Genomic DNA, 60,948 nt, shown 5'->3' on the forward strand with positions numbered 1-60,948 from the left:
GATTTTTGTACACTTTAATAGAAAAAAGGTTGAAAAGTAATCAAAACTTGCTTCTCCAGAGGAGTGAATCAGATGCTCCTGTTGGCTCTGTGCTCCTGCTGAGCCACACGTGGTGGTCCACGCTCCACCTTCCCAAATCCTTCTGCAGAAATTGGCTAACAAAAAGGCAGATGATTGGGAGCAGCCACCTGATTACAGTCATATAAATAAGCTAACAAACTGCATTAACCTGACTGGATTATTTGAACATTTCAAAGGCAAAAAAGGATAAATAAACTGGCCAAAGCTGTGGGCCAGACTAACAAAGCCAGGACTACCCAGGCCAGGTTTGCTCTCAGTCCTGCTCCAAGATCCACAAAGGGTGTTGTTAACTCTGGTTAACCCTGCTGTGGTAGAACTGAGAGCATCTGCAGGAAAACATTAAATAATTGGGATTTCTGTTCTTTAAACAGCAATAGAAGCGTCCATACGTAGAAACTGCTCAAAAACAGCACAAAAGAAAGAATACACGACAAAACTGCTGAAAGAACTGAGGAAGAACTGCAGAAATATAAACTTCTATGTCTTACACATAAAAGACACAACCACTGGATCTTGTATTGATGGCATAGAAATTTCCTTTATTTTGTACAAAAAATACAGAATTTATATAATTCAAAATAATTGGCCATCACTATTTAAACTTTTAAACTTATAACCATTATTTGAAATGGTTTACTAGGAAGCATTTTAAAATAAGAGTACAATGTCATAAACAAGTTTATACAAACATAATGAGGATATTTTTCAAGTAAATCCCAACAGCTACAGAAAATTAAAATGAGTCATTTCAGTTGTATTTGATTAGGACATCATTCTATCACTGAATAATCTTAATGAAAACAGTGTCTAGAAGTTTATTGAAATTATACATTCTCACATCAAATATTAGACTGTTGAATTGGAGAAAAATAAAAATTAACTGCTAGAGTATCACACAGTCCTATCAATTCTTTTCAAAGCAGTCTTGTCCTCCAACAAAAAAGAAAAACATTTTTGTGCAGCACAGGACAGCCTTGGGACAGCTGATTCTAGAACAAGCTGTGAGCTCCTGGGTCACACTGTGCTCCTGCACAGTCCTTTAGTCTTCATCTTCATTTGTGCTGCAGAGAAAAAGCAGCGGGTTTGGCTTGGGAGACACCTCCAAGAAATTTCCCTTCCCAGCAGCATCTTCTGAAAATCTGTCAGGCTCGGGTACAGGGTTTTCTTCTTGTTCCTGTGAAATGCAGCCTGCAGTAGCCAATCCTTCAGGCTGCTCTGAAAGTCTCATTGCAGACTGCATTTGCATTTCTAATTCTTCTACCAGTTTTCTAGGAGCAGTTGTAGATTGCAAGGAAACCTTTGATTTTCCATCCCCGACCTCCATTGCCAAAGTGTCTGTGCCCTGCCTCAATCCATTACAGTCAATAAGTGGAGCTGTCCTCTCCTCCTGGAGCGTGCCTTGGAAAGAATTTATTTCCCCATCCTCGCTGGTCGAGGACTCCTGCTCATCTGAATCAGAGCCTTCTGTCTCAGATGATGAAGTGCTGTTGGATTCTTCAGAGTCACTTGTCTCCGACTCGGAGCAAAGCAGCTGTTGCTTGGAAACTGTGCCAGCAGCTTTTAACGCCTTCTCTTCCTCCTGTACCAGCACTGCTGCTGCTTCCAGCTCTTCCAGCTCCAGCCCCATGTGGGACTTGCTGAGCGTGGTTTTCTGCAAGGACTCACAGAGTGCAGCCAACTTTTTTGACCTTTAACAAAGAACAAGATATGTTATTGAACCTGACAAGCAGAACTTTCCCATTCGATAACGAGAACACCCATCTTAAACACTTCTTCCGTTTGCTTGGTATGCAAACAACTTTCTTCTGCAACCCTGATTGTAAAAGTGGATGTCACAGGAGGAAAAACAATCAGAAGGATCCGTAATTACAATTATTTAGGGTAGCTTTTCCCACGAGGTTAGACAATATGCCACTGAAAGGCTTTGAGGATCCCTTCCTGAAAGATGCTGCTGCTGGATGCTTCAGCAGTGCACAGTGAGGGAGATTTCAGAGCAAACCTTTTCAGGTTTGCTGTCTTTAGCAGCACACTCTGCAGGCACAGGGCTGGCTGGATGAAGTTTATGTGCAGCAAAATAATTTTGGTTTCCTACCCTCCCAGATAAAACTGTGAAATGCATATGAACCAGGAGAACATTCTGATTAGTGATCCAGGCTCCTCCTCTCCCACCCTCACAGGAGATGTTCAGTAACTCTGGCTGCAGCTGCACTTCACCCTTCACTTGGAATTCAGCTGAAATACAATTCAGCAGGAGTACCAGGAGCATTTAGATAAATGCCCCTAATAAAGCAGACACACCACACTGGCTTCAAACCCGTGGTGCAGCCCCATCCATTTCCTGGAGTGCTGGAAGCCAGCACGTGCTCTACCAGAAAAGGGCACCGTGGATTTATAAACAGAGACTAAAATTAAGAGAGTGCCTCGAAATGGAGGGGGGTGAGGGCAGAGGGGAAAAGGGGTATAAAAAGCCAAACATACATCCTGTTTCTTGTTGTGGAGTTTTGCCTCGGACTATCAATCAGCTTTTCACCACTTCCTGCAGCAGCAGGTCTGCTATAAATCCTGCAGTAACTGACTGGGTTTCATTTCCTCTGCCAGGGCTGTGAACCTGCAAGGCACCACACACTGACACTGGAGCAAGGAGCTGGGATGTAATACACGGCTCCTGCCAGGCAAAAGTTAAAGTGCTTGTTCTCTCACTTGAATGATTTTAAAGATCTTTATATTCTATTTCCCAGGGGGCATAATTACTCAGTATAACATAGATACTTCCACTTTTTTTTTTTTTTCTCCTAAAGGAATTGCATTTTTAAGTGGGGGAAGGGAAATTCAGTGCAGCTTCTTACACGTTTTACAGACAGGGCAACATTTAAATGCTTTAAAAACTTGGAATAAAACACACTAGACTTCCTTAGTTCAACCCACCGACCAGGAAACTGTGAAATAATTTTCTCAGAAGTAAAGCAACAGTAAACAAGTTCTATTTCTAGAATTTTCAAACTGAAAGCTAAGAATTAAATGCAACATGATCCTACCAGCCTCTGATAAAAAAAGGGGTACCAAGTTTAAAAAACTTACTAGAATAATGTTTTCTTTCTGGCAACTTATTTCCATTTTTTTGTCAAGGACTTGCAATTTTCTTGGAAAGTTATGGGGGATTTGAGAAATTGCCAAGTTAATTGGGAACAAAGCAAGCATTCTCCCTGCTCCATCAGAAAAGAGGAAGGAAGAGAAGCCAAGTGATGCCTTGAGAGGTTCATGGAGCCTTGCAGGTAGGTGGGAACAGAAGAAGAGGCTGCAGGGAAATCTCCCTCCTGAGCACACTGGGGAGAAGCTGATTTACACCCCAGGTCACAAGAGTTTATATCCCTTTCAGAAACCATTTTGCTTTGATTTTCCAACAGCCTCTTTCCTTCCTTCCAACTGTCTGTGCACGTGCCCCTTCCCCAGTGAGAGCTGCTCAGCCCGTGAAGGTTCAGCTCCTTTTCCTCTCCTGCTCCTGCCTGTCCACAGCCACAGGGCTGTGCCCTGTCACACAATCCTGTTCTGTCCCTTTTCATTGGCTCCTTTTAATTCCATTGACACCGTGAGCAACTCACCACACACCCTCTGCCACAACAATTTCCCCCCAGTTCCCACTGCCTGTCTCGCCCGTTTCACTGCTGCCATTGTGACAGAAAAGCAATTTTCAAAGTCCTCTTTCTCCCCACACTTCCATTGTATCTGTCAATTTCTATATGTATATTCTATAATTCTACTCTATTCTGTAATTCTATGGGGTTTTTTTGCTTTTTCCTATTTTTTGCCTATTTTTTCTACCTTTTCATGCCTACTTCCCCTGCTCTAGACTCAGTCCTTAAAATCCTCTCCCACAACTTCACTATTTTCTTATAATGCAGTTTATATATTAAAATACAGAAATATATCACAGACTGCATCAAGTATTTAGGAGTTGTATGACAATGTGCTTTTTTGGCACTAATAAATACTTTGCTGTGTCCAGGTTACCTAATGCCAAGTGTTAGGGAAGAAAACACACAGTGATAGACTTGACTCCACACACATCACTAAATTCAAAGTGGTCCTGCTGACAGATAAAAGAATCATCTCCCTAAAGCAATTAAGTTGGTTTTTTAACTCTTGGCCACATCAGGTACTTGCTGTCCCTGCTCACTGCAGGGGGTTGGACTAGATGGCCTTTAAAGGTCCCTTCCAACCCCAAATATTCTGACTACAAAAAGTCTCATTTGTTTTCCAAGTAGGTCAAATGTTTTTTCCCAACTTTCACTCTTCTCATCCAGTCTCCATCAGAATCTACAGAGCTCAACTTTTAAATATGAGACAAACTCAGAACTGTCACCCCTTAACAATTTTATACATAAACCCAAAAAGCTCTGCTCCCCAACTCTGCAATCTTGTATTAAAAAAAAAAAAAAAAAACAAAAAAACCCCAAAACAAAACAACAAAGAACACTTGAAGAATGGGGTTGTTTCTTTTCTGCCCCTGTGCAAGGGACTAAGAGAATTACAATTAGCTATCAGTTCATCTCCTTTAAGGCAATTATCTAATTTGAAGGAGAACCAAGTTTCAGGAGTGCATTTCACATCAGCCTTAAGAGAAGGTGGCAGCATTCCCTGGACAAAAAAGGCAAACAGACTAAAAATCAGCATGGAGATGCTTTCAAAGGGAGGCCTGGGTCTCTGAGCTGATGGTTTCCCAAGGTGAAAGACAAGCAGCAACTCAGGAAAACAAAAATGAGACACCAGAAACAAGATCTTGTGTATGAGACCTGCAGTAAACAGGCCCTGCTGTTTCCAAAATCTTTCGAGTAGTGTTTGAGAGATTAGACAGCAAATACTTTAATTTTTCAAGTATGATTAATGGAATCCATGATTACTTTAAGACATGCTCATTCAGTATGCACATTTGTGGTAATGATATCTTATTATTATGGTAATAGTGTTCTTACATAAACATGCATAATAGGTTTTAAAGGTGCTACACATGATAATTATTAGTTATCACAATGTCAGTTGCTTAAGGAAAATGTTTAATTACAGGTTAAACTGATCAGATGCATGTTTTGTTTAATGCATAGCTTTGAGGAACAGATAAGAGAAGCATCTTGGGGCTTGTCCATGCAGTCTGGAATTAAAATTCCAAGACAGAACTGCAGTAATCCTTGTCTAGGCACAGGAGAGTTTCTTCAGGTGCTAGAAGAAGAAAAAAATCTTGTTCTACAGATCTTAGATTATAAAGGAGTGAAACTGGGCTGAAAAGAACAAAGAATCAAAGGAGATTTAGCAAATAAAGGGAGATGGATAGAACTCTGAGAAAAATAAAAAGAGGATTATGGCAAGAGGAAAGGGAGATCATTAGATGTTTACAGCAAAGGCCACCTGTGGCAGCATGAAGAGAGGAGCTGGTGATGGCACTGACTGCAGGACTGGGACACGAGTGACAAGCAGGACACAACTCCAGGTAAAGCCAAACTCCTACAAGCTCCAGTCCTGCTTTTTGTTCCAGGAAGTACAGAGAGCTCAGGATCTGAAGAGCCAAGATAGCTGTTATCTCCAGAACATAGAGCTGTGAGGAACAAGTCTCACTGCAGACAGACATCAGGGATTTGATTGTTTCCAAGGAAGCTTTCACATAAGCTGAAAAACAAAAATCAACCCAGTCACTGACAGTAAAAAACAAATGCAGGACTTGGGAGGGGAGTACATCCAGCCACAAAATCCTCTCATTTTTCCCAAATGATGAAGAAAAAAAAAATTATCCTTCTGTATAGTATGTCCATCAGTTAGCACTATGTAAGGAAAAAGGTTTAAAGAAAGAGTGTTAATAGCTCAGACCTTCCCATCTGCCTGGTACTTCCCTTACATGCAGTACTCTTGTTTTAGCAGTTATGTTAAAAAGACCAAACAACTCAAAGAGAACTTGTAAATATAAAAACCAGCAGTCTGCTCCTCATTCTGAATGATGGTGGTACTGCATACCCAATCATGGCAGGGGAATTACAGATCTAAAACACTCTGCAGATGATTTGCAAACATGGGAGTGAATCTCACTGCCCAGAGCAGCTGTGGCTGCCCCTGGATCCCTGGAAGTGGCCAAGGCCAGGCTGGACAGGGCTTGGAGCAGCCTGGGACAGTGGAAGGTGCCCCTGGTTGAAGCTGGCTGATCTTTAAGGTCCCTTCCAACCCAAAGCATTCCATGGTTCTATGAAAGATTCACACTGGCAGCACAGCCTCTCTAAGTGCAGTCAGTAACATCACACTGTGGAATGGAAAGTGACTTTTCCTGCACAGGCACAAGCTCCAGCTCGCTTTTGTTTTTGTAAACAATAGAAGGATTATTTCTACTGGCTCATCAATTTGGCTTTGTATTCACAGATGTACACAAACATCCCCTGTTCTGAAGTACTCAGTGTAAACAAGGTGTAAGACATGGCACAACCCAGCCAAGCCTCCCTGCTATCTCCCCTGGCTCATCCCAGCCAAGTGACAGCTCAGAGCTGCCAGGGCACATCAAGCTGCTCTTCCCCAGCACAGCAGGAAAGGAACCGAGCCCAGGACCCTCAGTGTCACTCACAAGCACTGACAGCAGCTCTGCTGGCCAGCCTGGTGCTTGAATGGGACCCAGCTGATCTGGGAATGAACTGAAAGTGATGCTGCTCACATGTGGTGAGGGCCCACTCAGTGTGCCAGTGGGAATCAGTGCTCCATGCTGGCAGGGCTGCCGAGCCCTGTTTTAGAGTGTGAAACACTTTTACATTAATTATCTTTAAGCCTTGCAGGCAAGATAAACAAGTCTCAGAGGCAGCAGAGCCGTGTCAAGCACGGACGTGCCTGCGGAGGGCGCGGGGCTGTGTCCGGCCCTGCTGCTCCCTGGGACGCATTCAAACATTCCAGCACAACCAGCAGCCTGCTGTGCCACTCTGCAGGGCTGACACACACAGAAAGGGCTGCTATTTAACTTATCTCCACTCAGCAGGAGCTCTGGACACACAGGATCCATCTCATAGTAAAGCTGCTGTATAAAGCAAAAGGCTTCCTGTCTGCTGCATCACAAGAGCCTTAATTTTATATCTTTAACACAAAAGGAGTTACCAAGTTTAAAGAGCAAGCATTTGGCTATATTTACACCACCTTTCTCCACGAGGCCTGGCAAAACTCAGACTGAGCAGAGAAAGTTTCACAGTCTCTTTCTTTGATAAAGCAGATAAGATACCAAGCAATACAACCAGACCAGTATCCCCACTTTAAATGTGCTCCAAATTACATACCTGGCAGCACTGCTTACAATTTCCCACAATTATTCATTTAGCCAGAGGCACTGCAAGTATTAAGACAACTCTAGAGTTAATATTATCTCAGACATCACCAGATATTATCCCAGAGTCTCAGCAGTTCAGATACAGAGAGTGTGCAAATTTACTATCTGTGAGACATTGAAATGTCAGTTACACTATAAGGAAAAATGAAATTTTCTGTCTTGCCACCAAGAGTGGTTGAGGACAGGCTGCAATAGGACATCACTGGTTTCTGCAGGGTCTGTCACTAGTGAACAAAAGGGCACCTGCAAAGGGACAGGCTCTCCACACCCTTCTGAGGGTCTCATTCCCCCTGCTCACAGTGGCTCCTGCTGGATTCCATCCATCACTGCCTTCCAGCCCAAGCCTTATCTGCCCACACATCAGGGGTACAGAGAGACATTGTTCAACATCCACACTCCAGATAATGCCAGATGTGCTCCCCATGGAACTCTGTCAGGATCCTGATGTACTTTATATCCCTATGGCTGTAAGTCTACAGCTCAAGTTCTTTCAAAGCACAAAGCTCAACAAGTTACAGCCCAACACAAAAGCAGCAGATAAAGTGAGCTCATACAAGAATGACACAGCTGGCAAAGCACCCAGCTAGTCCATCAGGAAGAAAATAAATTGTGCTCTGCTCTAAAATTCAGATGCAGCTTCTATGTAGTCTCAAACAACTACTGGAGCAACCAAACTGGTGATCTTTGGGGAAAGCTTGAAGCTAATAACTGAGATCACACTGGTCACTGATCAGCATATTCTGAGAGCCAGGGGTGCAGGATAAAGCAGAGGAAAGGCACATTCAAAAATGGCTGTAACAGAATTTAAACTTCAAGGGTTTAGCCCAAAAGTAGCACAATTCCTTCAGCAAGGCAACTGACAATGAGAAACATTCCTCCACACCTGATGTGCACTTTTAGGCAGCTTGAAAGAAAAAAAGAAAAGATGGAATTCTTATGATACAGAATTGACAGACAATTTGATTTTAATAAAATATTCAAGACATGAAAGAGTCTAGGTTTGATCAGGCCTGACTGGTAAGACACAGGAGCAATAATGATGATGGCACTGAATACTAAAGCAGAATTCATTAATGCAGAAACAGCTCGAGTCAACAGGCACAAAATTGCATAAATGGTCCAACAATGAGGTTAGATCACAAAACCCCTCCAGTTCAGGAAAAGAACCCTTATAAATGGACATTTAGGTGCAATAATAAGAAACTCATCACACTAAAGGCACCATCCATTTTGCCCAAACCGCTCTTTAAAAAGTCATGGGTTACAAAAGAAATTGAGCCTCAGAATCTGCCCAGAGACAAGAGACTAAGGCTCAATTACACCTTTTAGAGTGTTTTATAGCATCTCACATACTTCACCATTTATTATTTCACTTTCAAGGTTATTTATAATGAGTGCTTCAATTATACACTAGTCAGTGACCTCCAATCATAGTGAAATAGCTTTGAAAAAGCAAGTTCAGGATCAGGGAACAAAAATACTCCAAAGGAAGTTCTGAAGGAAATTCAGAGCAGAAAATAATCTTGGTAAGTATTAATAGTGCCACCCACTTTGCTGTCATGCACACTGCTGTATTACAGACTATGACAACAACTAACTTTACACAGTTTTTACTGCTGAAGTACCTTACTACAGACTTTTACCCCAATTCCCCACAAGTTTGGGCAATCTGTGAAGAGATTTTACTTCATCCAGATCTGGGAACACAACTGTTCCTATCAGGCTAAAACTTAAAGCACAATACTACCACAAAGTTTAAGGCATGAAAAATACACACAGCACCTGAATCCTTCCATGGCAGCAAAAAGCTCTCAGTCAGAAGAGCACAGAAAATATTTTATAATAATCAAAAAGATGAAAAAGTAACATCTACTAAATTTCTTTCCAGCCTTTATTAGCTGGTTAGCTCATCATACCCTAGGAGAGCTGAAAGAATTATACAAGAGGTCATACAATTAACAGACATAAAAACAAACAGAACCATCCAAGAGTTTCATGTGCTCAGTTTATTATACACATTTACAGTAAGAGGGAGAAGCCATAAATAACTCCATTAAAACCTCATTAGCTCTGATCAATGAGTACAGAAGATAATGGAAGAATGTTAGTAAAGGAAAAACAGGATCATTTTCTTCAGAACTTAGGTAAAAATTGACCTAAACTTTAACTAATCTTCTACCTTATCTGCAACAAAAGACAGATGAGTGTAAACACAACAGCAAAAACAGAACATTTGTTCACAGCAATTAGTCCTGGATTAATCACTGTTTTCATAGGAAAGAAACAAACCACCTCCCCAGCATATCAAAGACTACTTAATTTCTAAACTTCAAGTCAGTACTCAAAAAAATAAGTGCTCGGTCTGTGCAAGATCTTTTATGCAACTGCAGGTAGGAATTCTTGCCTTCTATCTCTCAAGAGGATGGACTCTGATTTTTAGCCTAAATAACCTGGCTTTACAGAGTTACACTGTCCAGGTCCATACTGACTGTTAATCATTTTCTTTCTAACAGCTCCTGGAAACAGCAGGCAACTTCATCAAATTTAAGAGCAACTGGAATTTAAAGATCTTTAAATTCTTATATACTTGATGAAAAGAAGCAGAGGGATGAATAATGAGCCTCCTGGGACAAGGCTGGCAGGGACACAGCTATTGCAGGGGGACAGGGCAGGCACCCACCAGCAGCTGATCCATGCAAATTCCAGCTGTGGATGATGCACCCTGTGCCTGCTGGGGGGGTCAAAGGATGTGGGGAAGGGACAAGAGCACAAGGTTTGGGTTGGGAAGTTTATATAAAGTCTTTCTTCCTCCTTTCCTCACAGATACCAGACCAAGCAGAGACTGGAAAAGCATTCCCTGCACAGCAAATCTTCACTGCAAACAGGAAAACCACACTGAAAAATCAGTGCTGGGTTCAAAAAGTCTGGAAAATGCATCTCCCTGTGAGCAGCATGCCTCCACTTCAGCTGGAGAGGAGCAGAAAAGCTGAAATGCAGCACCAGGAGACTTCTCTGGGCATGAGAAACTCCCTTTCTGTGCAGGTGACCAAACACAGCCCTGCCCCATAAACAACGGCTGATGGGGAGAATCCAGAGGGCTTAAGGGGAACATAAAATGCTTTAATCTTGGAATTCTGGCTTTCAAAGGGCATTACATGGATTCTGAAACCAAGAGAGTGATGTACTTACACTGCAATCCAACTGGCAGTCTTGTAAACATGAACTGCTATCTACATAGCTTAAAGTATTACAGTTTGTTAACCATAAATCAAATAGAAAACAGCACCAGCGTTTCAATTTAAGTGACTTCTTTTATGTTAATAAGTCTCAATGTTTCAAGTGACTTTCCCCCCTTATTTATTCTGAAACTCCACAGTGCTTCTTTCATAATGAATCTAAATACTGCATGAGCTGAACTTCACATTTATAAATATTTTAAAAAAAGATGAAGCTTTCCAATATAACATCTTACTTTCATTACTTGGTCTTTTTGATAAGTTGAAACCAAACAGCTCATGGATTATAAAAGAAATCAAGTACAGCTTACTTATGTAGATGATATTATGAAAATACTCGTAAGAGAAAACAGACTTGGAATTAATATTGCACTATAAAAAGAAACTGAAGAGTATTTATATGTTTTAAGAATAGTTTAACAGAGCTCTGTTGCCAAAACAGCTCCAGTAAGTTGCAGCCAGTCCAAACATCTAATAATGGCACAGCTTCCAAAGTCATACATGATGAACACAAATAATGAAAGATGAATAGATAACTCACCACAAAACAGATGCAGAGAGAGATTTTATAAAATGATAGTAATATTGGCTGTGTTACAGAAATGGAACACTGAGCTGTTCTGTATTAGCCCCATTTCCCTCAAGTTGCTTTGCTGCCATTACCTAGGATTTGGTCTTCACCATCACTGCTGGTGATCTAGGAGAAAGCTCTTCTCATGCTGCAGATTAGACAATTTGTGTTACAGTATGGGAATGAAAGGCACTCACACAGCAGAGCAGAAAATGTGAATTTTAGTCTCAGGATAATGCTAGCAAAGTCCTGTATTACAAAAATAACAACAATGGCAGGGAACAGGCTTAAAGGCACAATTACAAACATTACTCCAACATGATCCTACCCCTTCACAATAGATTTATCCACCCAACAACACAGTGGGGCTGATCAGAGTTTAACTCTTCCATTGCCACTGACACCCAGGACACCTGAAAGGAGAACTCCACCTGCAGCCCCCTGACTCTCAGTCCATCCTCAGCTCACAGTCTGAACAGGAAAAGCCACCAAACCCGAGCATCTTGCAAACTGCTGGCAGGAAAGCAGATTTTTGCAAGGGCCTGGAGTGAAGAGCCTGCTCCCAGCTCCCCCACATCCCGTGGTGTGCTCAGCACCTGCTCCCAGCTGCTCTGGGCCACCACTCAACAAGGGGGATGGTCTGAAACTGCAGCTGGGTTTGGTTAGGTATAAGAACAGTTTTTAACAATAAGGGTGATAAAACACTGGAAAAGGCTGCCCAGAGCAGCTGTGGCAGCTTCATCCCTGGAAATATTCAAGGCCAGGTTGGAGAGGGCTTGGAGGATCCTGACTGTGCTGACGATGTCCCAGCTCACTGCAGGAGGGTTGGACTGGATGCCTGTAAAGGTCCCTCCCAACCCAAACTGTTCCATGATCATGCCTCATAGAAAAAATTATTATTGTTAAGCTAGCTGCTGAGCAGGCTGGAAACAAAGCAGGAAGATGTTCCCAGCCTGGAGCTCAGCTTCCCCCTCGGAGCAGAGCTGCACATTCCACCTGCTCAGAAAGACAAGGGCTGCACGAGCTCATCCTGCCCCTCATCAAACCAGAAATGCACTCAGCTGAGCTGTGCTGCCTGAACAGACACACACAGATCACTGACCCTTCTGCAGGCACACAGGAACTGCCTCCCAACAACTTTGGAAAATCAAAGCAGTAGCCTGAGGGGGGAAAAAAAAATGGCTTTCTTCTTTGCCTTCTCTGCCCACAGCAAGGTGCATTCAGACACAGCCTGAAGGAAGCTGAGCTATAGAAAAGTGATGGAATAAATAGGAAAAAACAACAGAGGGCAGGAGAGCAAAAACATCAAAGGAAACTGTAGCTAGCAGCTGGAAGGAGAGATTAAATCCCTTGTTAAAAATCCATGTTTTACAGGGCTTGCTAAAACATACATGAGGGGGAATTTCTGGTGTAATACACACCTGTCTATCACCTTTCTGAGCCCGCAGGGCAGTGCTCTGCCTCAAGGCTCTTAGGTCAGAGCACTGTGTTAGTTGGGTATTGTTATTTACAAGTGCTCTGTGTGCCCCTCCTGCTTTACAGACACCTGAAGTGACAGCTCAGGCCTCCAACGAGATGCAGGACCCAAGGAGAGGCACTGGCAGCAAACAGAAATTGTATTAAAAACATGCATCAAAACACTGAAAGAGGAGACACACAGAATGAGCCTGCAAATTATTATTTACTCTTCTTAAATCCAAGAACTGTGATCCAAGGTGTAAGAGCAGATGACTTGGGATGAAAATAAATAAATCTGGGGGTTCTACCAACAGCCAATGTACTCTCTGATAAACTGTATAGTCCTACCTAAGCTTTAAGGAAAACGATGGCATTTCATGTTTTAGTAGCATAATAAACTGCTCTGAATCTCCAATACTTCCTGCTCAGACCCAAAACTCAGGTTTGAACCAAAAGCTGTTGATCTGAGCTGTGCAATTTTGATAGAAACAAGTAAGACTCTACAGAATTACCCAACAACACAGGAAGAATGAGTCAACTCAATTACTTTTCACTAGGAAAATGTGAAAATTTATTGCTGTCTGAATTTTTCCTGTTCAAATAGACTGTGTGATTTTTTTTTAAATACAACTCAGTAGCTAAACCCTGAAATCTCTGTGCCATCACACTTGTAGACAAGTCCTAATCAACCTTTAATTTTCTTACCAATGCACTCCTGAGTTTATTTGATGACTTAACACAGGTCACTCAGACATTTACATTCACAAAGTATTTTCCCCCCTAATCCTCTCCATTTTTCAACATCTTTTTGAACAAGCACTAGAATCAGTGTTTTAACACAGTCTTACAAATGATGCATTTTAAGGTCATGCCACTTCCTTCCTCTAAATGACACTACTCTGCTTCTTCAGCTGAAGTGCACTCACCCTCTCACCTGCTCAGGTTCAAACAGTTCTCAAGCATGACCCAACCTATTTTCCTGAAGCTGTTGCCCTCAGCTGTCTTTTATTCTCCAATCCATAACTGTGCTCTGTAAGCTTTTACTGAGTGTGTCATTTTTGACTCGCTTGTATTAAAATGCACATTGTTCAAATAAGCACTTATGGCCAGTTTGGGGCAGCCTGGGCAATTCATTTTACACTTTTCAATAAATAAATAACATTTAACGCCACAAAAAAAATTCTAACAGGACGCATGATGTATTTTCTTACAGATTTTTAAATATGCATTAAATTAATCTCAAAGACCATCTGAAGCAGCCACTCATTATTGGTAAGAGCAGCTGGGACAGCTCAAAGTTAATTCAGCACTCCAGGCCACCAAGGAAGTGAATGGGAAGCAAACCCAGCACAGCACGAGCACTCCAAGCACACTGAACTGCCTGCCAGCAGCAGCAATGCCAGCTTGTAAAACCTGCTAAGAAGGAATTACAATAATTGGGGATTGTAGTCCTGAGCTGCAGTAATTGGGGATTGCAGTCCTGAGCTCCTGCAGCAAGAACTCTCAGGACAGTCAGGGTGCAGCCCCAGGTGCCTCACCGTGTTCCAGGTGTGACCACGAGCAGCACCAAGGTTTTGGGGTTTGTCCTTGTACCTGCAGGGGTCTCACCAAAGCAGACCAGCAAAGAATAGCCTTCAAATTAAAAATCTTCAAAGTAGGAGGGTTTTTGTTTTGTAGGGAGTGGGGGAAGAGAATTATGTGGCTTCAGTGAATCCCACAATGACATAATCATTAAAAAGCTACAGTCAAAATATAATCCTCTCACTACAAAACAGATCAAGTTAAGGGGTTTTGTGATGGGGTTGTTACAGCACCTGATAAGTGAACACAACTGGCTACAGCAGAACATAAGCTAAAAACACATGCTAATGGCAAAGCTGCTTTCAAAGCAGCGCCATGAAAGCCATTTGGCTTTTCTCTGCACCACACACTCTGCAAACTGGAGTTTTCATCAAACCTGAAACCACTGCAGCCTCTACCGAACCAAGGCTGGCATGCAATGAAGGGGAAGCCAAACCCAAAGCCAGCCAGAGCAGGAACAGCTGCCCATGACCCTGGAACACAGCACCACGAGGGGCATTTTCCCTCACGCCTCAACTGCATGAAGTGCTGTAAATGTGCTGTACAAATCAGATTAATCCCACAGAGCCAAGAGGCAGGATTTTCATCCAGAATATATTACTGCTTATGCCTTTGTTCTTTGGAATCACGGCTGCTGGATCCAGGAGGTTAACAGCTGAAAATTAGCATATTTCTCTAACATTTGAGAATGTTTTAAAGCTCCAATTCATTTTAATTATGTGTTAACACACTCCCTCTTCCCCCATCACAAATCAAAAAATTTAATAAACTAACATTAGCAGTGCACCCTTTGAAAACCTTTTAGGACAGTTTTGTTCCTGAATTCAGTATTTTCACAGCAGAGGTGCTGACACTACAAGAAAAACTCCCTTCACTCCTCATTTAGAAGGACAGTCCTGAGTTTCAAAGGTTACAATTAAACCCTTCCCAAGAACATGAAAGTGCCATAAAGGAGAAATAGGACTTGGTGAGTATAGGCAGGTTTAGATGGGATATTAGGAACAAATTCTTCCCTGTGAGGGTGGGCAGGCCCTGGCACAGCTGGGGCTGCCCCTGGATCCCTGGCAGTGCCCAAGGCCAGGCTGGACACTGGGGCTGGAGCAGCCTGGGACAGTGGGAGGTGTCCCTGCCATGGCAGGGGTGGAATGGGATGACCTTTAAGGTCCCCTCCAGCCCAAACCATTCTATTAGTCCATGAATATCAACCCTACAAGCAGCAAAAAAAGCAAATAACAAAAGACTTTAAAAAGCCTGGCTTGTGTCTTTTCAAGTGTTTTGAGCTTTTCAAAACCTCAAGACACTAAAGAAAACAAAGATGCCAAGAAGAAACAGCTGCAAAAGTGGCACAATCAAGATCTTTTCTACACACTTTGAAACATTTTTCAAAGTTTGCCAGATTTTAGCAAATAATCACCAAATCAAATTTCTTCAGTTTGCAGATAAATGATCCATTTCACAAATTATTTTAACACACCATTGGAATGCATATTAAAATTCTACTTACATTCACTGAAAGATCATATTTGACTACAGAAGCTTAAAGATGTTTATATGTTACAAAGTATTTCCCCAAATCTAGCAAAAGTCTGAGGTAAAGCCAATGCAATAGACTGAGACTACAATACTTAAATTTGAGTTCTTTACTCCCTTGTGCACTTTAGGATCTGATGTGAGACAGGCAGTAAAAATCCTGTATCTTACAAATCTTTTTTTTTCTCAGAGTCCTGGACTCCTTCATGCCTTTGCAGCATCAGGGCAGCATTACACTGTATTGATTAAACAAGGGATTCAGAAAACCTGGGGAAAAGAAAAGGGGGCCTGAACAATCACAGTCGATCTCATCACCTCCGTGACATGCTGTGAATGTAATTAATCCTACATTTATTTAGGAGAAATTCACATCCTACACATCAAGCAGCAACTCCCTGCTGGCTTCAGACTGGGTAATTACAGTGTAACAAGGACAAGGCTTCCATTGTAAGGAAGAGATGAAAAGGAAAACAGACCTATGAGGCCAACCCACCTTTCAGGGGCTGTCTCACCTGCAATCCAGGAGAAGCAAATATGACACACTCAGGAATATTTGATTTTAAATTAGTTAGTACCAATGAAGACAGCAGCTTCTACAGAGACTGTATAAATGCCACCTGGAATCCTGGTTTTCACTTGAAATCAAGGAGTCCATGCTCAAACTGGCACGTTACACCTACAGTCACCAAAATTAGCACCATCACATTTGTCTCAGGGTGCAGAGCACGTATTTGTGAAGGATAACAAAGCAAGTTGCAGATACAGATCCACAGAACACAGCAAGGCAATTTAACAGCTCAGCTGTCTCAGCTCACAGCTCTCCCTCACTGCACGTGTTGAAGCTACTACAAAATACAACACAAACAACGATCTTTATAATCTTTATGCTAAGTTAGAAAGTAGAAAAACATACACGGGATCAAACATTCTCCTGCACACATCATACCTGTAAAACTATGAGAAAAAAACAACTGTACAACAGGCAGGCTGGATGGATGAGTAACCTGGTCTTGTGGAAGTGTCCCTGCCCATGGCAAAGGGTTGGAACTGGATGATCTTCACAGTCCCAATCCAAAGTATGTGATTTTATACTGAGAGCACCAAACCCTGGAAAACTGCCAGGAACACTCACAGCTTCACCTCCAGTTCAGGAACACAGATAATACTCATTTACAAATATTAAAGTGGTACACGTTTTAAGCTAAATATGCATGTCAATATTAGGTAAAAGCACTTTAAATTGCCAAGGGCTGGAGCTGTTCCCTGAGCAGGGGTGCAGAACTGCCTGTGCTGCCTGCCTGGCCAAGGACTGGAGGAAGCTGTTCAGCCTCCCACCCATGCCATGGCCAGCAGGCACATGTGTACAAGAGCAGCCAAAATCCCCCGTGTGAATAGAGCCTGGCACAAAGGGGAGCACAAAACACTGCAGGAAGACATCAGGCCACACAAAGGAACCTCAGCACAGCAAGAGACAGTGGGTAAACTGTTCTGCCCTCTCTGAAGGACACAGCTCCTGTGGGGTCACAGACTCCTGGCAGGAGGGAGAAAAGCTCTCCTGCACTAAATGCACACCTGCACTGCCCTGGTCCCAGCTGCCCACATTGCAGCCATCAACCAACCAGTGGGTTCCCCAAAAACCCTTCTCCTCTCCTTCATCCCCTTCTGCTTCAAGGAAGGTGTGGAAATGGAGAAAACCCCAGCCTTAGAACAAAAATTCAGCTCTAATTTCACCTCAGAGAGGCTGCCATATGTATCAGAGTGGCTTGTAAAAGCTCGGACCTGAAGAACAAAAGCACGCAAACCAGGCAAATTAAATTTAATTTTATTATGGAAATGAAAGCAATAACAGAAGTGACAGCAGGGTGGATGATAAGCTCACTTAGCAGGGGGATCAAATGAAGTGATGACATGTCATTATGACCTCAGGGGTTAAAGATGCAATTTTCCATCTGGCTGCATCTGGCTTTTCAACAGAAATGTTGACACCACCTGCTGAGATTTACCACAAGCTGCCTTCATAGGTCTTTGTCAAGCTTTTGTTACCCAGGTTAACATTTACTTTTCCCTTCTTTCTGATAAGTTTGGCTGAGCAACATGCTCCCTTTCTTCTAAACAACACTTAAAAGGATTTAGATGCCACCTTACACAATGGATGGAATTATTAATAGTCACTTCACTAGCAGCTTGAAGGGAAATACTAGGAATCTAGAAAGCAGGGGGAACTGTCTTTAAGATTGCAAAGAGATGACATTTTAGCTACACTTGCTAATATCTTCCATTGTCTAAGACATTTTGGAATCTACTTTTCGCTTAGTAACAGGCACCTGAATAAAGTAATTTTTCTGGGGAAAAAAAAAAACTAAACAAAAAAAATCCTTAGAATTCCAGACCTAGCTTGTACTCCCCATCCCCAACTGACTATTAGCCACCTGTATGTGTTTTATTCAGCATCTTCATAATTTCCAATTCTGGATACACTGTGCTTAAAATAAATCAGCTTTTGCCAGCCCAGTGACACATTCACTTATTCATCTCATTTACCCACAGCCAAACTATGATCTCAAACCAAATTTGTAATCAGCCATTGACACTCTGCTGGCTGTAAAGATTTTGTTTCCACGTGGCATATTTAAAAGCTAATACCTACCAGGGGTGTTTCTCTTCACCTGGAATGGGACTGAGTGCTCTCTTTCACTGGATATATCTGTTATGGTTTTGCCTGTGCCAAACTTTCTTCTAAACCCAGAGATCTGTGCCAGCACAGAGCTGAAGAGCTTGTTTCCAGCTGGTTTTAAAGTGCCCAGATTCAGCACTAAAAAGAACCTACAGTCTGTTTTAGCTGTTTAAACAGAGGCCCCAACCTCCACCAGGACTTTGCTGCTTACAGGGAAAGGAGAAGAAAAGGAAAATCCTCTGTGGATTTTGGGATTATCCTCAGCCACAAAAGGACAGGAGGAAATGGAGACAAAGGAAGTAAATAAAGCCTGTATGGAACAAATAATAGTTAAGAAACGAAACAGGGGAAGTATCCAGGCTGACTGGAGATGGAAATAACTTTAACACTGAAAGACCACCACAGTAACATCTATGAACACCTTCCCCTCCCAAAACTCTTCCACCACAACAGCAATTACAGAATCACAGAATGGTTGGGGTGGGATAGAAACTCAAAGCTCACCTCAATCCACCTCCCTGCCATGGCAGGGACACCTCCCACTGTCCCAGGCTGCTCCAAGCCCCAGTGTCCAGCCTGGCCTTGGACACTGCAGGGATCCAGGGGCAGCCACAGCTGCTCTGGGCACCTGTGCCAGGGCTTCAGAGGGAATTACCAGAGGGATGTCACAACCTTCATCCCTGGAAGGGAAGATGCACCACCCTCCTCTCCAGGTGCCTCACCTTGGGGAGCTGGGACCCCTTGCTTGAACACCCTGTCAAGGTATGCCCTGAATGACAAGAGAGCTCAGCTGTTCCCTTCAACATAAAGGAACAAAACCAAGTGTTCCCATTCCCTTTGCACTTGCTGAACTTCAAACACTGCTGAACTGCACAGCAATGACTGCAGCATATGCTTAAATGCTGTCCTGATTCAGGCCTAAAAATAGGACTGGGTTCTGCAGCTCCTCTCTCTCTCTCTCTTGCTCTCCTAATGACAGACAGCCATTGTGCCATGTCACTCTGACAATAAGATAGCTTAATTGCCCTCTTTCCAGCAGCTGTCAGTTCTGCTTAACTGGGACATAATGTGAGAGTCTGGGAGGAAATGTGTTAATCTATCAGTCACTTATAGCTACTGTGCATTTTCCTGGGCTGGATTTAAAGAAAACTGGGTTTATGACTGACTTGCTAGTCATTATATTCATTGATATGGGCAGCAGAGGTATTACTGCTTAATGACTCATTTCTTTGTGAAAGACCCATGAAATAACTTTCTCCTTTATTTACTGCACTTTTTCTACTTAACTCCAACCTGAATTTCCCACACAGTTAAGGTGTGGTTGAAAAAGGCCTCTTCAAATTTGACAGTGTAAAATGAACTGGCTGTTTCAGGAATTCAGCAGGATTGATGAATCAAAATATTTGGAAACACCTGTAGTTGTTTTAAGGTATTTTGTATATTGTTACCTATAGGACCAGAGTCACTGAAAGCACACAGAGAATAAGAATCAACATCTACAAACAATCATGAACAGCTATGAACTGAGGATCTTTAATTCTCCAAGAAGTACTGCTAGATCACACCTAAACGTAACAGCCTGTGCAGGCTGCCTCAATTCTGTCTCATTCCCCCTTCTGATCACAATTATTACCAAATTCCCTCTATATCCCTTGTCTTGTGCACTTCAGATATTTTATCCCCCAGAGTCTCCTGTTAAATACAAAGACTTTTAGCCACTGGTTCAGGAGTCTGCATTGCTGTGTTAACAAATAAGACAATGACATTTTTTGTGTGTATATTAGTCATGCCTGTTCCAACTCACACCTTTTGTGGCTTTCAGAGAAGGCTGTGAAGATATAAAAAGGAAGGAAAAATAATATAAAAGCTGTATGAAAAACAGAGTACATCTGACAAGAACAATATAAAGCTTAGTAAGATTTGAACATGCAGCTTGCTTTAATCATTTAATCCACTTCCCACTGTTTTCCTACTGGTACTTTTGGTTTTAAGCCATTAAAACATGCTGGTATTCCAACCAGTCTGGCTGCAAACTACCCAAAACTCTGGAAATAAGCTATACTGAGTCCATTAAAAGCACACAGGTGAGACAGAAGTACAGGGGTTTTGTCTGGAGGTGGCAAAATCCCTCCTTCCTTTGAAGTAGTGGAAGCCAAAGCTTCCCACAGTGCCAGGGAGAGCTGCAGGGGAAGGCACAGAGCACATGGGGATTTGTGACACTTGTTCTGGTGTTAATAATCAATTGGTGCAACTGCTACAGCCCATAAATCAATGCTCCATGCAGCTGGGAATGCTTTGCATGTGCTGTCAGTTGTGAACTGGAAGCTCCTTCCAGCCTTTATCCTGAAGTTACATAAGTGCTACATAAACATTTATCTTCATGGGAAAGATCACAATAGAATGAGAAATCCCCACAAGCTGTTTTTTCTCCCAAAAGCCCTATTAATATATTAATGAAAATTCACATTTTTACTTAGAATCCAATTCCTCCCTCCCTTCTCCAATGGTGTCCCTGTATTAAAAAAATGCACTGAATGTCTTTGCTTCTGTATCAAGAATTGCTTGACAGACACAGTTACTAAATGGAAAAATGGATCATATTCCCACACATAGGAGACAGAATTTATTTTACTGATGTTTGTTCAGAGATAAAGTATGCTAAAAACATCTCCCACATCAGCAACTACTGAAGAACTTACTTGACTTTCTGGATCCAGATGCAGTAGTCTGTAATGAAGAGATCATTAAGGATGTAGGCAGGGTCACTCTCCATAAAAATCTTGTGAATGTCCAGCAGACACTTCAACACTGCAGCTTTCCCTGGAAGCAGATTTCTGGTTTTGTGATTCACAAGAAATCATAACAGATCATCTTCATCCTCTCCCACCTGAGGGTTTAATAACCACAGTATCCACGACCTCCTTGGAAACTGGGCTTGATTCCCAGGCTGGGAACAGCAGCCCTGTAACTGTGCCCTCCAGCATGCACATCCCTGGGGATGGGGGGCACTGGGTTCAGCAGGAATCTCTGCAGAGCAGAGCCTGCAGGCCCAGCCATGCGTGTAATTCTCCACAGCTGAAGCAGCCCCTTCCCCCAGCTCCTCCCCTGCCCCAAACTGCAGCACACACAGGCACTGCCTTTAAAAAGAGACAAACTAAGCTGAGAAGTAGCTCAGAAATAACAAGAAGTTATGCCCCACCATCTCTCTTAAGAGGAGCATTTTTCCCTTTGTGCCTACACAAATACCAGTGCTGGGAACACACAGCTCACAGCAGGGCCAAGCACATGGAACTGAATTGTGTGAGGCAATGTAAGGATTACCTAACAGCAGGCCAGGGCCTGGAATTAGGGAGAACTTTTCCTACTTCTACTACTCACAATAGTTTGGCAAAATGAAAGAAAAAACTCACTTCATGTTCAGGAAGGAGCTGACACCCAGTCAGCAAATACAGTAAAATATGAAAAATGTGTTCTCAGTCCACAACCATAACACTTTCTGTTGTCAGCTTGACTTTTCCTTCATATTCAACATTCCAATTAGCTGAAATCTCCCCCCTTAGTTTTCTGATGACAGTTGCTAAAGGGTTAAGGGCTGGAACACTTCAAAAAAATTATTTTCACCGTTTAATGGTGGGGAAAAAAAACCCCACATTCAAATGAAAACAGCCACCACTGCAAATGGAATCTAATAACCCTCTCCCAAGAGGCTGGCTCCTCCTAGGCTATGAAACCTGAACAGGGATGAAATTACATTTTACAGATTTAGAGGAGAGGAAAAAAAAAAAAGAAACAAAAAAGATCAGAACTCCCCCTGCTGTTCAAGCACAAAATTTGTATGCTTATTTGCAAGTAATTCCATGCTGAAAAAAGATACAGCAAGAGAGTGAAAGTTAAGGGTGAGGAAGATGGCAATAAGGAGGAGGAATGGGGAGAGCAAAAAGCCATGGCAGACAGAACAGAAAAACCCCACTGGTTTTGGAAACCAAGTCAGCAAAGAAAACCTAAAACCCCAAATGTAACTAATAACTTTTAAATTGTATCCCCATCAATGCTTGTCAAATACCACTATTTTGACTAAAAAGAAATGTGCTCTTTTACAAAGACATGATGTGCGGAATTAAAATTTTGCTGATTTTTTCAGGTTCCAGCTGTCAAGCTGTCAGCCCAAACCATTTCCAACATCCACTCCTGTTACTCATCTGCCAAGTAACAATGTACATCAGTGAATGTTACACTAATTCCCAACTAAAAATGTCTTTCTTCATAAATCCAAAGTTTTGGATTATAGTAGCTTGATGGGTCTCTAATGAGAGGCTGCAAATCTTGCCAGACTTGAAACAGGGAATATCCTGCATCAGGCAAACTATCAAATATCTGCTTTCAGAACATGGGCCCATGATATTTAACACTTTTTGCATAGTTACAGCTCTGCATTATACTGATCAATAAAGAAACTGCTTTTTATATGCAAATACTACTTCCCGATTATTCAGAAAACCCCACTAGTTGTGTTTAAAACCATGAATAAAAAAAGCTTCCAGTGTGTGCAACAGGAAAGTCAGAGAAGGTGTCTGCACATCACTGGATCCTTCTGGAGCTCCTTGCTGAGAGCTGCCAGACAACAGCCTGAAACCTCAATTTTACAGACTCAGAAATCCAGTCCTCTTCCCACAGACTCTTTCAACATGAGGATAAAATTTGACCCCAGCTCTGTATGTGCCATTTGATATGATAATCTGATTTTACACCATCATGAAATTCTACCAGCTTTCATCCTGTGTATTTGGAAGGAAAGTTTAAGTCATATATCTCTATTTTACATTCTCTTCCCCCCACAGACTTCTGTGTTTTCCCACATTTTGAAGGAGGAGCATTCATCTAAAGAGAAACTGAACTTTGCTGTTACTCTCTTTTTAATGGAACAGTATTCTGAGACACAAGAAAAGAACTCTACAAACTTTTAAATTAGAACATCCTGGTAGTAACTTACCCAGTCAGGCAATATTTCACTGGATCATTGAATGTTCACTGCAACACCATTTTCCATTGTGACATTAGAAAAAAGCAAATTTCTTACCTCTCACTGAATCCTGCTCAGAAAAAAACCCCAAAGGCTGTCAGCACTGCATCACTGCAGTTTTGTTATCAGAATTTTCTTCTTCACACTTATGAACAGCAACATAAGGCAGTGCAGATAAGTGAGGAGGGACAGAATCCATCTTTCCCTTAAAACTTCACTCTCTGACTGTTGTAATGTCAAAGGGATTTTCAATCAGCAACAGTTTTTGGCAGTAGTAAAGATTAATATTGCCATTTGTGTGGGTTTTTAATCCTGCAACTCACATTTAAAATAAACCACTGAAGCACTGCTTTTCAGTGATCCTTCTGTCCAAAAAATAAATCTAATGCTTTTCTCAAAGAAGTAACTCATGCTAAATAGAGAAGCTGCAGGTAACTGTAACAAGCCAAGGTATGAAGATGGTTTGTACAACTCCCAGCCCCCAAACACTCACCCAGCTGCAGAATCATGCCTGTGTCACTGAAGGCACGTGTCACCAGCTCAAAGTGCCTGTACAGGGGATAGCACAGCACTCTTCTTCCAAAAGATACCAGGACATCATGGATGCTGGAGAAACTCTGTGTGCATCAGTGAAAAACCTGCATTAGTCTGTGTGCTTGTTTGTTTTCCTTTAAGGAAAAAAGCCATAGCAGAATAGGGGGGAAAAAAAGAGCACATTTTGATTTATTATACTTCTAAAAATCTGTATTTGAATAGATATGGAAATGTACATGTTAAATAGAAACAAGACACTGCACACTGAGTTTGCATGGCAAGGTAACAGAAGTTCTGTACATTTTAGTGGTTTGGGATTAAAAAAAAAACTGTACAGAACATGGGAATAAAACATCTCAGTCAAGACTTTGCCATCCTTTAGATTAAAGCAATAAATTACATCTGTCCCACATTATTACATATATTAAGGAGAAGCTATAAAAAGCCTTTTAAGAATAAAGGAAAATTAAATCCATATGATATTAACCAAATACATGTGTACATGTAAGATCTTTAAAAATGATACATGACTCTGCTTTTCATGAAAATTCTAGATATTCAAGACAGGGATAAATATACCTGCCTGGGGAGAACAGTTCATTGTCCTCCTTCATGAGTGAGGAACACCTCTAATTTACTCAGGCCAGAGGCATTAAGGAGTTATTAAAGACTTTCTTAAAAGTGATTTCCCTTCCAGCTTTCACTTTTCAAGACAAAATGCTCCATTTATTAATGAATTTTAAAAAAAATACCTATTTCATCTTGAACTCTCAATCTATTAAAATTAATAAAAGCACTTTGCTGACAGCCAGCACTTCTTTACATTCTGTGACTACCTCAAGCCATTGTTCATTTTAATGGATCACCAGCAAGCATTTAAATCATTTATGGTTTGTGATTGAATATTTAGAGGCTAAGGTGTGTACATGTCATGGCCAGCAAAATGGGAGTCAAACAAATCAGAGCTGAGGCATTCTTTTTTGTACAGAACGATGAAAACTCCCAGCCCTAATGGTTTGTCTAACAGAGATAGTTATTAAGAGTTTGGTGCCAGGACTGTGAGTTTTCTGGGTGTGAAATACACTGTTGGCACAGGCTGCACCAAGAACTGCTCTATCACAGGGTAAACACATGCAGAAAACTCCTTCACTATGTTAGGACATAGATATGGAAAAAAATTGTGAATTAAGACAGGGCATTTTAACTGTACTCCTTTGTAACCTGCTGCTGCAGAACTCAAAAGAAAAGAAAACCTGTTGTCACAGGACAAGTTATAACTGAATAGAACATTCAACACTAGTGGAAAAGATTGAAGGACTGGACCCAAAAATCCTGTCCAGTTTCAGTTTTGATCCTGCATAGTGAGCCTTGGCTCAGCAGACTCAGCTCAGAGCTGGGACAGGCCTTTCCACCCTCCTGCATTTTAAGAATTAATGGATTTCAGGCCAGCTCCAGTCCTTTCCACCCCCAGCTCTGTAACAATTTCTTTGCACAGACCTGGGTGCTTTCAGTGAACAACCTGGACATGGGGAGATGGAATTCAGGCTTTCCTCTGATCTCTGCTGGTTCCAAAGGATGAGCAGCAACTCAAAGGGATGTGGCACTTGGACATGGTGATTGTGCTGGTAATGGCTGGACCTGAGGATCTTACAGGTTTTTTCCAACCTTTATTATTCCAAGAGTATGACTGAAAAGAAGGGAGCAGGTAAAGCAACATCTGCCCACTAACTTCTGGAGCCCAGAAATCAATTTCTGGTACCATTAAAAACAGGATATACAATTAACTAATTTTCAATACTCAAAGAGCAAACTTGGCACAGAAACAACACAAAACACCAAAAAAAAACCACCCAAGTAACCCAGTAAAAAACACAACACAAAACTTTACTTTTACCTTACCTCCAGCCAGCACAACGTTGCACTCAGTTTCCTGATGTTCCAAGATGATTCAACCTGATTTTAAGAGAAGACAGTAAACAAGTATTATCTAATCCAACACTGCTAGCAAACTATTTAAGATAACATTCTGGCAGCAATTTAAGAACCTTTGTGAATAAGAAGCAGTAATTACATTATGAGCATTGAAATGGCCACAGGACAGCATTAAAAATTATATTGCAAGGCAGATGTTAAATAATTGAGTTGCTTTCCATAGTAGGATGATCCAGCCCTACACAAAAACTTTAAAATATAACAGCAACACACAGAGAAATGGTATTTTAGTGGATTTCTGTCCCTTTGCACAAAGCAAGAGACTTGAATCAACAAAAGCCAAGCTCAAATGCCTTGTTTCATGAAAACAGCTCAAGACTTTTGGCTTGCAGAGAGGGTCCTGAAGCCAGCAGTACATGTAAAATGTCATTATTCTTAATATGTGACAGATTCATAGCATTTGAGTGGAAGTGTGGTCCAGTGGGATGATTGGGGCAAAAAGCCAGAAAGCCTTGATCTATAATCCTGGCTCTGGTAAAGAGTTGTGTGGCCTGAATGTCTTGGTTTTCCTATTAAATAGGAATAAAAACAAGGGCAGGGGGGAAAGGAGAAAAAACCCCAGAGTGTTTTCCACACACATCATACAGTTACTGCAAAACCAATAAAGAATTGCACAACTGTGGTCCTGGCAGATTTGCAATTCTGTGCAGCTCTAACATGCAACACAACCACAATCCCAGATTATTCTGGTGAATCAGCAGGTCTGCACATTTTGCTTGTCATTCTATAGTCCATGCCCTGCATTTCAGTCTGATTAAGCCAGAGTAGTTTTAATTACATGTGCCAGTATTTTGGTTAAAAGCATTAAAAACACAACTCCTTGGTTCATATCAGCACAGGAGATGCGAGGCACAAAGTTGTACTTGGGAAGCAATTCCAAGAGGACAAGGTATGCACACAGAATGAGAAAGAACAATTGTTCTGTTAAATATGCATCTGTATAAACCAAGATACACAAATCAGAAGTACACAGAACTGTTTGCAATCCCCTGCTACTCCACATCTCTCCTATTCCAATGCAGCTGCAGAAGAACACAGGTATTTAGAGATCCCCACGTGCACCAAATCTAGAGATATAAAATCTTTCATTTTACCTTCATCACATAAGTTTAATGCCTGGGAATAAGTTCATGTTAAAAGGTATGTTCCCTAAATGGCAGTACAGGGTTCAGCACTAAGTTCCTAAAACATATTATATTCTTTACTTTCTTAAAACTTACATTCTTGTCCCCTTCATTGACACGGATCTCGTAGCAGTATGCCAGAAGAATATCAATTAATCCAAGATACACGTGGTGACGGCTCCTTTTATCCAGGAGGTAAGATTTATTTGTGAACTTTCTCATCTGCTCTCTCTCTTCCTCAGAGAAGACAACTATAAAAAGTAAGAGGATAATTGATTATGAATTTAAAGCTGGCACATTCACTTTAATAGGTGATAATACTACCTCAACAGTGTCTTTAAAAAGGAGCGTGGAACTAATCACAAGTCCCCCATCTCTCAAGAAAAAAGCCTAAATCACTCTTACTTTCTTTTTAACTTTTATTAAGCTCTGGTATATTCATTTCAATGTCAAGCTCTAGCACAGCACAGCATGTACACACTGATAATTTTGAACCTCTCCAGGTGCCAAGGATTTCTGTGGATGCCTGGATATCTTATACAGGGATAAATGCACAATCAGGATCCAAATAAAATGAGGATTCTTAAGCCCACATTGTATAGGACAAAAATCCAGAGGCAAGTGACAATTTAGAAAGAGTATGGCTGTTCTAACTCTGTTTTTCCTGTTCATGCTAAGCAGGTCAGTATCACCCTTGAATCACAACTATAGATGATGCATCTTCATTCTATTTCTTTGTAAGTTGATTCTTCAGTGTAAACATGAACCACACTTCACTTTCAAACACTAAAACTCCCAATGAAATTAATGAAACCTAGCAGTCAAGTTTTCTTCCTTTAAAATGCAAACTCTGAAGCATCATAACATCTACAATTGGACCATAAACACAGAAATTCCAGGTCTATTACACAGCAGCAAACAAGATGTAGACTAGACAATTCCCAAAGGTAAATGTTACAAGATGCTCCTTAAATTGCTGCAAAGTGCCAGGTGTTCTAAATAAAATATCTTTCTCTGAGAAAATACTTCAATGGTGGAAAAAAGTTCTATCAATTGCCTGAAGTTTTTGAAAATTAATTATTCAAGCCTGAAACTCATTATTAACATGTCCAAGCCACCACCTACTTTGTTTTCCCTGTACTTCCAAGTACGTGGTGTGAAATTATCAGAACAATTAAAACTGTAATTACATTTCTGCTGTACTAAGCCTGTACACTTTTGTACACTTACACTGCCAAGTTTTAGCTAACAATCTGTACCACAATCAGTATTAATCTGATGCAAAGCAGCACTTGCTGCTACTTATCAAGTAAGCTAAATTGGCAAGTTTTTTTGTGACTTTGATTTTAAATTGTTTTGTGTATTTGCCAGTGGCAAAACCATGCCAGAATATAAATATGTGTTAATATAGCCACATCTAAAGGAGTCAGACTTCCATCTCACAAAGTTTCTGACAGATGAGACTGCAGACATTACCTTTACATTTTAATCACCTCTTTTACTTATTTTAAGCTGGCCATTCCTCATGTTAAAAAAGAAGATACTTCAAATTGTCCTCCAGTAGCAGAGTGTCAGTGAAGCAGAGTTTAATCTCCGAGGGGAGGATGAGGTCTGACAGCCAGAGGGTGTTTTGTTACAGCCCTACTGCTATTTTACACTGTGATAACACCACTTAAATCACTGGGAGATCAGTATCTCCAGACTACTATGACACTTCCAGCTCTAAATGTGTTAGGGCACTTAGATAAAATGTGCTGGACCCACACAGAGAGCTGACTCAGTGGTCAGTCAGGAAAGCACAGCTCAGGAAGCACCTCGGATAATCTGCTGGTGAGAGCAGAGCCTCCCTCACTTCATGATCCTGTCAAGCCAAGTCTTGAATCCCACTGCTCTCCCAAAGGGAAAGAACTGAGCAGAACTGACCCCTCTTTTTTTTTTAAACTAAAATATTATGTTACAATTTTAATGTGTTTAAATGTGTGCCTCTACCCCTGCAGGTTAAGGAATCAGCAACATCAGATGAAGGAGGAGAATGGTCAGCAGAGAGCAGGTTAGTCAGAATGAAGTTAGTTATTGATATTTGTCTTGCCTTTTAAAACCTGAGCTACTTTACAGTGGAGCCTGATCATTAAGAGTTTTGCATGAACAAAAAGCAGAATTTCCTCACATCAAAACTGCTCTGCAGCAGAGCAGTGCCAGGAAGGAACACAAGATGCAAAGCCCTGAAAACTGAGCAAAGCAGGTAGACAGAAATTTGATAAAAAAAGAAAAGTAATCCATCTTAAACTTATGAATCCACCAGTAATGGCATATATTTGAGCCAAGCCTTACTGAAAGGTGGAACTTTGAGAGGAAATTGCTTCTCTTTCTATAAAGAAATAAGAAAGAGAACAGTCACTGTAAGCATGAGAGGTTACCCTGAACAAAATAAGATATCCTTGGAGCATATAAATGTTAGATTAAATACATATGTCAGCCTGAGCCTTTGAAGATTATTGTGTTGCCTAAAGAGGAGTTTTTTACAGTAGTGCAATTGGAAGTAGAATAAAAATGAACTTTTAACCAAGCTGAATGTGACTGTTAGAAAATACAAACCCTTTCATCTGGAATCTGTAGAAGCAAGACACTAATGTAAACTTCAGCAGCAGCAAGGAAGCTTTCCAAAAATGTTATCCCCTCCTGGGAAAGGCTGTGTAATTAATAAGGCTTTATGGAGTATTACTTGACTTGAATGAGACATTTTAAGTGTGAACAAGAGAATATACAGTAAGATGTACAAAAAGGACAAAAAGAAAAGACACTTGGGATAAGAAAAAAATTTCAAAAGGCAAAATACACAAACTATGCACACAAGCTGGAGAAAAAAGTTAAAAGGTCAAATAAAAATAGATTCAAAGTAAGGACAGAAGAGAGATGAAAACTTCAAATGTTAATGAGAAGAGATAAACCAAAGAGAGAAAAAAAATTTGGTAATGAGACATTAGAAGAACCTGATGATTTAAAAACAAAGAGAAAATAACCAGGGATAAATATAAGAGCAGTAATCAACCAAAGAAAATCTTCAGTTAATTGCAATGTCACACAAAAAATAAAAAGGCCATCTGTACTTCTAATTACTTCTTGCAGCCAAAGACATTATAAAGACAAAAGTAATCAAGATTTTGGCTCCAAGAAACCAATTAGGACAACAACTGAAAAGACATCAATGTAAGTCAGGAAAAGAAAGAAAGAAAAATAATTCTCTTTATTCAGTGTTTCCTAATAAGAAAATAAATTTTTGAAGAATCTGGTAATTTTTATGTCTCTTTCCCACCACAAACTCACTTTTACATTTAACCTGAGGAGCAACATGTCTTTATTCACAACAAAATCCTTCCTTCCCACAGGACAGAGAGGAATTGCTGATGAACTGCACCATTCCTTTGGCTGGCACAGCAATGGAAGAGCACAGGGGATCCATCCTGCTGCTGATCAGATCCTGGAACAGCCTGGAGCCACCTCCTGCCCTTCTGCATTCCCAGGCACAGGAGACCTTCCAGTAGAACCTGCACTCCCTCTCATGGTGGTTTCCTTCACCACAGCTCACACAGGGCTGGGAACCTCCACTGATTTCAGTCACTTACTCAAACAGCACAAATGTTACCAAAACTGAGCTTTCTCCAAGGAAAAAAGGCTGGGATTGTTGGCATTAGCATCTCCCAAACTCCAGATTGCCTCTTTTGTTACTTAAATTTCCTCAAGATTCACAAAACAGCATGAACCTCTCCACACAGCCCCATGAAGGTGAGATCTTTTGGTCATTCTTATAAAATAGATATCTGTTATAACAAATGGTATGGAGCAAAGATGATCCTTTATAAAGTCTCTTTTCTGTATAATTTCATTAGCAGGCTTGCCAGCTTTTTGAGGAGTTTTTCTGGTTTTGACCCTAAAACACAACAACAGACATGTTTTTCCTCAGTACCTCAGTTTGGAGGAGAAACATTCCTTATCAGTAAAATCATCCAGGAGCTCTTCATTTTAATTATACTCCTTAAGCCAAGCAAACAGGAGTAGTGTTTCATTTACTACGGAGTGAATGGATAAAAACAAACAAAGGAAGCCCTCATTATTGTATTCTCAAGCCTCTTGTACCTTTGTCCACTGCTTTTTAAATCAAGTATTTATGATGGACATAATTAACAATTTCAGAGGCTGAAAAGACACCAGGAATGAAGATCAGATTACATTCACAGTAAAATACACAACATCCAAATTCTATTTTTCTCCCAGAGAAAATGGGGAAGTGCAGGTATTATCAGTGCCCTGAGAACCCCTGGTGAAGGGATTATCATCATCTGCTTTAGGAATATCAGATTTTCATACAACATAGGAAATGAACAAAGAACAATAGAAGAAAATGCACAATAGTAACTTGCAGTGCTCTCTGTAATCACTGTGTGCAGGGAGGCTGCCTCAGTTATCTGTTAGCAGTGCTCCCACAAGGTCACCTACTCACCCTGGAAACATCCCTTCAGGCTTCTAAATGGACACAAAGTTTTCTTTGAAAAAAGGTCTCTGAGACCCATAAAATAATACATACTAAATGTCAGAGCAATAAATTTGCTTTAAGAACAATAAGCTATAACATGGCATCACAGCAATTATCATTCAAGCAACAGATGTGTGTGCATATATATATTTTTATATATATGTATATTCTTACCAAATGCAGGACTGTCATGTTCCTGATGACTTCCTCCCTGCAAGGCTGTCATCTTTTTATGAGCATCAATCCACCAGGGTTTGTACTTTAAAAGATGCTTAATAGTTTCATCTTCAAAAAAATCAGCTCTAGGGAAAATAAAAAGAACTTTCATATGCTATTTATTTCAATTCATATTGTATGTGGGTACATATTAACACATCCATAGAATGCATCTCACTTGGCTCCAGGTTATTTTCCATGTTGGAAATATGTTCTTTGACATTAAAGCAGAAAATAATAGTTCTTTTAAAACCCCCAGTATTCTCCTGTGTTTCAGTAGTCCTTACCTCCTCCACCTTCCCTGGGCCTCCCAGAAGGCCAGGGAATTAATGAGCTTGCAGCCTCACATGAAGCTGAACCAACCTGATTTGTTCTGAGTGCAGCTGAAGGAAAACACTCCAAAGGCTTCTCAGACAAATCATTTTGTTGGGTAGCTCTCCCAGTTAAGAGCCAGGGAATTTTTTGGGAGGAGGCTGTGCAGCTGAAGGCTACAGGTGAAGCAGGGATGGTGAAAGCTTGAAGTGCTTTCACCACTTCAAGCAAGGTGGAAAAAGAAAAGCTGTACATGAATTCTGGAAGAGAGATCACCTCCATCTCAGCACAAAGCCACTGTGGTAAAAATCTGAATCTAGTAATTCTGGGAGGATTTATCCTAAAGGATTCCAGTTCTAAGCCTCCTCTTACCATCTGAACTTTTTCTTCAAGCCAAACAATGGTATCAATACTGAGAACTGAAAAAAAACCATGGGAAATTTCGCAATACCTTCTTCATCCCCCCACAAAACCTGCACACAGAATGCAATGTGCTTCCATCTCACACTGACAGTTTTTTTTTTTTTTGTTGTTGTTGTTGTTGTTGCCTCCCTTCAAAATCAAAACAACTTATCAGCCAGGGCACATTCTCCTCAAGGCCCCCAGAACAGTTGTTTGCCCCCATTTCTACCAGAGCTTCTGTTCTCCTCAGGAAAACAATTTTTGTTGAAGAAAGGCTGGTATCATCTGCTCTGAAACAACCAAGACACAGCCATTACACTAAATGGTGTAGCTCTACCAGTCCAGAACACAGAGTCTAAAACTGAAACTTGAAATCACTGCAATTTGCATCCCATTAGAGGTTAGGAACTACTTCACTTCAGTGAAATGCAGTTCAACAAAGCTCTTCTGTTTTTTATGTGTTACAGAAGACATGAGGATGCCTCTGAAATATCCAACTGAGGAAAAATTTCAGGCTAACTTTGCAAAGTTACCTTCTGAAACAACCCAAAATGGTTAAGCCTTCCTGTCCCCACAAAACACACCACAGTACTAATTCTCCCACTGAGGACTACCCTCTTCTCCCACGAGATCCATTTTGCAGGAATCTATTAATAATTCTCATGGCTTTAATTTACTTTACTTATCTGAACCTAACTTCACCTGAAATACTTCAGCCTGAAAGGCCCAAAGAATAATTTTCACCTCACTACATGGAATGAAGCATAAAAGAAACACAAAGTTTTGGTTTGGACATTTTCTTCATTCTGCTGTAAAACAAGTTTTACATGATGAAAGCAAAAAAAACCAAAGTAGCCAAGACAAAATTTCTTAGCTTCAAAACTCAAATTAGCCTCTCCTAGACAAGCATGGCTTATGAATCCTTCTTTCACAAGGTGAAAAAGTTCTGATTTTGTCAACCCAAGATGCCAGCAGGGAGTGGCTGCTCAGCTGCTGAGGAGGTAAAGTATGAAACAAGGGTCTGCAACAGCTGACAGCAGTCCCCCTTAAACACAGAGTAATTAAACAGTTGAGTAACCCCAAAACAAATGAGCAGTGTTTTGTGTCAGTGTCATACCAAAAATACCCACTAAGGCCTGCTCTGATGAGACAAAACCAGACCAAAAATAAAGCTGTTCTTGCTAAATCTTAAATCCAATCATTTGTGAGAAGGGAATGTGTTTCAGAGGCACTTGGCCAGGAGAAGTTCATCAGTACTCACAGGTAATGATCAGGCTCAAACTTGGCAGCCTCAGCTGCCAAACGTCTCCTCCTCCGTTCCTCTGCAGGGGTTTGGTCAGGATCCTTAATGTCAATAACATCACTGAGCTCATCCTGCAAATGGCAACAAATTATAGCACCAAGCCACTGGTATGGCACACAAGATTTATTCAGGGAGAATTCAAGAAGGATGCTTTTCAGCATTGCACTGAAATCCCTAGAAAAGCTTCAGTCTCCAAATTCAGGCTCCACTATGCAAATAAAACATCAAAATTCCAAGGAAATGTAATTATTTGAAGCTCCTCAGAACTCATGATATTATCAAGTCTATTCAGGCTATTTCATCATAAGGCAGGGAGGTTATTTTGCATTATGATAAATTTGCAATGTTAAACAAAAGCACACAACCCCAACAAAGACAAGATAAGAATCACACACCATTTGTGACTTTTGAGAATAGTCTCACTCTCTGAAGTGGCTGTACATTAATTAATAGACAATTGCATTGCAGTGCCCTTTTAAACATCATTAGGTAGTTATTTCCCATCCCATTTCCTGATGGTAAATTTCTTCACAAATTCCATGGTAAAAAGCAGCATCCATGTCCAAACAATGTAAATACTTTATCCATAAACAGCAATCCTGCTCCAAACCCTGTGAAGACTATAATTCATGCAACAGTAGGTTAGAGTTACATAACTGAGTTGCACTTTTCAGAAGTTGTTGTCTTGTGAGCAAGGAAGCCTACACAGCAAGTTACCCAGAACTTCCAGGAGAGAAGACAAAATTCATCTACCTGCAGCCTCTGGAACACCCCTGAGCGCAAATTCCCAAAGCCATAGGGGTGCTGCAGTGGTGGAGGGCTTTCTTCATAAGGAGTCTGTTCCATTTCCCAGTCAAATTCCTCTTCATTCTCTTCAGACAGCTCAGCAGAGGCAGCTGAATCTACAGCATGGTCAGAAAATTATCACATAGAAAACTACGTGGTATTTCCTTGAAAGGTTTCTTGTGCTACTGGTGTTTGCCTGTCTTATTTTACTGCATCTTTTAAGAAATCTCACTCAACACTGAGTCATACAGATCTCCAACCCACAAGTGCTGCTTCAGACTCCCCAACTTTCAAAAATGACCATCAGGAACACTAAATTTTAAATGCACTCCCTCAGACTGAAACATGTTTTCTACTGAATTCAGTAAGATCAGCATCTGATCCTAGGAGAACCCTGACAGAACCTAAGTGATTTTATAATGAGTAATTTAAGGCAGGAATTAAAAAATCAGAGACAGCCAAACAGTTTTGTCTGTTAAGTACTGATGATAAGCAAGACATGCACTAGAACCTGTGGTTTTAATTAGCTTCTCACTTGAGTTTGTAGAAAGCACAAGACTCAACTGTGTGTGTGTTCTACAGCCACTAGAGGGGTACAAAGCCCTACAGAGCATTAGCATTTTTAAAAGCACATTTTAAGCATATTTTGGAAAGATTTAAACATAACCAAACCCCTCAAATTGACATGTGTATGATCTGCAACATATTTATTTCTGCTCTTATCCACACTTTAATTTATTCACACCCTTCTCATACCTTGGACTACTCAATAATAAAAATATTGTACTTTTCTAAATTTATCTCTCTATAAATCAATAACTGTTTCATTAGACACATGTATCATCTTGTATAAACCAGATTGATTTTGTCATACCCATCTCTTCTACCAGAGGTTTTGCTGATCTTGATTTCTTTGGTGCTAAAAGAGATGTCAGCATGTCCAGCCCCTCAAAATATTGGCCAGGAACCTCCTTGGGCAACTGAATTGTAAAAGTACCTTAAAAGAAAGTAGGAATACAATTATTGAATTAAAATATCTGAGACAGGAAAACGTGCATTCTTCCTCTACGAGAAAGGCTCAGAGGAAGTAGGACACATGCAGGTAACATTTCATTTTTAATTGATCCCTGTGCATGTTTTTAACCTTATTTCAAAACAATTCAGGATTTTAACGATAAAACATGAAAGAGAATGTTTAACTACTTGAAGTCTCCTGACTTACATTGTATAAACACAAACCAACATAAGCAAGGTTTATTTAATTTTTCATCCTTACACCAACAATCCACAGAAGCTACATTCACCAACCTGATTATTGTCTTAAGTCATGTAATAATGGTTCTGCAAACAAATTTATTGCTTTATCTCTTTTTTTTTTCTTGTTTTAAAGCATAAATTACTGGAAATAGCAACATTTTTGACACAGACACCAATACCTTCATCTGTATTGTAAGATGCTTTTTCTCTGCCATCCTCCACAATTCTTCCAGGAAGTGTCAATCTGCAGACAAAAAATGAGATGCCTCACTGAAAGCCTGACTAATTCTGCAAGTCAATGTCTCAGCCTATAAAAATGTAAGGCACATTCCAAAAGCAGCACCAAGGGCTTAGCTACACTCTTCTTCACAGTAATGCAATCCATGCAGTTCAATCCCCCTGGATTCCTCCCAGGAAAAGACACACTCTACAAAATCTACACCCAGAGAGTTGTCTGGCCATTTACAATTAAAAAGCCATTGTACAGTAAATTTAGAAAAGTATTTCTTTCAACTCCCTTTAACATGATTTAATGGCTAGGAACAAAGAGGCCAGATCCAAAAAAACCAAATCTTTGCATGAACTGAGCTGTCTGTAGTCAGCAGAATAAAAGCTGCAGATGAGGAACATTCTGAAGGGACCAAAATTAAGTTCATTTCCTACTATGAAGATCAATTTTTACAAACTTTTTCCTCTACTTGCCTGAGAAAGTATGGCTTAGCATAAAATTTGAAGTCTTCCCCTTCAAAGTAAATGTCAAACTCTGAAGCTCTGGCATAAGGCACTCTGATTTTCACTGTAAGGAAATCCGGGTCCTGGCTCAGTTCAAAAGCTGGAGTTATCATGATGAATCCAGCAGGAGAAGCAAACTCTGCTTGTGTGGCCCTGCAGAAACAGGAAAAGAAGAAAACCATTATTGTAGCTCCCAGTTTGTGAGAGCGAGTGGTGTCTCTCCAAAATTCTGTAAGAACATTTCAGATTCCCACACAATTATCCTCCATGTGCTCAAGAAGAAAACACTGATGACAACAGTGTAAAATTGTTACCAAAAACAAAAACCATGAAGGTACCACCACTCTGCACCTTAATGAAACAACTGAACGTAGAGCTGGAGTAAAGGAAAGCACCTGTTACCTGCCACAGGAAAACCACATTAAAATTCAGTCCTAAAACCTTGCAGCTTTTCCTGTTATTTATAATTCCACACACAGCAGATCTTAGACCTTTGCAGTTCTCTGGTGAACTGAACACAAACCACTATTAAAAAAAATCCTAAAAACAATTAATACTTCCAAAAAACAGAGCTGTGTTTTGTAATTCACACACATATTAGCCAGAATATGAGCAAGATTCAAGGTAACATCCCTCAGAACCATATGTATGTATATACAATGGCATGCATACATATTTAGCACAAGAAAAGCAATTTATATAATGCTATTCACTTAATATACAATTGTCTGACCTTTCAATAGCTTCTCATCTCAGGTTTAATTTAAAACCCAGTTATGGATTGTTTGGGGATTTTTTTGTTTGTTTTGGAAGGTATGTTTACAAAAGGTCACACAGTTTTGAAAACTAGCTTTTTAAACCAAAATGTTATTAATATTTAAACAATTAAAACCAGAATAGCACTGTTATTTGGGAAATAACTACTTCTCACTCACTTTCAGTTACCTTTACTAAACATATCCTCATTCTGACAATTACATGAACAGCCAGAAATCATTAACCATTAATGAGGCTAAATTAACAGAGCACCTTTATCTCATATGGATAATTAGCCTTATTTAGCATGTATGAAAAATATTAAAACTTCCCATTTCACAATATCACAATTTCAGGGTTAACATTCCCACCCACTGCAGGCTGAGAAGCTGTCAGGTGTTTTCTAGAATTGTATTTAAATAGGAAACACCTGGCTGGTAGAACACCTACACCTGTACACAAGATGCACTTTCCTGTGGATTTTCTTCTTCTCTCATCAGCACAAGCACAGCTAAGAGGCACCAAAACCCCAACAGCTCATTTGGACTCTTCAGGGATGACTTGCCAGTGTGTATTTTTATTTTCCCCAGTCAGAGGCCCATAAATAAACAGCAGCCCCAAAACCAGGCCCAGCTCTCCTGCCGCACTTGGAGCATCCCTGCCCCAAAGTAATCACCCCAAATCCCTCTTGGGGGGTTCCCACACAAATCCCTGATACCTCACAGCTGAGGAACCACGGGGACACAACTCTGAGACCCCAGGTATCCCAAATAATCACACTGCCCAGCCTGTCGTGAGGAATAGGGAGAGGGAACAGGGCAGGGACAGGGATGGTGCATGCATTAAAACACAGAACTGCTCGGTTTAGGGAGGCCTGGGGATCCCTCCAAGGCAGGGTCACCTGGAGCAGGTGACACAGGAACCCCCGGTGGGCTTGGAATGTCCTCAGAGAGGGAGACTCCTGCCGCTCGCCATGCCGAAGTTCTTCCTCACGCTGAGGTGAAACTTTTTGTGTTTCATTTCACGGGCGCTGCTCCTCGTCCTATCGCTGGGCACCCCTGAACAGCCTGGTCCCGTCCTCTGACACCTCTTGGCGGTGTTTATGTACATTAATCTCATTTTCCTGTTCTCCACCTCCCGCAGTCTCTCCCCATCAGAGACGCTCCAGACCCCTCAGCACCTCTGCTCCCTCTCCTTGTCTCTCCTGCACGCAGGAGCCCAGAACTAAACACCCGCCCGCGCCGTCACACCGGGCCTCGCGCTGACCTGCGGCCGTTCTCCCGCTTAGCCACCCAGCAGCGAGCCCTGCAAGGGGACAGAGCCCCCGGGGAAGGCGGCTGGCAGCGGGAGAGTCCCGGGATCAGCACCGGGAAGAGCCCCGGCCGTGCCCGCCCGCGTCACTCACGGACCCCACGCCGCTCCAGCCGCCGCTTCCCGCGCCCGCCCGCACCGGGGCGGAGCCGCGCGTGCGCACTCGGGCGGGCTCGCCCCCCTCATAGCCGCCCCTCACCGCCGGCCGCCCCGCGGGCTCTGCCCGGCTCCTCGGTGTTTGTAGCTCGGCTCCTTTGCGGGAAACGTGCAGAAACACAAAGATCTGGCGTGAATTCTTGCTGCCTGTAAATTTGGTGGAGTTTCCTGCTGTTTGCGGGAGTTGTTGGAAAGGGAGCGATCAGCGGGCAGTCCGGGTGTGGGCAGCGTGGCTGTGTAAAGCCAGGTCGCCTAGGGTGAAAATCATAATCCGTCGTCTGGACAAATGAAAAGAATGAATTCTTATCTGCTGTTGCAAAAAACATCTTGCACAGACTGAGCATATTTTGCTTCAGCAGCTGGTTTTCATAAAGAAACGTGGAAATTGAGTGTGTTGGGGAGATAGTTTGTTTCTTTTCTGTGACGCCACTGGTTAATCCAGTACTATTCCTGTGAACAAATGTGCTATTTCTGTTGTGTTTACACTCCTCCGTATTCTCTTTGCTGCAGATAAGGTAGAAGATGAGTAAACAGAGGAGTGACCCCAGAGCACTGTCAGAGGAGGAATTCCCAATTACATAAATCTCTTCTAAGCTACTGGATTAATGCAAACACTGACAGGGTGAACAGGGGACAGAGCCTGATGGATCCAAACAAATGCAGCAGGAAGGAGAACAAGAAGATCCAAGACTAGAAAAGTTGTTTTAAAAGTTGTAATTTATTAAATATACCTCCTAATGTAGAATTAAAGTAATTTTTTTTTTGCCTTTGGACCATAAGCGATATTTTGGTTCTAGATAATTCTCTACATTTTAAAATGCTGCTGACTGTCTTACTGCCCCCTCTGAAAGGCATTCAAATATTTTTCCTGGAGGGAAAAAGAATAATTATGTAACCTCTCCTAATAAAGTTTTCTTTAAAAAAAAAAAAAGTAGACAAATAATCCTGCACACTGGAAATCCACTAAATGTGTACTGAACTGAACCAGCAGTTCAAGTACTGCACAAAAATTAAACAATTTGCTTCAAAATACATAGTTCTCCCCACTGATTTAAAATTGATGGATGGTTTCAATATTCAGCCTAAACTTCCTTGTGTCCCAGTTTTTCACATGCAGAACTTGAAGATGCATGGCATATAAAAAGCTTTTTTTCATGTTAAGAAGTTAATGATATCTAATTTCAGATGCTGATTTGGTTTGAACAAGGCCTCAGTCATGTCCTCAGAAACTTTTGATGCATTTCCAGAGAACTTCAGCACTAATTAACTTTGAGACCTTACAAAGTAATCTGCAATAAGTGTATTGGGCAGGAAGCTGGATTATGAACCAGTAGGCACCATCTTCTCTGGATAAATTCAAATTTGCAGGACAAGCTTGTGAAAGATAAAGAAGTTTCATCTGAGAATTTATTCTTGTCTCACTGACCTTTCCAAGACTGCCTCAGAATTATTTTTTTAGAGCCTAAGAACTCCCAGCCTGTTCTTTTTTTTTTTGTGCTAATACTTTCCTTGTAACAGAACTATTTATATATTTATTTTAGTGAAGAAAGCAGTGCATCAGCCATTCTGCTTTTCCATCCAAATAAATGAAGTAGCATCTCCAAGGAATGAGCATTGCTTTCTTCGTAAAATACATACTGAATTTTTTTAGAGTGGAATGAAAAAGTTTTATTTGGAAATGTACGAAGACTACATCTATTAGTGCATCTTTCTGATGAAGAGAATTTGGCTGGTATATATTTAATAGGGCACAGAAGAATTAAAATGCATTATCTACAATGTTTTGGGCAAGTAATTAGGACAACTTGCTGTTTGCTTGAGAAATAGAAACATGAAACTTTGCAATTGACAAGGACAATTGGCTCTGTTAATAATAATAATAAATAATAATCAGTAAATCTGGCAACCTTGGAAATGGTAATCCAAAACAAAATCACTAAGAGGGCGTAACTGACACATCTAGAGGAGAAACTGATTGTACTGATGATACAAAAATCCCACATTTGAACAGCTCGAGGGTTTCAGCCACTGGTACTCTTTTTCATTAAGCACAAAGTTTGGTAGGGTTTGATTATAGTCCATATATTCTTGGGAAAAGGCATATGTTTATGCATAGTGGTTTTTCTGTACTTTCTCATTTAGTATTGCTATTTTCTCTTACCATGAAATAATTTACATTTTCATGTCTGGCCACAATCCGAGTTGGATGAAGCTCTTGAAACAGTCGTTGTTCATTGCGTTTGGAGTGATGCTAAGGCAAAGTACATTTTGGGGCACCACTGGTGAAGGCAGTGTAAGATGGACAGGCTGTGCCATTCCACTGCCAAGCGAATGCCAGTGTCACTTCCAGTGGCTCCAGGAGGGACACGAGGCTCTTCCAGTTCTGAACTTGCGAGGCTCCACCTGCACTTCTCTCCTCTTTGGCGTCTCCGTTCTTTGTACTCCAGCTCCACGGGGCAGCAAGAGTATTTCTGTCACTCTGTACATTTCAAGGTCGTAAATCAGATTATGACCCCAAGCAGGATTTACCTCTGTGAAATACAGCGCTGTGACTTCTGCTGGTGTCCCACAGCAGACTAGGCTAGGATGGGTCACACGGGGACAAAGCCACCCACAAGTGAGTGAGCAAGCGAGTGAGTCCCTTCTGCAAGCATTGCCCCTTCTCGTCCTGGGTGCAGACGGACTGAGGAGTGCGCAGGATAAACTGAGCCAGCCAGGCGGAGGAGGCTCTCTTTCCCCGTTAGCACTGTCGAGACGAGCTTCCCCTTTTTCTCCTGATCACACTCACACTCCCAGCACTGCCCACCCTTGACACCAAAGCACCCGCCAAAGTACCGTGAAACCTCCGTGTGCCGGCGGTCGGTGCCCGCGTTAGCAACACCCACCCGTGGCACGTTCCGCCGTGCCCGGTCCGTCCCGGGGCCGGGCCGCTACTCCAGGCAGTACGGTAGGCGCGGCCGGCCCGCCCCGCCCCGCGCCGCTCGGGCCGGGCCGCGCGGCCACGTCCCCGCTCGGGCCGGCCTGAGGCGATGCGGCCGGCGGGACGCGGCCGCGCTGCGCCCCCGGCCATGCGGCCGCGCTGATCCGGCCATGCGGCGGCCCTGCAAGGTGGCGGCGGCCCTGCTGTGCCTGGCCGTGCTGCTGCTGCTCTATCTGCTGGCGGGCAGCGCGGCCCCGCCGCCCGCGCCCTCCGCGCCCTCCGCCCGCCGCCCGCCGCGCCTCGGCCGGAGCCCCCCGAGGAGGAGCCCCGCGGGCGGCGGCAGCGCCAGCGCCAGGTAACGGGGGCGGCTCCGTGCCCCGGCCCCTGCCCTCGGGAATCCCCGGCCGCCGTGCCCGTGCCCAGCCCCGCGCGTCCCCTCGGCGGTGCCGCTTTGGTGCCGGTGCGTCGGGCGCTTCCCTCTCCCAGCTGTGCTTCCCCCGTAGGGATCGGCGCTGGAAGAGGCTTGTGCGAACTGCTGAGGTTCGCAGGTACAGACTTCCCCTGCGCCTTTCCCCTGGCAGCGCGGTTGGCGGAGGTGCCACGGAAGGTTTTCCCCGTGCCCGAGCGGGGGTTCCCTCCTGTGCCGGAGCAGCTTCTGGAGTAGCGGCTTTTCCCTGTGCTGGCCTTGTTTCGGAGGCCGGCGGGGCAGGGTGTGCTGCTCCGTGCTGCACGGAGCGCTGCTGTCACCCCGGGAGCTGCGCCCCGCGGGTTGGCCACGGGAACGGGAATGCGGATTCTCACTGCCCTGTGCTGCCGCTGGGTTCCGAACTGCGGAGCGCTGCCAGCTTTTAAGCTTTCGAGCTTTTTGTTTTGAGTGGTTTTTTTAATATGTAAATTAACTCAGCAGAACTTTAAAGGTGTTTTAAATCGTGGTGTGTTTCCTGTCCCAGCACCTTACAGCAGGGTATTTTTAAGAAAAACTAATTAGTTGAGAAAGGGCAGCTTTCAGTGGGTGGAGGACTTGTTTTCCCCTTTGCATTCCAATTATATTATGGTCAGTGTGACCTCATATATCTAATTAACTTGGTATGTCTTTGTGTGTCTGATTCATGATTTCACAGAGATGTTCTGAATGAAAGACTATTCCCGTTTCTTGAGCTCTTGCTCCTTAACTTATTAAAGCAGTTGGTTTCTCCCAGCATTGTTACCCCACTGAATGCAGGAGATGTTTTCTGGGGCTGAGAGTGGGCCACGGACAGAATTTAAATGCCGGTATTAAAGCAGGATTATTTCCACTAGCAACTGTACCTCCTGAAGTCATTTTTCTTTAAGGCATATCTCTGTGATTATCATGGAAATCAAGAAGAACACTGAAGGAAGGAGCCCGGAAAGTGTGGAACTGCCAGAGAGAGTAAACAACCATTCCACTTCAAAGCGCTTTGCAGTGGCATCTTCATGTTTCACAATTTGACATTATCTAACTTTTTGATTATTTGTTGACTTTGCAAGTCCTTTTTACAAGGTCTGCAACACAACAAAAAAAAAAAAGGAATTTAGTATTCAAAGTATGCATTTTCTTCAGAATTTTGTTTGTGGGGCTTGGTGGTTGTTTTTTCCCTCGTCATCCTGCACCACTGGCCCCAGCAGGAGTTTGTGTAACTGAGAAGCACAATTCTGTAGGTCCTGTTCAGCCATTTGCTGAAAGATTCTGTGTTATATTTGTTACTACTGAAATTTATTCAGGTGAGGGTATCCATAATAAAAGAATTTTTGTGGGGAGGGTGTGACATAAGTGGTTTGAAGTGGAGGTGATGCTTGCCTTGTTGGAAAGGCATCAAGTGGTGGGATCTCCTGGGTTTAGAAAGCCTGATCCAAGCTAAACTGAAAGCACTGTGGGGGTTTGAGTTTGGATTGTAAGGAACAGGCCATGATTATCATTTTAGTTCCTCCTTATGAACAAAAAACCATTATTTTTTTATTTGATGCAAGAGATCCCACTTTATCTAACTGATTCATTCAGGCTGATAACAAATCTGAGTAGGACTGTAGGATCTTGTGAGGTGACCACAGTGTACATGCTTGCATGAGACTGCAGGATTGATGGACAGAACTTGAATGTAAAACATTTAAATTCAGTTTTGTCAAGTTGCTTTGTCAGAGGATGCAAGTTTTGAGCTCAGCTCAGAAACAAAGGTGTAACTTAGGACTTGTGTTTGCTTCATGAGACTCAGCATCGTGCAGGGAAGATGAGTTGTATTTTGACTGGGATTTGTAATATTGCTCTCTTTTGTCCCATAATATCAGAAGACATCGGGTTTTAAGAAGCGCAGAATTCTTTTAACAAAAGAAGCTATACATAAAGGTTAATGTAGGCACATGTCACTAGCTGGCTGGTGCTTCACAAATACTAGCAATTTCATGTGTCCTGCTTTGGTCATTAGATAATTTGGACAGATCTAGGTAAGTTTCTGGTTAGCTTTGAAAGCTTCATTTTTTGTGGTGGTTTTACTGCTCATTCCTGCTGGAAGTAGCAAGTCCTGTGCTTTTGGTAAGACTTTCTTATATGAAGAATTTTAAATACGTGGCAAACCCATGTGTGCAATGTATCAAAAAGAAGGAGGATTGTTTTACATTTGAAGGGCAGATGTGACCATGATCTCTCTTAAACCAGCCTGGCAAGGCAGGGGAAGTGAACCTTCACCAGCACATTTAGTTCCCTGAAAATAACTTTTCCAATGCAAAACATCCCTTGCATGGCAGCCTGTCAGGATACTTTTTTCTTTCCGTGCAGCTTGTGTGCACACAGATGCAAGTTTGGCTTGAGTTTGATAATAACATGCTGAAACCCCAAGTATTTCATTCTTGTTTCATAAAGAACCCACTTCATAAAAGAAGAGAGAAACATCCATTCTGGTTTTCAGTGGCTTTTTTCCCTTCCTCTCAGTGGTAGGAGAAGGTTGAAACTTCAACCATTTTTGGATTGACAGCAGCTCCACTTGGTTTTGTGCAACTGCTGCAAAGTGAGAAAGGTTGATTAAAAAAATCTGTGTTTCAAAGTGTGCAAGAAAATGTGTTTCACATCATGGAGCTGTTGTTGGGACGTTGACTCAGGGGTGGCTGTAGGGAAGGAGCCTGTTCAGTGAATCACCAGTTTTGATACAATGCCTAAATCTACCCTTGTTTGTGCTGCAAAAATAAATGAGATCATAATGGGAAGAAGGTTTCAAAAATCAGCAGCTATATTGCATTTTGGAAGCATCTGCATGCATTATCTTTCAGGAATAAATTTAAAGGCTTGAATAGATTAGCAGGCTCTGTAATGAGGTGGAAATGCATTATTTTGAATGGATTTGGATTGATTTAGACAGGTTTTGGGTTAATTATGTTTGAGACACTTTGGCTGTGACTAATAAGAAAATTACATGTAATCTAAACTTTAAGACCTAGGAATGCACACTGTTGTGCTTGAGCACTCAGCCTGCTCCTGCTGTGTCAGTGCCTTTCTGAAGAAATTGTATTCAGTAAATAAAAAATGAGTGAGCAACTGGATGGGAGTTGCTCTGTATTGTTGGAAGGTCTTTGCTGTAAACATTTTATTGTGCTCCATCTTATCGAGTTCAGTCTTCAGCCACTCTGTGGGGATGTGTTCTACAAGTATTTTGTGATGCTTTCTGGGGTGTTTAATCTTAGTTTGTGTATTTGTTCTTGTCAAACATATTAGACTGTAGGGCCTAGGTCTCTGCGTTGCTTTCAGTGTGCTTAAACATTTAATTTAGGTTATAAAATCCAACTACAGACTGTTCATAACAGACAAGTTGAACTATAAAGGCATGAGTGTAAATATTAGGAAGAATTGGCTGATGATAATAATTGCATTACTCTGTGGATCTTTGAGCTTTTTAATGTCTTGGGAGTCTCTTGAGGTGGAAAATTCTTAGAGCTGTAACAACTATTCCCATTTTACAGGTGGGACAACTTGGCTGTGTCCTGCACGTCTTTAAGGGACGTCCTTCCATCCAGGTGTTCCTGCTGTCCTTTCCATTCTCCTTGCCCTTTGTGGGGTGCCTGCATGGGCAGGGCAGGGGAGCTGGGATCTTCTTTGCCATGATCTGCTTGTTTGCCCTCCAGGCACTTTGACTTTGCTTCTTCTACACCTGCCCCTACTCAGGCTTCTGGATAATTGTTATTTTTTAAAGGCTAAGTTAAAATTGCAGTCATATGCATCCTGCTGTGGCACTGTTTTATCTCCTGTTGCAGCTCACCTTTGTTTTCACTGTCCTCTACGTTTCTTTATGTACTTACAAAGAAGATGCAAAACGTGGTGTCCCAAAGTTCTTCTGTACCTCATTGCTGCTTCTCTCACTGATTATTGCCCTCAGAGTGCCAGACTATGACTGATGTAGTTCAAATAGCTCCTTTTTCTGGGATTGTTACTCCAATTCAGGCCACTCCAGGCTCCTGAACCCTGGCAATGTTGGAAATTCCTCACCTCCAAGGCTCAGCTTTCTCCTCCAGGATGTCTGTGTTGGATGTCTGTTGTTATCCCTACTCCCATGGGCTTTGCAGGCATTCTGCTTTCACCAGGGATTGCTTCTGCTGAGTCTGTCCTTTGGAAGTGTTGTCTGCACACACTGGATTTTTCACTGCAGAACAGCTGCATAATGCAGAGCTCACTGTGGCTAAAACTGCCCAGGAAAGCTGAGTGCTTTGGTGTGGGGTTTGGAAATGTTGCAATAAAAGTGCAGGGTTTAGTCCCTCTCCTGGTGAATTCCATTGCCAGAAACTACATCAAAGCAGCTCCCAGCCTGTGCATGGCTTGATTTAGAGACTCAATTAAGGGGAAACATTACACAGATGGAGAGAAGGGGGGAAAGGTGATCTGTGTGAGCAGCTAATTATTCACTTCAATAATTCAGCAATTTTTACACTAATCGGTTGCAAAGTAAATACCACTTCACATAGATGTAATATTCCATTATTTATACACTGATGAAATTGGGGGTTAATTAGGACTATAGCAGAAGATTTTAAACCCTTAATGAAACGTGTTGCTTTGTACAGTCAGTGAAGTGCCAGTGCCTGGTGTTCCTTTACACAGAGGTGGGTTTCTCTGAAGGGTAGAATGCTTCTACAGAAGAAGAAGGTCTCTGCAGCACTTCAACGTCTGGAAAAAATAGTAACAGCTTAAAACTGTAATTTTTCTCCTTATTTAGAACTTCTGTTTGTGGCATTAACTGCGTGATTAATTGTGTGTGTGTAATTGTGTGTTCTGAGCAGGGCTGGGATTGATGTGCTCTGCTCGGAGATATGTCCAGAGCAGGCAGTGATCTATGATTTGCCTTTTGAACTCTCCAGGAATGATTGCTGTGCCTGGCATTTAGTTGCTTGGTCAGCTCCATCCTGTGTGATGGAGGCTAAGTGCCATCTTTATGGAATGTGGATACACCATGGTGCAGACATTCCTGGAGGATGCAATTTTTACCTCCACACTAAACACAGAACCAAAAGACTGCTTTCAAAAGGTCTTCAGCTCCCCAGGAGAACCTGATTTTTCTGGCTAGCAGGAAGCTTCATTGTGCCTCTTACTGTGTTCCCTATATCTGGTTGAAATGCATTTAAAGCCCACACAGGTGGGTGCTGAGTGAAAATCCCACAGTTTGGCCCTTGGAATATCGTCTGATTCATCTGGGATATGTGACTATATTTGTTTTCAAAAATCTCTATTTTAGCAAAATCTCATGGATTCCATGGGGTGAAATGGAGAGCAGTCCTTTGAAACTCTGCCAGTGCCTTCAGGCCACAATTAAGGCATACATCTTTAATAGAAAATTAATTAACTGTTAGAACAATTTACATATGGATGCAGTGGGGTTTTTTTTAAAAGTATGGATGTCTTCTTCCAGGCTAGCCCATTATGGGCTTGGAAATGAAGTTGCTGGATGCAGCTGTGTGATCTGCATTGTGTTAGAAAGTTGGCTGGGTAGTTGTAGCTCTGCTCTGGCTTGGTGACCTCTGGGCTGGGGAAAGAGCTGTCATTTGCACAGAGCAAGGTGGTGTCTGGTTGGAGATGCTGTGAAATTGGCTTCATCTGTGTCTGTAGTGCAGTGATTTTTGCAGATCCAGAAATGTAGGAATAACAGAAAATAGCCTTTTAGTTTATGTTAGAATTGTAGCACTATTGATCTGTACCATGGGCAGAAATTACCATGCTATTTGCTTGTTCTGTAAATATCTAACCAGAAAAAAATAACTCCTGATCCCTTGTAAAATGATGAAGGAAAAAAAACCCAAGCCTGATGTCTGTTAGTGAGCGATTCTCTTCATGTCTACCTCAGTCATTTTTATGTGCCTATCCCTGAATTTTCAGGAAGGCTGGGGAGCAGAAACAGCCAAAGGAGCCCTCGTCCTTGCAGTGCATGCATCTGGCAGTGGTGGCATGTGGGGACCGGCTGGAGGAGACGCTGATCATGCTGAAATCAGCAGTTCTCTTCAGCAGCAGGAGGCTCTGCTTCCACATCTTTGCCGAGGATTCTCTTAAGCCTGAATTTGAGACAAAGGTGAGTTTCTATGTCATTTGGCAAATAAATAAATAATTAGTTGTAAATCTCTGAGAAAGTTACATTAACATCAACAAGTAGCAGCTGAACACGTTGCTTACTGTGCACACAAATCCCTTATGCATGCATTTTTTACAAAAGCTCCACAACGTGTAATGTCTGATTTCCTCCCACTATGTCTTTCAGTTAAAGGAGTGGCCTTCCTCATACAGAAAGAAGTTTGAGTCCAACATTTACCCAATAACCTTCTCAGTAGGAAATGCTCAGGAATGGAAAAAGTTATTCAAACCATGTGCTGCCCAGCGCCTGTTTCTTCCGGTAAGGCACCTGGATTTCTGAGTAGGTTGCTTCAGGAAAAGGTTAATTCCAGGAAAGGAAGCTTTGCTGGTGTAATATTAAAACCATTTTCAGGCTAAAACATCTGCTTAAAGATAATTTTAGTCTGTGCTTCAAGGCGCTGTTGAAAAAACAGCACAGAAATCCAGCGTGGCTTTTTCCTGGCTAACAAAGGATGTGTGTTTCTGATTTGTCTCTGGTTCCATGAGCCTCTCGGGCTCTCCAGACTCCAGAGAGAGTGTGAGAGCTCTCTCAGGATAGATCTTTTGGGGTAGATGCTGCGTGCCTTTTGTAAATAACATTCTTTACAATATGCCCTCTTTACCTACCGTCTTCCTTTCCATATGGTAGCCCTTAAACTGATGCTCTCAGCATTCCCTTTTCCTTGAGTTTGACTTCTTTTTTCCAAGACTCTCAGAATTGCCCTTAAGGTAATAATTCCAGTGTGTTTGAAGTTGGATTTCATGCAAGAGCTTGGTCTATCCTGGACTCTTCAAGTCCACTGAAAAGTTGTATTATACCCAGTGTTGTAAACTTGGAGAGAAGGGAAGTGTTGATACCCATTTTGCATATCAGAAGTTGAAAGAACGTTTGCATAAAGCAATTTCTGTGGAACTGAGAACATCTATCAAAAATTCCTCGTGGGTTGCTGCTGATTGGGGTGACTCCAGTGAAGTGACAAGCTGTTCACATGATCCAGGTTTCTTCATTGCTGTCTTAGGAGAAGTGGAGGTGGGACAAAGAAATCTTTCCCCTCTCAGATGGAAGCAATCAGAGACAGCTGCATGTCCAGATACGTAGCCTGTGAATACATATGTGAGAAAATATGTGCTGTCAGCAGTTCTGCTGATCTGCCATTTAGGGGTGGACTATCAACAGCACAAAGGCCAGATGGGCTGGAAGCAGCTCCAACTGCAGCAGGGATCCTCTCTCCCCTGAGTAAATATTTGTATCACCTGGAAGATAATCCCTAAGCGTGAGTTTGTTCCATACAGGGTCAGGATGTCCTGGGTAGACAGAAATCTCTCTTCTTTTGGGATGCTTTCTGTCATTTTGGGAGACTAATCATAGGAATGACTTAACTTTTATTTCTCTTCACTGTTCTGATGACAGGAAGGGGTTATGCATTCATTCCTTCAGACTGGGCAGTGCTTTTACTGATTCCTTTTTGTCCAACTCTTCACGTTGCTGAAGTTCTCCAGTAATTTCTTTTAAGGAATATTAGGCTGTTGCTTGTTGTGTTAGCAGAATGAGGGGGCAGCTGTAGATGTTTGTTCTCTAGGGGCAGTTGCAAAATGCTGTGTGTGGTCAGGCTGAGGTTTATGGCTGTGAGTAGGAGGGGCTGTCCAGGAGGAGTTGATGTGGGTATAATAAACAAGCTGTCATCATAGCTGAGGTGCCAAATGTCCTCGGGGACCCTCAAGGTTTGGTGCTCGAGTTCACAGGCTGGCACAACCTTAGGCTGTGTCTGGGTAATTCCAGCCATTAATTTGGTTTTTTGGTGTTTGATAGCTGAGTTCTGCTATCCCACTTGAACTGCCAGCACACAGTGGGAGCAGAGGGTTCCAAGTGTTCACTAGTTCACTGTTTAGAGAACTAGTTTTATTTTTAATAAATACCAGCAGAATATCAGTTTGGGTTTTTTTTTTTCATCTTTCTCTGTACTGAGCACTTTTCCCTGCAGCAGCATGAAATATGCCCGGATTTAGGGAGGACCCCAGGAGAGCAGTGGTTATCAGCTGCTTAGCTCTCAGTTGTGCAAATTGTCTTGCTCCTGATAATGCTAAGCCCGAGTGGAATGCGAGTCTTTGATTCACAAGTGCCTTTCCTGCCAAAGAAATCTCCTCTGCAGCACCAGCAGGCGTGTGAAAGTGAGCAGGAGGGTCTGAGGAATGTGTTCAGGGAAAATTGGGTAAGAACCTTCCAGTGGTGAAAGCAGAGCTGTGGGATGTGACCCTGCAGTGTGCAGTACTGAACTGTTCTGTCCTGGGCAGCAGGTTGAAGTGCACATTCCCAACTTGCTGGCTCTGCCCAGGATGCTGAAATATTCAGGAAGCCTGTAGAGCATCCTGCATTTTTCAGAGGAATTCTGATCACATTTGCCACTTAGGTGGAGTCTCTGTGTAATCTCACAAGTCAATCTCCTGCTGCACTTTGCTGCAACAAAACCATCCAGGGCATTTGTAGAGACACAAGGAGGAGGATGTAAATCTTTTTGTAAGCACAGAGTGAAACTTTAACATTAAACTAGGAGGGCAGTGCTCTCAGCAGTCACTGGGAACTGGTTTGTGCTCCTGCCACGGGTGTTAAGGCAGCAGGTGAGGAGCATCCTCTGGTCCCAGGGATGTTGGTCCCTCAGGGCTGGCTGCAGCTGCTCTCCTGGAGCTACCAAAACAATCAGCTAAAGTATCCTGAAATGCCTAAGGGATTTTTGGATGATTTTTGGATGAACGTTTAGAGCCCTTCTCAAAACACTTAATCTACTTAAGAGCTTCTAAGATAGATTAGCAATATCCCTGTGTTACAGCTTTCCTCTTGAGGGATGCTCAAGTATCCAGCCCAGTGGGAATAGATGCCAGGGCCTTATCTAGACAAAAGTCTCTGCTGTAACTTGAGTTAATCTCTGACTACAATGAGGTTTAGTAACTCGACTTTGTGGCACTGTTACTCTAGCATTAAGCTAAGTGAGTTGTCCCTAATTTTGGATAAAGCCGTGCTAAGCTGCCACATGAGCCCCCACAAACCCTTAGGTAGCCCAGCTTCACAGTACACCAGCGTGTGTTTACTCAGGAGTGGGTTATTCTTTGCCAACCTTGCTAACACAGGGAGAATCTATGGAGACAGAAGTTGTGAAATCAAATTACAGATAATTGAGTATTTAAGTGAAGTGCCAGGCTAAATATAGCCAGTTCTATGCAGAACTTTCTGACAGATTTACTAAGAATACTCTATATAGCTGCAAAAAAAAAAAAAGAAGAAGAAAAGAAGTATCACACTTTTAAGATGTGTAAGTGCCTGCAGAGCAAGGGGAAGACAAGCAGAGCAGGCTGTATTTCTGGCCATCCCTTTCCAAAATCCCAGGCTGTCAGGTGTGTCTGCATGGTTTGTGTGAGCTCAGACCTCCAGACACAGCCTGGCAAAGCTCCTGCTCTGGTCACTGTGTGTCACTTTTAACCTGCACTGCAAGTTCCTGCTCTCTGAGGAACTCCCACAGCTTGCAGTGGGTGAAATTAAATCCCCCCTACCCAAGGCACAGCCAGAGAGATGGGAGCCATTCAAACTGACATCTGCAGCTTTTAAAGGAGTCTTAACACTCAGCATGTGAAAGTGGGAAGGGCTTAAAGGAGGTAGCACAGCTCTTTTTTTAGCCACTTGGGTGTCATTGCAGGGCAACACCTTGGACACAGGAGGAGGAATCTTTAACCATCAGAAAGGAGAGCAGGTGAATCCTGAGAGGAGGAGTGCAAGGTGGGGTCAGGTGCTGGTAGGCACTGCACAAAGAACTGCAGTATCTGCTTGAATCTGCAGGAAAATTACAAAATCCACGGACTTACACAGATTTAGATTTATTTGTGTCTTGAAAGCTGCTGAAAGAAAGTTTTTCTGCTGGAAGAAGCAGTGGCCAGGCTGTGACTTATGCCTGGGAGGGATGAGAAGGGTCTGTAGGTAACTGTTAAACTTCTCCCTGAACTGGGGTAAGTTTTTCCTGCTGGAAAATGCCTCAATTTGTCTTTTTACCAGGGCCCCCTAGACAAAAATATTACATGGTCTGCAGTGTGCTGTGGACCCAAAGGCAAAGTCTACTCTGCTTGTATTCCAGTGTTACCTCCTGTCTCAGACTAAATTTGGGGATGATTTTTCTTTTTCTAATGCATTTTGTTTCTATGTGCTCCATGTAGCAGGTCCCTAAAAATCAGGACTCCTAGATGCTGCAGAATCATTAATACACAATACCCAGGATATCATTAAACTGAAATCCTTTTTTCTTTTCAAACTGTCTTTCTTCTATTGATTTATTCTTATAGTATCTGTCTTTTTTATTGGTTTGGTTTTTTAATACTGGACTTGAGGATACTTAACATCTGCAAATATTTACTCTGGGTTCCTAGTATATTACTGTACAATTTTTGTCACTTACTTACAGATACCTCCACGTGGTGGTTTGTGGGTTTTTTGTGGGAAAATGCTGTATTGTTGTAATCTTCCATCCAGCAGAGAGATCTGGACTGTGTTGAATGTGTTTACTTAGAGTTTGTTGTACGCCTAACTTTTGTTTAAAATGCAGAGACAGTTCCTTCTCCTGCCTGCCCTGTGCTGTAGGAAGAACATGTAGTTATCCTGTCAGAAATACAGGTCAGGGATTTGTTAAACTTGACTAAATGTCAGTCTGAATCCCAATGTGTTGAGTCAGGTGAAAAATCTCATTTAAGTCTTTACTCAGGGATTTGGCATCTTAGTGGATTCCTGTTGAGCATGCTTAGAGGTGATATTTTTCACCCACTTTTTCACCCATCAATCCTAATGTGTTTCACTCTTATTTCACATGTAATCCTCAGTCACAATACATTAGAATTTATGTAAAACCCAGTTTCTTTGGTAGAATTGCTTTTAACCTGCATAAATAGGAGAGTTTGCCATTAATGGCATTGCTGTTGGATGAGAGAGTGATTGTTGTGTTCTGAATGGTGAAAATCCAAAACCTTTTGGGTTTGCTTTTTGAAGAAAGGGAGAGAAGTAAATAGGGGGTTTGGCTAGACCAAAGTAAGAAAAATTCAGTATTTCAGGAAATTTTGGACAGCTTTAGCAAATAATGAAGAAGAGCAATGAAAATGCAGTTGGAACTGGTGGTCAGCTGTAGGTAATGATCTTTATTACTTTACAAAGACTTGAAGCACCAGGTCATTTGTCCCACCATGGAGATTATGAAGGAGTGTGTAAGGATTTGGGCAGCCACAAGGGGGAACATGGTCAGCAGGAACTGTTGAAATATCCTGGCTCTAACCTGCAGTTACACCCTTCTGGCCTGTCCAACTTTACTGTGGTTGTTCCTCATACAGAATCTACTAACAGAGCTCAGAATACAACCCGGTATATTTTAATGTGACATTTCTGTTTAACGACCAAATTTTGTTCTTCAGGGGGATGCACATATGTTGGTGATCAATGGGGTTGTCTTAGTTAATGTGAAGCAGTTGTATATATTAATTATATATGAAGGTAAGTCTAAATAGTCTGGTCTCCTGGGTTACCTGGGTTACCCTTTCTGCTAGTGGAGATGTTGAAAAAAGCTCTGTAAATACATTTTATTTAGATGTAATTTCTGAACAGGCACTAAGTAGTCCTTGCAGGTATTTTTGGTGAATTGCTGCTTCATAAGAAGGTTAATCCAACCTCAGTGCTCTGGTAGCTGCTTTATTGTGCAGTTCAAAAAATACCCACAGCAAACAACGAGCCAATAATCCGATAACTGTTGTTCCTCTGTGTAATTACATTTACCTGATAAACCAATAACCTCTTCCAAATTACCAGTTTAAAGCAGAAATCCCCTTTGCCAATAATCTTTGCGTTTGCCGCCTCTCCGATTTGTTTCCCATCCCAAAGGTGATTTTAAAGGACGTGGATTCCCTGCTTTACGTGGACACCGACGTGCTGTTCCTGAGGCCCATCGATGACATCTGGCACCTCCTGAGGGAGTTCAACTCCACGCAGCTGGCTGCCATGGCCCCCGAGCACGAGATCCCCAAGATCGGCTGGTACAGCCGCTTCGCCCGGCACCCCTTCTACGGCAGCACCGGCCTCAACTCCGGCGTGATGCTGATGAATCTGACGCGCATCCGCAGCGCCCACTTCAAGGTGAGAGCACGTGCAGCTGTTGCAGAAGCTCAGCATTGGTGTGTTTTCACAGCTCGGAAAGCTCCGTGTAAAATGAAGTTCGTGATGCGGAGAATCGGAGAAATGTGGAATGTGTGTAATTGGATGCTAAAAGCTGGTGTGTGAATGTGGTTGTGAAATTAAATGAAATTTCCTCAAGGCTGGAGCAGTGAGAGCTTGCAGCTGAAGCAGTCTGGTAGCAGTGTTAAAAATGGCTTCCCCAGCTTCTTACATTTCCCTGAAAAGATGCATGAAAGAACAAACTCCGTGCAAGTTTCCAGTTTTAAAATTGGAAAGTTTGATGTGAATATCCAGAGAAATTGGTGATTTTTGCATCTGTTGTGAATAGGCTTTTGCATCCTGCTGCAGGTAAGTGACTCTGTGAACTGGTGTAAGTGAGAAGGGGACATTTTCACAACGTGAAATGTGAACATTTTCACAACAGATCTGACAGATCTGTGTCACTGAGCACGTATTCTGTAATCACTAAAACTTTGCTTGCCCCAAGGGGCTCCTCAGGCAATGCCAGGGGTTTCCCACATTGTTACAGGAACAGCTGGAGAAAAAAAACCCCAAACATTGCTCATACTACCATAATTCCCAGGGAAGATGATCTTTAGTCTGTAATTTTCCTTGCTTTTATGCCTTGGTTTTCACCTTGTCCCTGCATTTTTCACTTTTCCCCCCTCCTGTTACTTGGAATAGGAAGATTGTGAATAGCAGGAGCTGACATCAGAGCTGGGCCCAGGAGACTTTGTTTTCCTGTTTAGATAAACACAGTGAGTTCTGCTGTTACAGCCCAGTCCAGGTCCAACTTTTCCTGGCAGTTTTTAGTTTTTCACCTGTGTGTCCAACATGGCTTAGCAGAGCTTAGAGATTTTTGTGTGCCCACTCTGGGTCAGATACCCCAGCACTGACCATGACATTAACCCCTTGCTTCTGTTTTCCTGCCCTGCAGAACAGTTTGATACCAGGTGGCTTGACTTGGGAGGAAATGTTATATCCATTGTACCAAAAGTACAAAAATTACATCACGTGGGGAGACCAGGATTTGCTAAATATCATTTTTTACTTCAACCCAGGTAAGGAATAATTCTTGGAGTCTTCATTGTCTGTGTTGAGAAAATATCTTGAGCTTGATTTTTTTTAACTGATATTTGTTGTTTATAATACACATAAATACTCTGGTATGGAGTTATTGTGTAACTGCATCCTCAAAGGATTTATAACCTATGAAAATATTTCTGACATTGCTGCAGGTAATGAGGCTTGGACTTGGTTCCATTTCTGGAGATTTGAGAAATAATGAGGTGTAAAAGTAATGATGAAGTGAAGGGGTGAAGTTCATGTCGTGTGTGTGCTCCAGGGTGTCACTGGACCAGGGTGTAGCTGCAAAAAATGTTTTTGTTTCAGATATTTATCTGAATGTGAAAATGCCAAACTTTCTGCAAAGCTAAGCCCTGTTTTTCTGAAATTCAGCTGACTTGTGATAATTATGCAAATCCGTAGCAAAGGTAATATAGAAAGAAAGTGGACACAGCCATTGAAATATCTCATCTAAAGCAGCTTCCAGCCTGTGAGCTGAGCGACCCGGCCTCAGCAGGCACCAGATGATGTCATTGATGTCCTGCTGGTGGGAAATGCAGGGATTTAAACACTGGAGCATAGCACAGACTTCCCAGAGAAGCTGAGAACCTCATTTCATGCTTCTAAATGGATGCTGAGTATCCATCCCTACTGCTTCTCCTGGTTTCCTATGTGACCTTGTCACCTTAAGAATAAACCAAGTTTGGAATTATCTTTATTTATTCTGCTCCCTTTTCTTTTTCTCTGAGGAGTCACAGGGTAGGTAATTGGATATACCCAAATCCAGGCAAACTGCTGGGGTGAGGAGAAGCAAAGCAAAAAGCAAACATCTGTTTACTGCAGACAGATGTCAAACTTCAGTGTCCCATAGATTACCCCCAGACCCAGGGAAATATAGAGTGGGAATTAATTTCCAAAATGAAACAAATGTTATGGGAGCATGGTCTCCTGGAGAAACAAAAATATGGAGCCTGATTAGTTGTGAAGTCAGACACAAACTGTTCACTGAAGTGTGCAGGAAAAAAACAAAGGCTGCAAAAATCCTTCAATATTGTGATGAGTGTTCTCTGTGAAAGCTACATGTGGAGACTCTTCTGCACCACAGTCTGTCCTCAGAACTGGTAAAGAATTTTTTATGAATTGTGTAATATCAGAGTGCTCAAGAAAAGAAGATGAAAGAACTGGGTACCATTAGCACAGAAAACTGGACTTTCTGGGCTCTTAAGCTCTGGGTTGTTACGAGTGGCTGGGGAGGGAATTGGCCAAAACTGCTGCAGGTGCCTTTTTGTAGATGTGAGTTAAAACCACAGAGAGCTCCCAGGCCTGAGGAGCTGCTCCCTCTGCCCATCTCCAAAGGCTGCTCTCCCTTTCTGAAGAACTCTGCTGGAGAGGCCTTAAGGGAAGAAAAGTTCAGAAAGTTTTTCTTCTGCTTTTCAAGAGCCTCACGAGACCAGCTGCAGGCTTCCTGGGAAGCTGGGAAAGGCCAAGGGAAGAATTCAATCTTCAGTGCTTCTGCCATGCCCTGCTGGCACCAGCCATCATTCATTGTTCTCCAGGGCCAAGGCAGAAAGGTTGCAGGGACTGGAGTGATTTATGACAAGCAGATTGCAAGCACTGTGTGCCTGGAGTTTAAAAAAAATCACCAGGAGAAAGGGAGTTATGAGCCCTTTTGAGAAATTAGGCTCATCTCTAAATAACCTAGACCTGTGAAATTAATGGATGATGACTCTTTGGAGGGCTCTGGATAAAATACACCACCCCTTATGCTCTGCTGTGTAACAAATTGTCATGGCCTCTGTGACAGCTTCAGCAGCAAACACTGGATGTACTTTGCAAGTTTTGCCTTGCTGGCTTCAGGAGGAGTCTGGATTTTTCATAACCCCACTGCTGTGTGTGCTCCCCCAGTCGTTCCTGTCACTCCAGAGACTCCTTCCTGTGGCAGAGGGTGCTGGACAGTGCCACCTGCTGTGTGCTCTCTGCTGTGATTCTTCCACTGCAGCTTTCTGAAGGGCTCCCTTGGGTTGTGTTCAGTCCCAGATTTTGTGTTGTCCTGTCTGGGGAGTGCAGTCACCCACGAGGGAAGGAGGTGTCTCTCTTGGGGATGCTTGCAAAAGCTGTGACCGAACATTCCCCGATCATCGGTCGCAGGCTGGTTTGATTTGTTCTGACTCTTGTCTGACGTGTCTCCTCTCCTTCCCTGTGCCCTGCTGGCGTGGGCAGAGTGTCTGTACGTGTTCCCCTGCCAGTGGAACTACCGGCCTGACCACTGCATGTACGGCAGCAACTGCAGGGGGGCGGAGGAGGAGGGGGTCTCCATCCTGCACGGCAACAGAGGCGTCTACCACGACGACAAGCAGCCCACCTTCAGGGCCCTCTACGAGGTGATCCGGGATGTAAGTGCTGCCTCCACAGACCACTCCCTGGGCCCCAGGCTGCCTTCACTCACATTGCTCTGCCAGGCATCGGGCTGGGTGGTTGTGTATGTGTAAAACCCACCTGACACCAAATGGACATGGTGCCTTTGGCTTCTCGTGCGTTTGAGGTGGTTTAAACGTTTTTCTTTTGTGTTATAGTAATCAAGAAGGCTGATCAATTGCTTTTCTGTAGTACTGAAGGTAGAAAAAGCTGGAGTGGAGTTTCTCATGCTGGGGCTGCAGCTCTGGTGCATAAATTCCCAGGAAAGCTTGTCCTCCCTGAGCACCTCAGGCCTCCAGGCACAGAGAGCAGAATCTTGTCCGTAGGCACGGGTTGGGATGTTGTGTGTGTACAGCTCTGCTTGCCAAAACTCCTGTTTCCTTATAGTATCCTGACATTAATAAAATTCCTGTCAATGCACACTCTCAGGCAGGGAGGATGTGCAGTGATGGGGTTGGTGACACTCAGCAGGTGAGGGATAAGACATTCCCTACCTATGGAAAGCTTTCTCTTACAGAAACTTAAAAAATGCCCTTTCACAACCAGTGAAAACTAAAATTCTTTTTTTTTCTTTTCCTTAGTTTCCATTTGAAGACAATCTCTTCCAGTCCTTGTACTACCCTCTGCAGTCGAGGTTTCTGGATACAGTGCACACTTTATGTGGGAGAATTCCACAAGTATTTTTGAAGCAAATTGAGAAAACAATGAAGAAGGTGTATGAAAATCGTGTCATTGTGTACTTGGGGGCCAACCACAGATACTAACTGTAGCTCTCTTACACAGAAGTTTTAAGTCTTGTACTCCATTTCATGAAGGATATAAATGAAGAATATGAACTCTTCTACCAAAACTCAGAATTAAAATATTTCTTTTCCAATTTTCTGATAACTCTTGAAATTACAAAAAGCAGGAAATCCTAGAAGCCTACTGAAATTGTTGCTGAGAACAGCAACAAGGAGAATCCTTTCTTTGTGGAATACAGTTGTGGCCTGCCACCCCAGTCCCTTACAGTTTAAGAAGATATTCTCTCTGCAATGTGAATTGCATTAGGCACAGTCCAGGACTGTTGTCAGTGAAGAGTACAAACCCAGGTACTGTTGATCCATCCTCCTCTTCAAGTGCTCTTCCCTGCAGAGAAGCAGCAGTATTCCACTGCCAGTTTTCCATCCCTGCCTTGGGAGGTGGCCAGGGCTGCCCCTGCCTCCCCTGTCCTGCATGGAAATACATTTCTGCCTGGCACTTCCATTTCTGGGATCACAGGACCACAGAATTCTAGAATGGTTTGTTTTGGAAGGGACCATCATGGATATCTTGTTCCTCACCCTGCCATGGGCAGGGACACCTTCCACTAGACCAGGTTACTCCAGCCCTGTCCAGCCTGGCCTTGGACACTTCCAGGGATGGGGAAATTGAGACGTTTATGCTGGGATCAAAATGAATAGCCTCAAAGTGGAAGAGGATGCAAAATGGCTTTGATGTTCATTTAAAATACTTCATTTAGCTTAAATTTCCAAGGTATGATCATCATCTTGTGATAAGCACAAAGAGCTTATTTAAATTGCAGTAGCTGAAAGGTGCTTGGGACCATTCCCTGGGGAACTGGAAGTGAGGACACTCCTGCAGAGCAGCTATCCAAGAGCACACTCACTCCTGAAGAGCAGTGATCCAAGAGCAGACTCCCTGAGGGCATTTTCTAGGTGTAAGCCCCATGGCTGTGTGTAGGAGTGCTTCAAGGAAGCAGCAGAGAAAATGATGTTACTTTTCAAGTCTGTTGAGCAGAAAACATCAGCCATTACTTGGAACTGCTCATTTTTGTATCTAACAGGCAAAGTAGGAGCAGGGTAGGCAGGGTGAGATAATGGAGCCTTCCCCTAATGAAAGGAAAACTGGCACAGATGGAATATCCTGTACATGTGTCATACATTTGTTAGAGAGAAATGCTTGGGGACTGTGGATGAGGGAGAGGTTATGTTCCCAGAGTTAAAATAGGATTTCTGAGGAATTGCAGTTTTGGGCGTTCTCCCCTATCCAGTCAGGGTTTCATATGAAAGCACCAGGAGTTTTTATCCTCCCTTTTATCTCACACACTTCTCTCTCCTTGTGTGGCAGTTCCTGAGAGGAGGGAAGACATGACCTTGGTGCCATCCCAGGCTGCCAGATAGGAGCCTGAGCACGGGATGGAGTCCCAACAAGCTTTTCCCAAGGCCTGGAGTGTGCCTGTGGCACAGCCTGGCTGAGAGCAGGGCTGCAGGCTGCTGAGCAGGGAGTGCTGGGACAGGGGCTTGGAGTAAGGGACAGCAGAACTGCAGGACCTCGCAGGCGTGACAGGAACAGAAACCTTGTTTGCACCTCTGCTGCAAATCGTGATCACAGTTGGGTTAAACAGTGTTCTGACTGCAGCCCTTATCTCACAGTGTTTGTCACCCGAGTGTAAATTGGCACGTGAAGGACAGAGGCAGCTCGACTGTTGTGATTGAAAGCCTGGGACCCAGAAAGTCATTTAAACTTGAGCCTTTCCAACTTGCCTTAGGATTTTCTATTTCAGCTGAAGTTTCAGTTGCCTGTTTTTAAGCAAGGGTACACTTCTGCCTACTGAGAGAAGTTTGAGGTGTAACCCAAATGAGCATTGAAGATTTCAGAACCAGAAGGCAGAGAAAAGAAGGTAAAGCTGCTGATTTAAAAAGTCTAAAATAATGTATGACAGGTAAACCTTTAGGCCAGCAATTCTGAGAGCTTGTCTAAAGTATTCGCTTGCTTTTGGTCCTTATTTTCAAGTGTCAGGGTAAAGCTGACACAGGTCTAAGGAGGCTGGGGGAGCTGCATGCTGGGCAGGCTGAATTCCTGACCTCCATGGTGTCTCC

At 42.4% G+C, this 60,948-nt stretch overlaps 2 protein-coding genes and 1 long non-coding RNA gene across 13 annotated transcripts; 2 read left to right on the top strand and 1 right to left on the bottom strand.

Annotated features, from left to right (window-relative positions):
• Positions 1 to 594: 594 nt before the first annotated feature.
• On the bottom strand, positions 595 to 38,879 carry SHQ1 (SHQ1, H/ACA ribonucleoprotein assembly factor). 10 transcript variants are annotated; one of them, XR_010368737.1, is made up of 13 exons: positions 37,886 to 38,103; positions 36,650 to 36,832; positions 36,127 to 36,191; positions 35,565 to 35,687; positions 34,658 to 34,806; positions 33,863 to 33,975; positions 31,846 to 31,973; positions 27,237 to 27,391; positions 25,924 to 25,977; positions 23,984 to 24,107; positions 21,170 to 21,290; positions 2,560 to 5,739; positions 1,644 to 1,769 (listed from the first exon to the last, which is right to left on the bottom strand). XR_010368737.1 is itself a non-coding variant. In XM_064433079.1 (12 exons), the coding sequence occupies exons 2-12, from the start codon at positions 36,790 to 36,792 to the stop codon at positions 1,121 to 1,123; spliced, it is 1,824 nt and encodes a 607-aa protein (XP_064289149.1). In that variant the 5' UTR covers positions 36,793 to 36,832; positions 38,845 to 38,879; the 3' UTR covers positions 595 to 1,120. The 10 variants fall into 10 exon arrangements, 9 of the variants coding, with proteins under 9 accessions (XP_064289149.1, XP_064289152.1, XP_064289148.1 ...); XM_064433079.1 differs by lacking the exons at positions 2,560 to 5,739; positions 37,886 to 38,103 and adding an exon at positions 38,845 to 38,879 and having other exon boundaries at positions 595 to 1,769; XM_064433082.1 differs by lacking the exons at positions 2,560 to 5,739; positions 37,886 to 38,103 and adding an exon at positions 38,841 to 38,862 and having other exon boundaries at positions 595 to 1,769.
• Positions 38,880 to 38,919: 40 nt separating this feature from the next.
• Positions 38,920 to 40,706, top strand: LOC135308201 (uncharacterized). Its single transcript, XR_010368740.1, has 2 exons — positions 38,920 to 39,051; positions 39,413 to 40,706. It is a non-coding gene; the product is annotated as an uncharacterized LOC135308201 (long non-coding RNA).
• A 1,183-nt stretch (positions 40,707 to 41,889) lies between these two features.
• Positions 41,890 to 60,679, top strand: GXYLT2 (glucoside xylosyltransferase 2). Of its 2 annotated transcripts, none has more exons than XM_064433088.1 (7): positions 41,890 to 42,177; positions 48,190 to 48,379; positions 48,566 to 48,697; positions 54,317 to 54,568; positions 55,545 to 55,668; positions 57,893 to 58,065; positions 58,669 to 60,679. In XM_064433088.1, exons 1-7 carry the CDS (start codon positions 41,993 to 41,995, stop codon positions 58,849 to 58,851), a joined length of 1,239 nt encoding a protein of 412 aa, XP_064289158.1. In that variant the 5' UTR covers positions 41,890 to 41,992; the 3' UTR covers positions 58,852 to 60,679. The 2 variants fall into 2 exon arrangements, with proteins under 2 accessions (XP_064289158.1, XP_064289159.1); XM_064433089.1 differs by lacking the exon at positions 41,890 to 42,177 and adding an exon at positions 42,267 to 42,370.
• Positions 60,680 to 60,948: the final 269 nt, after the last annotated feature.

Source organism: Passer domesticus, chromosome 9 (genome assembly GCF_036417665.1).
Source record: "Passer domesticus isolate bPasDom1 chromosome 9, bPasDom1.hap1, whole genome shotgun sequence".
In the NCBI taxonomy this organism is placed as follows: domain Eukaryota; kingdom Metazoa; phylum Chordata; class Aves; order Passeriformes; family Passeridae; genus Passer; species Passer domesticus.

Excerpts from the sequence above, each read along its gene's own strand:
- SHQ1 (XM_064433077.1), bottom strand. The coding sequence starts at position 37,932 with ATGAGAGAAGAAGAAAATCCACAGGAAAGTGCATCTTGTGTACAGGT. Across the intron at positions 34,807-35,564 it reads ACCTCTGGTAGAAGAGATGG|ATTCAGCTGCCTCTGCTGAG; the intron begins GTATGACAAAAT and ends ACCATGCTGTAG. Across the intron at positions 1,770-21,169 it reads ATCTGGATCCAGAAAGTCAA|GTCAAAAAAGTTGGCTGCAC; the intron begins GTAAGTTCTTCA and ends TCTTTGTTAAAG.
- GXYLT2 (XM_064433088.1), top strand. The coding sequence starts at position 41,993 with ATGCGGCGGCCCTGCAAGGTGGCGGCGGCCCTGCTGTGCCTGGCCGTG. Across the intron at positions 48,698-54,316 it reads CCCAGCGCCTGTTTCTTCCG|GTGATTTTAAAGGACGTGGA; the intron begins GTAAGGCACCTG and ends CCCATCCCAAAG. Across the intron at positions 54,569-55,544 it reads TCCGCAGCGCCCACTTCAAG|AACAGTTTGATACCAGGTGG; the intron begins GTGAGAGCACGT and ends CCTGCCCTGCAG.